This window comes from Dryobates pubescens, chromosome 1 (genome assembly GCF_014839835.1).
Source record: "Dryobates pubescens isolate bDryPub1 chromosome 1, bDryPub1.pri, whole genome shotgun sequence".
NCBI classification, from domain to species: Eukaryota; Metazoa; Chordata; class Aves; order Piciformes; family Picidae; genus Dryobates; species Dryobates pubescens.
The window spans coordinates 45,861,842-45,931,848 of record NC_071612.1 but is presented as its reverse complement, the minus strand read 5'-3'; the positions used below and the strand labels follow the sequence as shown (position 1 = coordinate 45,931,848).

The 70,007-nt window shown below is 47.7% G+C and overlaps 2 protein-coding genes across 2 annotated transcripts; both read left to right on the top strand.

The window, feature by feature from the left end:
* Positions 1 to 3,238: 3,238 nt before the first annotated feature.
* LOC104298563 (transmembrane protease serine 11E-like) lies at positions 3,239 to 12,607 on the top strand. The gene is made up of 9 exons (XM_009898651.2): positions 3,239 to 3,357; positions 4,335 to 4,450; positions 4,800 to 4,867; positions 7,272 to 7,435; positions 8,317 to 8,355; positions 9,373 to 9,553; positions 9,776 to 10,041; positions 11,098 to 11,240; positions 11,939 to 12,607. The coding sequence occupies exons 1-9, from the start codon at positions 3,246 to 3,248 to the stop codon at positions 12,098 to 12,100; spliced, it is 1,251 nt and encodes a 416-aa protein (XP_009896953.2). The 5' UTR covers positions 3,239 to 3,245; the 3' UTR covers positions 12,101 to 12,607.
* A 14,244-nt stretch (positions 12,608 to 26,851) lies between these two features.
* LOC104298552 (transmembrane protease serine 11E) lies at positions 26,852 to 69,717 on the top strand. The gene is made up of 10 exons (XM_054167086.1): positions 26,852 to 27,015; positions 35,672 to 35,793; positions 36,466 to 36,584; positions 48,186 to 48,253; positions 51,549 to 51,712; positions 62,897 to 62,935; positions 65,850 to 66,045; positions 66,800 to 67,059; positions 68,245 to 68,387; positions 69,556 to 69,717. The coding sequence occupies exons 1-10, from the start codon at positions 26,852 to 26,854 to the stop codon at positions 69,715 to 69,717; spliced, it is 1,437 nt and encodes a 478-aa protein (XP_054023061.1).
* The last annotated feature ends 290 nt before the right edge of the window (positions 69,718 to 70,007 follow it).

The following is a 70,007-nucleotide window of genomic DNA, read 5'->3' as shown; positions in this document are numbered from 1 at the left end:
AGGGACATGGAGACTGACAGCAAGGACTCAGGCTGGAGAGTCAAAGCTCTCCAGTGAGAGGTGGCCAGCTGAGGAGGGGCAGAGGTGTATTGGCATGCTGGGCTCGCTGGTTAGTCAAGGGGCTTAAGTCTTAAGGGCAATAATTGTCTGCCCATGAAGTATGCTGCAATGCTGTGAGCTGGTACTGTGGAACACCATGAGCTGTGAGATGAGGATGGGAACACTCCATAGAAGGCTGCAGCATGCTCAAGAAACTGAGGCAGGGTAGTCCCATTGTTCTGAAGGGCTTATGGTTGCTGTATACAGTGATGGTGAGAAGTGGAGACCTCCATGGAGCCAGGTGAGCTCGAGTGTATATTATGTGCTTATTGTAGATCCCAGAGAAAGTAATCTTGGCCAGCATGGGCTTTCAGACTCCTGTGAACTGCCCTACAGTCTGTTTTACAGAGCCTTGCCATCAGAGAGCTGAGCAAAATTTGCAGAAAACTTGGACTGTGCCTTGCCAGAACATACCTTTGTCCCAGTGAGGCAGGCAGGAGAGGCACTAGGCTTCTCTGCAGCATCTGACTGAAGCACCTGTCCTGTATGTGTTTTGGTAACATTAAGTTGCTGCTTGTGACCACTTGCAGTTGTGGTGCTGGCTGAAGTGACCCTGTTTAACTCTTTCTTTCCAGTATGCCACCTGTTTGAATGGGTAAAAAACTTGTTTGTTTCCCTTCTAAAGCAATGGGTGGGATACCTGCCTGCACTCACTGGCCTAAATCAGGCTTTTCTTTGAGGAGATTAAAGTCTTGAGTTGCTTCCACCTTCCCTGTCTCTCACTGAATGTACACTCACTGTGTGCAGATCTCTTGGCTGTGCTCTCTGGGGCCCTATCCTTTTTTGCTTTTTCTGGTTTGCCTTGCTGACCATCTCCTCCTTGCAGCTTTGCTCAGCTTCCTTGCCCTCAGGGCAGAGTGTACAACCCCGTTGTGCCCTACCACCACTTCACTGTCTTTTGCTATCCTGGATTTGTGCATCATACCCTCACCTTCTCAGCTCATCTCCCCTCAGTTCACTTCCTGAGAAGGAGCCTCTGCTGGTATCCTGCTCTGCTTTCACTGTGGTTTCTTCTTTGCCACCCTGTGTAGTCAGCAAACCTGCAAAGATTTATTCTCTGCTAGCTTCCTGCCCCTCCCTGCCCCTGTTTTCTTGGGTGTTGCTCAGAGCTGGCAGTGCCATAGGCCTGAAAAGGGGGAAGTGGCGTTTGGTGAGTCTGGTTCACAGTAGTACTGGCCTGGATCAGAGGGTGCATAGCAGCAGGGTGAGCAGCCAGCTGAGACCCTGCTTCCCAGAGCTCCTTGCTGCCAGGCACCCCTCAGAGATTACCCCCCCCCTGCTTTTTTTGATAGCTTGCATTGATACCAGCCACAGTGTAGAGACTCAAGAGTGTGGCGTGATAACAATGACTGCAGTGTGCTGTGGAATCACTGGGCAGCTGAAACCACTGCTTCAGCTGGAGTCATCCTGTTGCCAAGCTACAGGCTTGAATGGGCTGCCCAGGGAGGTGGTGGAGTCGCCGTCCCTGGAGGTGTTCAAGGGGAGATTGGACGTGGCACTTGGTGCCATGATCTAGTTGTGAGGTCTGTTGGAACAGGTTGGACTTGATGATCCTTGGGGTCTCTTCCAACCTTAGTTACTGTGATACTGTGTGATACAGTGGCCATGGGCAGAAATGCAGTTTCCCTGATGTTTTCTTGCTTAATGCTGCACAAGAGGATGTCAGTGGAGGAGAACCATCCCTGGAGTTGCTTCAAAGAGAGATGTGGTGCTGAGGGTCATGGTTTAGCACCAGCCTTGGCAGCATTAGAGAAGGGTTGGACTGGCTGAGCTTGAAGGGCTCCTCCAACCAAAACCATTCTGTGATTTTGTGAGAAAGGCTTGTGTGTCTTTGTCCATGTGAAAACCAAGTTCTCAACCCTTCTATAGCAGCGCTCTGGACTTTCAGCAAGTCACTGAGTCTGGGTCTTGTTGCCATGTCATGTTTACACATGAGTAGTTATTTATAGAATCAGAGAATTGTTTTGGCTGGAAAAGCTCTCTAAGGTCATTGAGTCCAACCATAAACCTAACACCACCATGGCCCCTAAACTGTGTCCCAGAATGCCATGGCTATACATTTCTTGAACACCTCCAGCCACAGTGACTTCACCTCCCTGGGGAGCCTGTTCCAATGTCTGACCATTCTTGCAAAGAAGAAATTTTTCCTGATCTTCAACCTCCACTGGTGCAACTTGAGGCCTTTTCCTCTCCTGTCACCTGATGATAAGGAGAAGAGACCCACCCCACACCAGTCCAGCCTCCTTTCAGGGAGTTGTAGAGAGCAATGAGTTCTCTCCTCAGCCTTCTCTTTTCCAAACTAAACAATCCCAGTTCCCTCAGCCACTACTCACCAGCCCTGTTCTCCAGACCCTTCACCAGCTTTGTTGCCCTTCTCTGGATCTGCTCCAGTCTCATAATGTTCTTGGGGTGAGGGCCCAAGACTGAACTCCAGCCTCACCAGTGCCTCACTGCTGACAGGAGACAGGATGTGTTCCCTTATAATGTGCAGGTGGATTTGGTGCAATAAACTTTTAAAACCTGTAGGGGAACAGTAACTATTACTGCTCGTGGTGGCTGAAGTGAGCTCAAAGGTATGTGCTACATGGTGTCTCTGGTAGCCCGGAGTATCTTCGATGCAGAAGTTACTTTGTCAGTCGTGAATTATGACAGTTTAATAATTAAATCTACTAAATAAAGACCTGGTTGAGTTCAAACCCCTGTGTTGTCAGTCTGCTGCACTTGAAGTCTGTGTGGTGTTTCTTGATGGGACATTTTATTGCTACTAGAGACCTGCACAGCTCCAGGCTTCCCTCAGGGATGTATGTGAGGCAACAGACCCAAGCTAGGACACAGGAAGTTATGACTACATACAAAGAAAATCCTTTTGGTATGGGGGGGGGTGGGGGTGTGTCAGGGTCTGGGCCAGGACTCTTGAGAGACTGGGGATGCTCTGTCTGTCATTGTGCAGACTGAAAACTTGACAAAGCCTGGAGTGGGCTGCTGTAGGGGGGGCCTGATTTCAGCAGAGGGTCAGGGGCCACATTCTGGCAGGTTTCTCAGCTCAGCTAGGCTGTGCCAGCTGTGATTTGGCTCAGGACGTACTGTTGCCTTTAACAGAGATGAGTTTCTCCATGTTGTTTTCTTCACTGCAGGTTGTGATCCAGATGGAGAGAGCAAGGAGGAGCTTGAATCCATGGACGATAGCAGCCATTGTCGTGTCAGTGGTAGTGGGCCTGGCCCTCATCATTGGTTTGCTCACGTTTTTTCTGTGCCGTGGTAAGTGCATCACCCCTCTTGCTATAACAAGTTAGAAGGTACTGGGCCCTATCCTAGACCCAAATTAATTAAAACAAGCAAGAAGAGTTAAAACATTTCTTTGAGGCAAGGATTTAAGTGTATTCCTCATTTTATTTCTTGTCTTGCCTTGGTGCCTGACACTAGTACCCATGGTTAACTGGAGGCCAGTTACACAGCCTGTGTAAGCTAGGCTGTGGCTACCACTCAGGCTAGGCATTGCAAGTTGGGTCTTGAACAGGGTCTGAACCTGGCACCTGGCTGAGATGTTCCAAAAAGAGGGGAGGCAGAGCCTTAGGCCTTTTGGAGCCCAGGAGTCAGTGCTGGCTGCCGAGGGCCCAGTTTTGGTAGCAGATGAATGAAGCCAGGCCATTCCTTTCCTGGTCCCTGAAACAGCAGTGTGAGAAGTTTCAAGATGCTGTCCTGCTCCTGGGCGGAGCTAATCCTGTTGCTGTCTCGACTCACCCAGAGGCTGAGAAGCTTGCACTAGGACACAGAAAGCTTTGCTCTTTGTGAACTCTGGGGCCCCTCTCTGCCATTCTCTCAAGACAGATGTAAAACTTGCCCTGGCTGCCCAGCTGATGCAAATGGGTCTGGGCCTGCTGCCTCTCAAGAGGGGTAGGGACATGCCAGAGTGCAGTTAGGGAGGGGTGAGTGTGTCAGCTGAGGTAGAAGGGGACATATGTGGGCTGGTGTCTTGTGCTGTGCTCACCTCAGGGCTGATGAGAAGAAGATGGTCCCTAGGGATATGTTATCATGGGTGTAATTTAGAGCTACCTGGGGTGGTCCTCCCAGTAGAAGAAGAAATGAGCCCCAAGCTGGTCCATACAGCACCAAGACAGTCCAGAGTTCCTGTTTTCCTCAAATGCTGCCAACAGTAGCTCCACAGCCTGGGAGCCCTGCTTGTGCCATGCTGTGTGAGTCACAGTGCATGTCTGAGGTGCTGCCCTTCTCTGCAGACCAGGACCGGTACTACAATGCATCCTTCCTGATCACCAACGTCAAGTACAACTCTCAGTATGAGAGGCAGACCACGGAAGAGTTCAGGCGCCTGAGCCAAGACATTGAAACCATGGTGAGATAAGGTGTCTCTTTGTCTCTCCCTGACCTGTGGGTAAGAGTTCTGCACTTCTGGGATTGGGAGTTGGCCTTGCCTTTCAAACTTTGCTGGAGTGGGCTGCAGATACGCTGCTGGTGGTGTGCAAGTGGATGGTGAGCACAGGTGATGTCTGTGCCAGCAGCACAGAGCAGAAGGGACTGCAAAATCGACCAGCTTAGCTATTTGTTCATGTTCTGCATCATGTGATGGCAGTTAAGTGGAGATCTGAAAGCATTTTCCTGTGCTCTAAGGCTCACAAGGTTGTTATAATTTGAGAGCATGTGACCATCACGGGTGCATTTAATGTACTCTTTTCTTTTAACAGGTATCTGCAATATTCAAGGGGTCCTTCCTAAACAGAAGGTACATCAGGTCCCATGTTTTCAGGCTGAGGTGAGTCATGTGAAGGTCAAGAAGAAGGAGTAATGTGATAAACACCCTTTCTTTCTCCCCCTGACTGTATGGAGCATGCTTGCTGGTTTGTGCTTGAATGACACCAGCAAGATGACAAAATCCTAGCTGGATGCCTTTCTCCTTCAGCACTCACCACACTGAGGGCTCAGCTACCTTCAGAGGTCAGCAAGGAGCAGAAAGCTGGCCTTATACTTCTGTACTGATTACCTGAATGTCAGTTGTTTATAGCTGTGATGTAGTAACTGAATTGGTGGGTGGCCCCAGCCTTCACTAGTGGTTAAAGGCTTGAGAAATGCAGTCAGCTCTTTATTCCACTTAATGCTTCCTGTGGAAGCTCAGAGTAGCATTTACTTCTTTGCATGGTGTGCAGCAGAACATGATCATTCTTCCTCAGAAAAGGTCTGAAGGAATAAATGGTTCCCCTGTGGGTACAGAGGAGAGGGAACTGGTCTTGAGAAGAGGAGGCTGAGGGGAGGCCTCATTGTTTTCTACAACTCCCTGAAAGGAGGTTGGAGTGAGGTGGGGATTGATCTCTTCTCCCTAGGAACAAGCAGTAGGAGGAGAGGAAATGGACTGAAGTTATGCTGGGGGAGGTTTAGGTTGGAGATGAGGAAAAATTTCTTCCCTGCAAGAGTGCTGAGGGATTGGACCAGGCTGCCCAAGGAGGTGGTGGGGTCACCATCCCTGGAGGTGTGCAAGAAACATGGGCATGACACTTAGGGACATAGTTTAATGGCCATGGTGGTGTTGGGTTGGTGGCTGGACTCAATGATCCTAGAGGTCTTTTCCAACCTCCCTGTGCTTCATAGTACTTAGGATTGTGTTTCTGAGACTCAGTTCTGCCATAAAACAGTGTTCCTTAGACAACAAAGGATGCTGGACAAATGGCACCAATGCCCTTCTTCACAGGACTTCTGGGCCTCCTTGCCTCTATGTGTCTTTGGAGTAATTTCCTTATCTTGTTCTCCATTGCTGCCTGCTGACAATTTCATCCACTACCGTCCCCTATCCTGTCTGTCATCTGGAATTACAGAACTTGGCAGGCAGGCTTCAGGCAACCTCTTTGCACCTTTTAGGTTGACCAATTAGTGCATCTCTTCCAAGCTTGTTTTCACTACAAGATAATCTTGCTGTGTGACTAGGCACTAGGTGAGGCAAGCTGCTGCTTTTTTTTTTTTCCCCCTATGGGCTTAATTTGTTTTCCTTTCAGGCTGTTGGTCTAAAATGTTTGGTCCAATTCTTCATACTGGCAGTAAGTGACCTTGCCTTGCTAGGATGACTCAAACTATTAGGATTTTTGTCTCTAGGTGCAGTGAAGCTAACTGGCCAAGGAATGAACAAGTGACAAATGGAAAGCCATGCCAAAAGACATTTTTAACTGTCATTTGAATGACTGTTAGGAATGTTCTGCTAGGCATCTGGTGAAGGGTTCTGACTTGAGGTTTTATAAGTGGACCAGGGCCAGCTGCTTGAGGTTCAACAAGTCAAAGCGCAAGGTCCTGCATCTGGGTTGGGCCAACCCCAGTCACGAATCCAGCCCTGAAGAAAGAGACTTGATGGTGTTGATTGAGGAGAAGGTCACCATGAGCCAGCAGTGCCCTCTTGCAGCCCAGAAGGCAGCTGTGTGCTGGGCTGCTGCAAGAGGAGTGTGGCCAGCAGGGCAAGAGAAGGGATTCTGCCCCTTTACTCTGCTCTACTGAGACCCCACCTCCAATACTGCATCCAGTTCTGGTGTCCCCAGCATAAGAGCCTTCCAATACCTGAAGTGATCCTACAGTAAGGCTGCAGAGGGACTTTTCCTAAAGGTTGTCTAGAGACAGGATAGAGGGAATGGTTTGAAGCTGAGGGAGACCAGGGTTAGACTGGATCTTAGGAAGAAGTTCTTCAGTACAAGGGTGGTGAGACGCTGGAATAGGTTGCTCAGGGGTGTTGTGGATGCCTCCTCCCTGGAGGTGTTCAAGGCCTCATCCAAGCCGGCCTTGAACAGCTGAGTCTAGTTAAGAGGTGTCCCTGTCCATGGTGGGGAGGTTGGAGTCTCAGGTCCCTTCCAACCTGAGCCATCCTATGTGTCTATGAACTTGCTGTATTGTTCCTACTGCTATGTCCTACCAACTAGGAGCTGTATGGATCCCTCCCATCCTTCTGAGCTGTTCCATGTACAACAGTTCACTGGAAGTTTCCTCTGGTCATTATTCCAGTGAGGACCAAGCCTTCTGCTGCCTGTTGATGTCTTACCCTCCTTTACATCTGCCCAGCAGTGCTGTCTGTTCTATAACTCTGTGCAGGCCTGTTCTAGTACAAAGAAGGCAGACAGTGCAAAGCAGAGCAAAGAGGGTTAGTGGGCAAAGAGGGAATAACACCACTTTGTTTTGTGGGTCTGCAGCCCAGATCCTGGTGGAGTGTTTGCGTCTGTTCTCCTGGTATTTAAATTTCCCTCTGCTGACAGTGAGGCAGTGACCTGGGGTCATGTCAACAGAGTGCTGCACAGAAGGCTGAGAACGATCTCCTCTCCTTTGAACATTGACCAGTCCACCCTCAGCCTCACAGGCAAGTGCCTCAGGTTTGTGGGTGTAGCTTGAAACCTGTTCCTCATATTTTGCTGTTCTTAGCATAATGAGTTTCACTTTAGTATGCAGTTAGGGGCAGTTCTTGTTCTTCTGCCCTCTCGGAATTGTGTGCTCCAGCCAACTGTAACTTAGAAGTACAAAGAGAGCTAAAGCACTGACTTGTGAGTGTGAGCTGTCTGTCCTCTGTGCACCAGACACTGTGTGTCCTAGCTCTGCTGAATGAGATGGTCCTCCCTCCCCAGCTAAGCAAAAAAAGCCCTGGGTTGGTGGCTAGGAGTTTGCAGACCAAGGCACAGTAGGTATTGAAATACAGAGTCCTCAAGTTTTTAAAAGAACTGCAGGGCTGAGGTCTTTCTCTTTACTTCCTGCCATTTCTTTTGCTGCTTTGATAGACTGCCAAAGCAAGTCTTCATAACAAAATCCTGAGGGCAGTAATCCTCTCCCATCAATCTGTTGCTGGTTACCACTAGAATCCATCAGAGGAGCTTTTGTAGGAAACAATCAGCAGAGTTCCATTTCAGCTCCAGTCAGTCCCAGCACGCCTGTGAATGCTGCTGTGACCACCTTGCCATAGTGAACCTGAGCAAAGGCATGTAGGCGTTTAGATCATGCACAGCTACCAGTGCCTGTAGATGTTGCCTGGACCTGTTTGCAGTCATTTCCTGCTTCTGTTAGCTTGAAGCGAAGGTAAGAAAGGCTTCACTCAACCTCTCTGACAAAGCAAATTGCTTCTTTTCCCGTATTCTCATTCCATGCAGCAGTGGAAGCCACTTAGTGTTTGCGGGGCACAGGGAGGGAGCTTGTGCTAGCTCATGTAGCAGTGTGAGATACACTCACAGTCATCTGTGCTTTTTATTGCAGAGCTGAACAAGGAGAGGGGAGATAACCTTTTAAACAACTGTAAGTACAACTGCTTTGTAGAGAAGGTCTGGGGACATGGAGCTAGAAGTTCTGTATCATAGAAACTTTTCCATTGGAAAAGCCTTTTAAGATCCAGTCCAACCAAGGCTGGATCTACCAAGCTCTAGCTCTAGCTAGAGCTTCTCTAGCTCTACCAAGGCTGGTGCTAGATCATGGGCCTCAGCACCACATTTCTGCCTTTTTGAAACACCTCCAGGGATGGGGATTCAACCATCTCCCTGGGCAGCCTGTTCTGGGCTTTGAGAACCCTTTCAGTGGAGAAGCTTCTTCTAAGATCCAACCTAAACCTCTCCTGTTGCAACCTGAGGCCACTTCCTCTCCTCCTATTGCTTGTTCCTAGGGAGAAGAGACCAACCCCCATCTGGCTACATATTTCCTTTGGGTACTTGTAGAGGGCAATGGGGTTTCCCCACAGGCTTCTCTTCTCCAGACTAAACACCCCCAGTTCCCTCAGCTGCTCCTCACTAGACCTGTTCTCTAGACCCTTCACCAGCTTCATTGCTCTTCTCTGGACCTATTCCAGCACCTCAATATCTCTCTTGTAGTGAGGGCCCTAAAAGTGACACCAGTACTCAAGGTGCAGCCTCCTTAGTGCTGAGTACAGGGGACAATCCAGGTTACTTTTCTCTCTGTTTGCTCTGGTTCACTCACCCAGTTTGCAGAGCCAATGTTTTGTAACCAGGTAACAACTCACAGCTGGGGCAGATAAGCAGTGCCTCAGATCCACTGCCTTCAGCTCCTACAGGAGCACATCTGGGCTTGTGTGGCTGAAAACTGACTTCATGGACAAGTACTGATTCTCCTGCCAAACTTCTGTGATTCCCCCACGTCTATCCTCAGACCCTTGTGACCCTGACACTTGGCTTCCCTGCCGTAGGAGGCACTGCTGTGGGTGAAGGTTGTGTCCTGTCACACCTGCAGCTGTGAGAGCCCTCTCCAGAGCAGCTCCCAGGTTTCCCTCAGTCAGCTGAAGTGGAGGTGCCTTTACTTTGGCAGGCTGTGGGATCCGGAGAGAGGCCTTCTCCTTCACAGGAGTGGAGAGGATCATCGGCGGGCAGCGCGCACAGGAAGGAGAGTGGCCATGGCAGGCCAGCATCCAGCTGGATGGCACCCACCGCTGTGGTGCCTCCATCATCAGTAACACCTGGCTGGTGACTGCTGCCCACTGCTTCAGAGGGTGAGTTACCAGCACCTGCCTGATCCTGAAGGCCTTAGCACTCCGGGGTGCTCTGACCTTTCATGGTGCACTAACATCGGTGTCTGCTGAAGGCTGATGAAGTTGGCTCTTCTCTGTCCTGTAGGAGAACCTGGCCTCATTGTGCTTTGATGCTTAGAGAGCTAATCTCCTTTGGGAATCTTGTTTTTCCATGGCTGTGACATAGCCTCCAATGTCTTACAGAGGAAGGGAGCCTCGCAGGTGGACTGCCAGCTTTGGAATTCTGCTGAGGCCTCCACAACAGAGGAAGTTTGTCCGAAGAATCATTATCCACGAGAACTACAGCGACTTCCTCCTGGATCACACCAATGATGTGGCGGTTGTGGAGCTGGCCTCTCCTATCGAGTTCACGAGTGACATACACAGTGTCTGTCTCCCAGAGGCCTCTCATGTTTTCCCAGTTAATGCCTCCTGTTTTGTCACAGGCTGGGGAGCTTTGGAGAATGATGGTGAGTCTCTTCCTTCCCTGTGTCCCATCACGCATGTGTCTGAGAAGGCTGCTGTTAGCTTTATGGGGTTTTTTGTTGACTCTGAGTGCCTTAGGCTTGCTATTTGACAGGTACATGTGCTAATGCACCTACAGTTGGACTTGAGGATCTTAAAGGTCCTTTCCGACCACAACAATTCTGTGATTTTGATTGCACATGTGTGGACTTAGTTTGGTTTTATCTAGCTTGGCCAGTTGATTGGAGTATGGGGGAAAGACCCCAAAGGTTAGCCTCAGAGGAGTCAGAGCAGCTGGTTTTCATTGCTGCATGCATTGTGCTGGTTGAGTACATTCTATTTTCTGTTCCCACTGGCCCAGTCCCTATATTGAGTTCTTTTGCCATTTATCTTTGTCATAGATGGATCATGACAGTTTTCATCAGTTATTCTCTCTTTAGTCCAAATTCAGGCTTCATCCAATGGCCTGAGTGAGCTTCAATCAAATTAGTCCATATCTGCGAGGTCAGACACAGTAGGACTAGAAATCTGTTTCTGAAAGCCATTGAATTGTACAGGTTATGTTTCATGGCAGACTCCTGGAGCATGCAGTTAACCAAACAGGGTTTTCCAGTGATGCCAAGGACGTACCTTGAACCCTATGGCTGAATTCAGCAGTGCAGCATGTAGAGAAATCTTAGTCCATTATGCTAATTGCATCCGGTGTGGATGGAAGATGGGAAAGGGTTATCTTTGGGAACAACTGAAGGACTTTAGCTGGAAGGGGAGAAACATTACCCTTCCTAAGACTTGGCCTGGGTAGCTCTCATCATCACTGGAGGTTTTCAGGAGAAGACTTGATGGGGTGCTTGGTGCCGTGGGTTAGTTGTTTGGGTGGTGTTGGATTGGTTGATGGGTTGGATGCGATGATCTTGAAGGTCTCTTCCAACCTGGTTTATTCTATTCTATTCTATGTATTGTCTGCAGTGACAGGAAAGCTGTAGGAAAATCTGGCCACTCCTAATCCTTATGTGTTGTTGTTTCCATACCTTGTCTGAAAGTCCTATTGCCACTTCTCCTAGGCTTCAGTGTTAATCATCTTCGACAAGCAGAAGTGAAAATCATAAGTACAGCCATTTGTAATAGAAGAGAAGTGTATGGTGGAGCAATAACACCTGGAATGTTGTGTGCTGGATACTTGGAGGGGCAGGTGGATGCCTGCCAGGTAAGTCTTGTCATAAGTAACAGTGAAAAGGAAATAGGTGAGGTGGGAGGTGACATTCCCTAGAAATAAAATGTATTTTGGGGGCCTATAAGAAAGCTAGGAAGGGACTTTTGTGTGGCTTGTAATGACAGGATGAGGGGCAATGAATTTAAGATGGAAGAGGGGAGATTTAGACTGGAGATTAGGAAGAAATTCTTGACAGTGAGGGTGGTGAGACACTGGAACAGGATGCCTGGGGAAGTTGTGGATGTCCCCTCTCTGGAGGCGTTCAAGGCCAGGTTGGATGAGGCCTTGAGCAACCTGGTGTAGTGGGAGGTGTCCCTCCCCATGTCAGGGGGGTTATGATTAGATGATCTTCCATGTCCCTTCCAACCCAAACCATGTTATGAATCTATGAATCTTGATTAAGTTTATGGGGTTCAGTATCCTGACATGTAAATGAAGAGCTGCATGGCTTATGGGCTGAAGTCTGCTCTTAGGTGTGTGGGGTTTGTATCTAAAGAAGCTGTGAGAGAATACGGTGGGAGAGACTGGAAGAGCTGTAGGCTGTCAGTGAAGGTCCAATTCAGGAGGCTGAATTGTGGCTGTGGTCTCAAGACAAATCCCTGTCAGGTGCAACAGAGCAGTCTGAGGCTTGCTGCGTTAGTGAGGTGAATGTTGTTTATTCTCTCCTTGCCTGTTGGCATTTCTCTCCTTAGGGTGACTCTGGTGGACCACTGGTGCATGCAAATTCCAGAGGAATCTGGTACCTTGTGGGAATAGTGAGCTGGGGAGATGAATGTGGCAAGGAGAATAAGCCAGGAGTGTACACACGAGTGACTTACTACCGAAACTGGATCTACTCCAAAACGGGCATCTGAAGGCTGCAGCGGATCAAGGGCTGTGAACGAATCCTCTGGCACGTTCTGCTCTGTGGTTACCCTCTCAGCAGCTGCTGGCTTTTCTTGTGGTCCTGCATCGAGTGCCAGCAAGCTCAGAGTGTCTGGGGCTTGAAACTGGTTTGGCCTACAGCCAGATAGGAAGGGGCTTGAGCCACATGGCAGCTGTTCATTCGGGAAGTGCCAAAGGGACAGTGGCCTTTGTCTGGATGGAGTGCACAGACCCTTTTTCCTCTGTGCTCAAATGTCTTGTGTCTGACTTGAAAACCAGGCCAAGCATTTGAACTCAATCCCTTATCAGCATCCAAGAGAAGTTATCATTGAAGGATGGCCCACCCCCTGGCTGTGTGCTTTTGAGGCCCTGCCAGACTGCAGGCCAGCTACAATCCAGCCCCTGACTCCAAGGCTGCTGTGTTCCTCAAGTCTCTAGTGAAGAACAGAAGATAGCTTAGATTCCTGATATCACACTGGACTGTTACCTAGAGGAATAGAGAGTTTTTTTCTTGCTGTGTTGTCCTGAAACAGGAGTTGGTGTCAAACACCAGCATCTGCCCACCTGCTCTGAACAAGTGTGTGTGCAGCTAGTCATCGTTTCACCTGAGCAGCCCCTACTGCACCACTTGCCCTGAGGATGACTGCTGGACTCGAGACCAAACCTCCCTTTACTTTTGTACCAGTCTCTTGTCATATCAGAGTATTTGGCTGAATTGATTTCCACTTTTAACTTTCCAGATTATCTTGTTCTGAATAAAAGTTCTTGGCTTTTTCTGCAGGATGGAGGATTCTAACAATCTTGGTATGACCGCTGCCAAAAAAACCTTCAAAACATCTCAAACTGATTGTTCTTGTGAGTGATGTTCTCAAGTCTTCATAATTTCACCTGTACCTATTTCAGCCGCATCCTGAAACCCCAAGCTTTTGTGTGGTGCTGGGAGTACCTGTCTCTTTCAAAGCAGGGCATCACTTCTGGCTCACCCAGTAACCTGATGTAAAGCTCTCTTCTCTCAAGAAGTAGGAATTCCCTGTGTCTCATTGCCAGACCATAGTCTTACCTCAACCACACAAACTTCAGATTGTCTCTGCCTTCATGTTTTCAGGAGCCCCATGTTTCCATCTGTCAGGTAGATCTCAAACACTTCCTATACCTCAGCAGCGGAACACACCTGTTCCTGGTCAGGATGCTTTCCTTGATGTGTCTGCAGACTCTTTCCAGCATTTTATGTGGGTGCTGATCCTGACAGCAGCATGTGCTGTGGTCTTAGTTGTTAGGTAACAAGACAGTTTCCCTCTACGGTCAGAAGAGAAAACTCAGCAAAAGAGATGATAGCCACACTGCCAAGACTTGGAGTTGGTCCAGCATGGCAAGCAAGCAAGAATCTTATGCCAGGCTAAAAAAGGCAAGCAGTAGACTTTTGGCATGCTTATAGGTAGAAGATCTGGGAGCAGCAGACCCTCAGTGATTCCAGTCTTAGGACTGAAGTGTTGTCCAAACTGGGTATTAATCAGCTGAAAGTGGCAGTTCTGGGGATCCCCTCTGGACTGGGCAGCTTGCTGCAAATGTTGCCAAATGGGAGCGATCCATGGACTTAAAAGTATTTTGGTTGTGTCCTGTGATCTGACAGGTGCCAGTGCAGAGAGCCCTGCTTTCCTAGAGCCCCACTGGAGCTACTGAGGTACTTGGATGAAAGACAAGGGTCTGCAGTTGTCTTCTGTACTTGTGTACATCAGGAAACATGGCACTTCTCAGGGAGCTTTTCCTGGGGAATATTGTGAACTTCAAACCTGAAACTTGGTGGCTTAATTTCTATGTAGGGAGTGAGAAGTGTCAGACTGGTTCCTTAGGTCTGAATCTAACAAACCTCCCCTAAGCAGGACATGGCTTTGAAGTGTATTGCTAGCAGAGGAAGCTTCAAAGTGGTGTGTGACAAGCATATATGATTTTTTTCCCATGCTGGTAGCAATTACTTTGCCAGGACAGTGAATTGATCTTTGTGAGAAGAAAGCATTATTACAGGATGCCATGGATTTCCAGTTCCCAAAGCACTCCAGGCTTGGTTTGTCAGAGGGCATTTCCCCACCCTGCTGCATTTCATTGTAACTTGGAAACTTCATATTTTTAGGCTTGCAAACCTCAGCTATCTCACTGGTTCCTCAAAACAGGTAAGTAGATGTCCACAAAATTCCTTCTGCATCTCTGAATTTTCTAGTTGTGCTTATTTTGGGTACAAAATCAGAAGGCCTGAAGCATTTTTTTTCTCTGTATCAAGGGCTGCAGTAAATATGGTTCTCCAAAGTGGCTGAAAAAGTGGACTCATCACTTGCTTAAGAAACTCCCAGTTCTGAGCATCTGCTCTGAAAAATGTAGGACCTGATCCACCCTACTGCTGAATGCCAGCACGTTACAGTCAGGAGGCGTGGAGCTCAGTTTATTATGCACTGCCTAGTGACGTTCTGATGGCAGCTGGAAGGAGTTTTCTGAGCCGGTTTCTTCTGGAAACAATGTAGTTTGCTTGCTCTTGGTGATACAAAACAGTATAAATAGGGACTGTCAAGAAGAGCACTTGAAAGAGCACCTCTCATCCAGTGGGAATGATGGTGTGGATGGATGTAACGGGTCTGAATCCAGTATTTGTGGCACAGCTACACTGATGTCAGCATTGTCTGAGGTTTCCTAGGAGAAAATATGGAAACCTGAAGCTAACTGAAGGAAGAGCCTTCCCTGTGAGGCTGCTGGAGACCTGGAGCAGCCTGCTCAGAGAGCTTGTGGAGTCTCCTTCTTTGGAGACTTTCAAGACCCACTTGGATGTGTTCCAGTGTGACCTGCCCTAGGCGACCTTGCTCTAGCAGAAGGGTTGAACTGGATGACCTCTAGAGATCATTTCCAGCCCCCAGCATGCTGGGGCTCTGTGATCTGTAATGCAGGCAGCCCAAATGTTTAATTTGTTTGAAGTGCTTGCAAATCTGTATTTAAGCTGTAGTCTCACCTGGTTATGAAGCCACAAGCTTCATCTTCTCTCACCTGTATTTTCATAGGAATGAACATATTCCATACTGGTTTGTCTCTATTTGTATGTATTTCATTTTATTGCTGTTATTTTCATTAAAGTAGGTGTTTGGGTTTTTTCCCCCTCAACTCATCAGTCTCTCTCCCTTGTTTCCTTTCCTTTCCCTTTGGGAAGGGAGAGGGGCTGGCAGAGAGTGTCTGCCACTCATTTAGCGGCCAGCCCAGCCCTAGACACATTTATGTGGCCATTGGAATGTGCTGCCCAGGGAGGTGGTGGAGTCACCATCCCTGGAGGTGTTCAAAAGAGGATTGGATGTGGCACTTGAAGCCGTGGTTCAGTTAGTCATGAGGTGTTAGGTGGTGGGTTGGGCTCGATGATTTCTGAGGTCTTTTCCAACCTTATTGATTCTATGATTCTATCTACTGGCTTTGTGTAGTCTTAACCATCTGCTTTTGACTTGTTAGAAGAGCATCATGGAAGAAGAGCATGACTGCTAGAAGAACAAAATGGCATCCAGACTTGGACAAAATTTACCCACCTGGCCAAGGGTTACCTCAGTTTGTGTGCAGGCAAACAGATCTTATGTCAACCACTAGAGGGTGAATGGCATTGCCTAAGACCTGTAAGCTCTTGGCAGCTGGTGCTGATCTGCTGGAGAGATCATAGAATCATTGAACAGCTTAGGCTGGAAGAGACCTTGGAGATCCAACCTCCCTGCCATGGGCAGGGATGCCTCTCAACTTGAATAGGTCACTTAAGGCCCCATCCGGCCTGGCCTTGAACATCTCCAGGGAGGGGGCATCCACAACCTCTCTGGACAATCCATTCCAGAGTCTTGCCACTCTTGTAGTGAAGAATTTCTTCCTAAGATTGAATCTAAACCTGTTCTCCTTCAATTTAAACCCATTTTCCCTTGTCCTATTGGTGGACACTCCTGTAAAAAGTCCCTCTCCAGCCTTTCTGTAGGTTCCCTTCAGGCATTGGAAGGCAGTTATAAGGTTCCTCTGGAGCCTTCTCTTCTCCAGGCTGAAAAATCCCAGCTGCCTCTGTCAATCCTCATAGCAGAGGTGTTCCAGCCCCTGGATCATCTTTGTGGCCCTCCTCTTGACTTGTTCCAACAGATCTATGTCCCTCTTATGATGGGGACACTGGAACTGGACATGGTATTTGAGGTGGGGTCTCAGCAGAGCACAATAAAGGTGGAGAATCCCCTCTCTTGTCCTGCTGGCCCCACTCCTGATGCACCCTAGGATGCAGCTCTCCTTATGGCCTGCATGGGAGCACTGCTGCCTCATGGGGAGCTTCTCATCACACTCTCAAGTCCTTCTCTTCAGGGCTACTTTCAACCCACTCTGTACCCAATTTGTATTTGTGCCTGGAAGATGTTCTGGAGGACAAGGAAGCATGTCCATATTTCTTTGAGTATACATAGGTGCTACATGGTTGCCTTGCAAAGCTTGAGGTGGCTACAGCTGTCCAGCTTTTAGTGTAGGCCTCTGCAGCACTGGGTGGGTTTCAATCTTCAGCTCCATCAGAAAGCTGGCAGCAGGTGCTGCCAGTACAGTGAACAAGGACTAAGCAGACCTGGTCTGCTTCTCTGTTGCTCTATAACCAGACCCATGTCCTGTGGCAAGGCAGGATGGAGAGGCCACTGTCAGATGTTGCTGGCATCATTGGTCTGTTTTTGGAGCTTGTCTGGCTTCCTGAGAACAAGACAACCAAGAACAGCAGACACACTGAGACTGAAGGGAGGGGACGTTTGCAGTGCCACACAGCTGCTGTTTGCATTGGCCTCCCTTTGTAACAACTGATAGAATCACAGAAGAGAGTCTTACAATCATAAAACTGATTTGGTTGGAGAAGGTTGAGTCCAAATATTTTGTAACTCTGCCAGGTCTGGTGCTAAACCATGGCCCTCAGCACCACCTCTCTCCCTCTTTGGAATACCTGCAGGCATAGGGATTCAACCACCTCCCTGGGCAGCCTGTCCCAGTCTTTGAGAACCCTTACAGTCAAGAAGTTGCTTCTGAGATCCAACCTAAACCTCCCCTGGTGCAACTTGAGGTCATTTCCTTTCATCCTATTACTTGTCACTAGGGAGAAGAGACCAACTCCCACCTTGCTCCAACTTCATTTCAAGTAGTTGTAGAGAGCAAAGAGGTCTCCCCTCAGCCTCCCTTTCCCCAGGGTAAACAATGATTCTTGTTGATCAAAGACACCAGATTTCTTCTTGTCCCCTTCCCATCAGGAGGGGAAGCTTGGTACAAACTGTACCATAGGCTGAGATAGAGGAGATATCTCTTGATGAACGCAATATGTTTGGCTTCATTGATCTTGGTCTAGAACACTAAGAGCTGAAGGGATTGGAATTTGGGATTATCTAAGAGGCTAAAAAGCAGTGCACCAGCTTGGTTGCGGGGTGGATAGGTAGAGAGCAATGAATGTTGCCTACCTTGACTTCAGCATGGGTTTTGATGCTGCCTCCCATAACATCCCTGTAGGTAACTCCAGGAACAGTGGGTTAGATGATGGGTTGGAAACTGGCTTAACAACAGAGCTCAGAGTTGTGATCAGCAGCACAGAGTCCCGCTGGAGGCATGTGGCCAGTGGTGTTCCCCAGGGGTCAGTAGTGGGTCCAGTTTTGCTCAGTATCTTCATCAATAACCTGGATGAGGGAATTGAGTGGACCCTCAGCAAGTTCACTGATGGTGGCTAACACCCTGTCAGGCTGTGCTGCCCTCCAGTGAGACCTGGACAGGCTGGAGAGCTGGGTGAAGGAGAACCTCATGAGGTTCAACAAGGACAAGTGTGGAGTCCTGCAGCTGGGGAGGAACAAGCAGGCACCAGTACAGGTTAGGGGTTGTCCTGCTGGAAAGCAGCTCCCTGGAGAAAGACCTTGGAGTCCTGGTGGACAGCAAATTCTCTATGGGACAGCAATGTGCCCTTGTGGCCAAGGGGGTTAATGGCATCCTGGGGTACATCAAGAAAAGTGTGTCCAGCAGGTCTAGGGAGGTTCTCCTCCCACTCTGCTCTGCCCTGGTGAGACCACACCTGGAGTATTGTGTTTAGTTTTGGGCTCCCCGGTTCAAGAGAGACAGGGATCTGCTGGAGAGAGTCCAATGGAGGCTATGAGGATGACGTGGGGGACTGGAACATCTGTCTGATGAGGAGAGACCTGGGGCTGCTTATCCTGGAGAAGTCTGAGAGGGGATTTTAGTAATGTCTATAAATATCTGAGGGGTGAGTGTCAAGATGAAGGGGCCAGGCTCTGTTTGGTGGTGTCCAGTGCTAGGACAAGGAGCAGTGGTTACAAAATGGAACACAGGAGGTGTTCAACATGGGGAGAAACTTCTTTAAGTGTGAGGGTGCTGGAGCCCTGGGGCAGGCTGCCCAGAGAGGTGGTGGAGTCTCCTCTGGAGACTTTCAGAATCTGCCTGGATGTGTTCCTATGTGACCTGCCCTGGGTGATCTTGCTTTAACAGTGGGGTTGGACTGCATGATCTCTGGAGGTCCATTCCAACCCCTACCATTCTGTGTGCAGGGTTGGCAAGGATAGCAAGCTACCTGTTTGGAAGAGCAGGAGCCCCTTTTTCACACTTTACTGGATCAAATGCAAAAAAGGCAGACTTTCAAAGGACAGTGTTAGCAGTTTGGATTTTTTTTTAATGGCTTAGAGGAAGCTGCTCAGCACTGAGCTTCTGGCAGGGCATGCTGCGGGTGTGACTCGTGAAGCACTGTTGAGCACTGAGCTGCTGGTCACTGTGCCCGAGGGTCTAGGCCAAAACTGGCTGGGGAGCTGGGGGTGGAGTCCCTGTCCAAGCAGTTGAAGTGAAGCACTGACCAGACCAACAACTCATGTCCTGCAGCATGTGTGGTTGAGCCAGGATCTTTCTGTAAAACAGTCTCCTTGGGGGCTTTGATCTGTTATTTCTGCAAAGGAAACTTTCCAGAACTTATCAAGTCAGGATAGTTCAGAAGCAAGTCAAACAAATAGTAGCTCATCTGCTTTATCTATAAGAGGTCAGGTTTGTGACCACCTAAGGGATCTGGACATACACAAATCTACGAGATGGATAAGTCTAGATGGATGCTAGAGTTCTGAGGGAACTAGCTGATGGAGTTGCCAAGCCACTCTCCATGGCAGCTGAAAAAATCCTGGCAGTCAGGTGAAGTTCCTGGAGACTGGAAGAAGGGAAATATCACACCCCTTGTTTAAAAGGGCAGAAAGGAGGAATCTGGGAACGAGCAACCTGTCAGACTCACTTCAGTGCCTGAGAAGATCATGGAACAAATCTTCCTAGAAGCTCTGCTAAGGCATATGGAGGACAGGGAGGCAATTTGAGACAGCCAGCATGGCTTCATCAAGGGCAAGTCCTGCCTGATGGGCCTTCTGTGATGGAAGCAGCTCCATCAGTGATCAAGAGAAGAGCTATAGATGTCATCTATCTGGAGTTCTGTAAGACCTTTGAAGTGGTCTCCCACAACATCCTTTTCTCTAAATTGGAGTGATAAGGATCTGGTGGGTGAGGAATTTGTTGGATGGTTGCATCTAGAGTGTATTGATAAGTGGATCGATGTCCAGAAGGAGATTAGTGACAAGTGGTGTCAGGGGTCTGTACTGGGACCAGTGCTGTTTAATGTCTCCATTAAGGACATAATGGGATTGGGTGCACTCTTAGCACGTTTGCAGGTGGCTCCAAGCTGAGTGGTGTGATCAGCAGCCTGCAGGGACATGGTGTCATTCAGAGGGACCTGGGCAAGCTTGAAAAGTGGCCCTGATGAGGTTCAGCAAGGCCAAGTGCAAGGTCCTGTACCTGAGTAAGGAGAATCACCAGTATCAATCCAGGCTGGGACATGATGGGACTGAGAGCAGCCCTGTGGAGAAGGACACAGGGTACAGGTGGATGAAAAGCTGTACAGAAGTTGGCAATGTGTGCTCACAGCCCAGAGCCAGCCCTGTCCTGGGCTGATCCCCAGCAGCATATGCAGGGAGGGAATTCTGCCCCTCTGCTGTGCTCTGCTTAGACCAGCTGCCCCACAGTGCTGGGGCCAGCTCTGGAGCCCCCAACACAAGAAAGATGTGGAACTGCTGAAAGAGGTCTAGAGGAGGACACAAAAATGATCAGAGGGCCAGAGCACCTCTTCTGTGAAGACAGGCTGAGAGAGTTGGGGCTGTTCAGCCTGGAGAAGACCTTATTGTGGCCTTTTGGTATGTAAAGGGAGGATAGCTCCTGTGCTTTCTGTCCTCCAGTTGTGCCCCTGGGCAATCCCTTCCTTCAGGAAGAACTTCCCATCAGCTGGGCATCCAGAGACTGTTTTAACTGCAGAGGGTTCTTTTGAAGTCATTACAGTCAGCTGCCTGCAGTCTTCATACATCTCTGACCTTCCCCAGACCCTGTGGGACACCTGCACTGTTCACCCTTTGGACCTGTGAGCCAGACAGGTCCAGGCCAGCAGACATGACCTGCATACCTACTGGATTCGTGCCTTCCCCAGAGGACAGACAGATGGAGGGGTTGTACTAGGAAACAGTGTCTCCTGTGCTGGGTGGTGGTGAGAACATCAGAGAAAAAAATCATTTTTTACTGTGAGAGTGGCTGAACTTGAAACAAAACCCAGCTGGATATAACCTTAAGCATTCTGGCCTAGCTCCCCTTGTTCTGGGCAGGGACTTTGGGCTGCACCATCTCCAGAGTTCCCACCTCAGTTAAGCTGTGATTCTGTTCCCCCAAAGTGCCCAGCAGCTCTGGGGAAGGGCATGTGGCCATGGTACTGTCTCAGATGGGCTGACTGCCCCTCAGCTCTTTCTGTGATGGGTGAATGCTCTGGTAGACAGCCTGAAGAAGACTGACACCAGGTCATCCTCATTCTTGACCCTTAGACGCAGTACTTAGTGCTGTTGTCCCTGACTTGTCTGGCACTGTTACTGGATTGAGTAATCAATGAAAATAGCAGAACCAAGAAGGGCAAATAGTCTGTTCTGTGCCACCCAGGCAGAGAGCAGGTTACCCAAGAGTCAGCTGGGCCAGAGGGTCCCAGAGGGAGGCAGTAAACCAAGCAGGACCCTCATTTGATGCTGAGCAGTTTCGCCTGAAGCCTGCTGCATTTTTCTGTCAAGAGTGACTCAGCTCCTGAACTCTGGGTGAAAGGACAGCCAGAGTTGAAGCAGCTGCAGAATGGAGGCCCTGGGCTTGATTTTCCTTCTGTCTAATTTAGCCTATTAGGCCTTGAAGGCTAATGCAGTGTGTGAGACATCAAGAGCTTGCTCACAAGAACCACACTGGGGGGATCTTGCATACTGCTGCTGAGCAGACTGGGACACACAACAGCTGTGGCAGAAAGCATCTCAAAGAGCCAGACTGGCTTCCACAAGGCAAGTCAGCTGCTAACAAGTAATATGAATCACAGAACAGTTTGGGTTGGAATGGACATTAAATATCATCTAGTTCCAACCCCCCATGTCACAGGCAGGGATACCTCCTGCTAAACCAGCTTGCTCAAGGCCCCATCTAAGCTGCCTTTGAACACTTCCAGGTTTTGGAGTCTCCCCAGCTCTGGGCAACCTGTTCCAGTGCCTCACCATCCTCATGGGGAAGACCTTCTTCCTAATGTCTCATCTAATCAAAATCAAATCCAAGCTAACCCTTTTGTGGTGACACCAATGGGTAGAAAAGGCTTGTTTTGAGTGCTTTGCCTCCTGCAGACGTCTGTGGTAGCGCTCCCAGTAAAGTCTCTCTGGTGCTTCTGATGTGTGAAATGATGCTGCTGTTCTTTTGTTCTATTTGAAATGTAAAGGTTTTTGGTTTATCTTAATGTGCCTTGTTTCTTTGTAGGCCCAGCCCAAGCCATAGAAAGATCTCCCATCCCTTGGGAGATGCCTGTCTCCTGTCTGGGAGGAGGGGGGTTGTGTCATGGTTGTAGAGAGCAGCTTGATTGCTGGGCAACACCTGGGAGAAAATGCAGGCTTGGCTGTTCCACTGTAGCAACCAAGCAGCAGCTGTGGCCAAGCAGCTACAGAGGACAGACACCTGTGTGCACCCTCTGTGCCTTCCATGGGCTGCCCAGCTATGAATTCTTCTTCACTGACTCTGGCAGTGGGGGACTTGGGCTGTCTCAGGGCGTTGCCAGCTCTCCTGGGCTGGCCCGTCTGGCTGCTGCTCAGACGGGCGTAGCAGTTTCTGTTAGAAGGGCTTTGAAAGAGGGACTAATTGGAAAGCAACCAGGGAAGCACAGATCCACACGGCAGAGCTTGGGGCCACAGCATCTATGAGCCTCTGTGTGCTGGCTAGCAAAGAACAACATGGGCGTGCTGGGTCCTGCACCTGGGTCACAACAACCCCGGGAGCACTTGAGGCTTGGGGCACAGTGGCTGGAAAGCTGCCAAGCAGAAAAAGACCTGAGGGTGCAGATTGACAGCATCTGAACTAGAGCCAGTGTGAGGCCAACAGCAGAGAAGTGATCTTGTGCCCCTATACTCAGCCCTGGTGAGGCCACACCTCAAATACTAGGTTCAGTTTGGGGGTCCTGACTCCAAAAAGGAATTTGAGGGGCTGGAGCAGGTCTGAGCAGGGCAACAAAGCTGGTGAGTGGTCTGGAGAGCAGGGCTGGTGAGGAGCAGCTGAGGGAACTGGGGGTGTTGAGTCTGGAGAAAAGGAGGCTGAGGGGAGACCTCATTGCTCTCTACAACTCCCTGAAAGGAGGTTGGAGCCAGGTGGGGGTTGGTCTCTTCTCCCCAATATCAGGTGGTAGAAGGAGAGGAAATGGCCTGAAATTGTGCCAGGGGAGGTTTAGGTTGGAGATTAGGAATGTTTTTTCCCCTGAAAGACTGGTCAGGGATTAGAACAGGCTGCCCAGGGAGGTGTTGGAGTCACCATCCCTGGAGGTATTCAAGAAACCTGTGGACATGGCACCTGAGGACATGGTTTAGTGGCTGTGAAGTTGATGGTTGAACTCACTATTTTAAAGGGCTTTTCCAGCCCAAACAATTCTATGATTCTATATCATAAATCAGGCTCTGAGTGACTTTTTAAGGCTCAGGATAAAGAACCTGCCTTCTCTCCTTGCTCTGCTCTGACGTTGGCTCTGGAGAATCATTCTATCCTTTATGTGGAATTTCTGGTGTTGGTTTTCTCTGTAACAATTGTTGAATACTGTGGCTGGGAATTTCCTGTGGGAAAGGAAAGTATAGGATAATGAACTGCTGACCTTCTTTGTCAGAACAGGAGGGTTGTGTAGTTATGTCCGCAGCTGAAGTTACAAAGTATGTAGGAATGCGTCTCATTTAGAACTTGCCCTGAACTTTGAAGGTCAAGTGCAGGGTGCCTTGTGTTTTTCAGAAGGGGAAGGCCTTGAAGCCACCACTGAGCTGTCAAAGTGTGCTGATGAAACAGGAATGACCTTGTCCTCAGGAAGGATTTCAGCACAGTGTACCACTTCGGTCTCACCATGTGGTCACAGGATCACAGAGTAACTTAGGTTGGGAGGGATGTACAAGAGGTCACCTCCTTTAACCCCCTGCTCCAGGGAGGTCTGATTGGTTCAGCTTGTTCAAGGTCATGCTGTTTAACATCACTTCTGTCAGCTCTTTCAAATATTTCTGTCAAGAAGGGATTGACCGCAGTCTTTGGACTAAAACTCATGGCCTGAGTTGAGTAACTGGTAGAGACAATTATGTAAAGCATCTGTGCTTGTAAATTCCAAAGATGTTATTGCTATGGGGCTGGCAAAAAAGACTTCTCTGAAGGCGTTCTTTGCCTCTACAGCCCAGGAGCCTGTGTAAGTATGCAAACACAAACTCAGGCAGCCTGTTATTACCATTCCTAGGCAAGCAGTCTGTCTGTCTGACCGGCTGGGCTGACTTTGCAGGGTTAATTTTTACACTTTCATTCACAAAAATCCTGTGTACCCACATTCTGGGATTCCCACCCCCATGCTTTGATAGCTGGCTTCCCTTCTGCTTCCCTGATATGAAGGAAAAAAAGGTTGGTAGCTGCCTCAGCTTGCTGAATAACCCCATCAGACTAAGCACTGTGCAGCTTGCTGATTCATTGTGCAGAAAATTAGTCCTTAATCATTGCCCTTTTCTGGCCTGTCTGTACTGTTTATTGTTCCTGGGGGGCAGGTGCATGCAATCTGATTTTTGCATGATCTGACACAAGTCTGTTTTCTCATTTTCCACTGGTTTCCAGGACAGTTTATTTTAACATTTCATTTGAAACTAAAAGCAACCTTTTTCATAGATTTATGGGATGGTTTTGGTTGGAAGTGACCTCAAAGATTACCCAAGCCCCCCTGCTATGGGCAGGGACACCTCCTGCTAGACCAGGTCTCTTGAGGCCTCATCCAACCTGGCCTTGAACAGATCCAGGGAGGGGGCATCCACAGCCTCCCTGGGCAACCTGTTCCAGTGTCTCACCACCCTCACTGTAAAGAATTTCTTCCTAATCTCCAGTCTCAATCTTCCCTCTTCCAGCTCAAAGCCATTGCCCCATCCTGTCACTCCAAGCCCTTGTCAAAGGTCCGTCCCCAGCATTTTTGTAGCCCCCTTCAGGTACTGGAAATCTGCTCTAAGGTCTCCCCAGAGCCTTTTTTTGTCTGAACAGCCTCAGCTCTTGCAGGCTGTCTACACAGGGGATGTGCTCCAGCTTCATTTTTAATGATGCAGATCACAAAAATAGTCTTGATTGTAGGGAAGTCAAATCACATTTGTGGAATACCTCTATTGTTCATGCTCTGGAATAACAACCAGAAGGTCCTTCCTAGTGTGTTCTGAAAGTTACCAGATGTTTATTCATCTGTTCTTCAAGACCTTCCCTCTACCACCACCTTCTGAGACCCTTTACAACCTTATATTGTAATTCATTTTGTTTGCTTCCCCAGAGCCTTGTTTCAGAGGCCAAAATCTGAGGGACCTGTTTGCTGAAACCTGCTCCTGCTGGAACCTAGGTGGGCAGAACTGGCCTTTGAACTTCTGGGCACATCAGGGAAAATATTCTCCATCTTGCAAGGTAAAGACTTCAAAGGTTCTCTGTTCTCAGTGGTTTTGGTCTAGATTTCAGTGCACTTGATTAATAAATACTAGTGAACAAATTCATGTCAGTAATCTGCTCACAGTGCTGCCAGCTTTGCTCTCTGTGAGCAGTCCGCTGTGCAAAACCTCAGCCTGACCATTCTGGGCAGAAGTTTCTGTGTCCTCCTTTGTGTTATGTCTGAAACTCGGTTAAGGTTTCTCTGTTCTATGAGTGAGTCTTGCAAGGATGTCAGGTTCTGTAATCACAGTATTAAAAGAGAGGAAGAAAAGAAACTATTTTGACTTCTGGATTGAGTTGGTCTGTAATTCATCCCCAGTTCATCTGGAGTCCCTGGGGGTGTGGGCTGTGTTTCTGGGTGGAGCAGGGTTTGCCTTTGTGCACAAAATTTGTTGAGTTTTATTAACCCTTAAATAGAAAAGAACGAAGCTGAGGGGAAAGAGAATGCCCAAAGAGGATGAGAGTGCTTGACAGGTAACTGTGTATTCAGTCTGTAAATCCTCATGGAAGACAGGGAACTCCAGCAGGGCTTTTTCTACTGGAAGCTAGATGAAGCCCCAAAAATATTAATTGATTTGATTAAAGCAAAGGAAGAAATCAGTCTTAAAGAAACAGGAGATGCTGTGCAACACCAGTCAACTTTTCCCACTGCTAAAAATGGGCTGTGCCTACAACTGCATCCGAGTGCACCCAAGTGGGCATTTTTGGGAAAAGATGGGAAAGGGCTTGGTATGAGTAAGGAAAACTTCTGTCTTGGCTGTAGTAGTAGTAGTATTTTCCTCACTCTGTTACAGAGGGTTTTTTATTCTGGAAGATGAGAAATGTTCCCATAAAAATGACTGAAATGTTGAGACTTCATTGGAGAAGCAAACGCTTCAGACCTTTTGGCGCAAATTGAAGCGCATCGAAGGCTAGAAATCGGAATTTTGGGTTCTGGCAATTTTCCTTTTTGGTTTTGTTTTTTAGATGTAAATAGCTAATATCTCACTGGAGGATGTCCACCTTTGCCCCTCTCCAGCCAGCTCTGAAGGGTCACGTTTGTGCTGGGAGAAGGGAATTCCAAGCAGATTGGTGGCCATTTTCACTGAGTAAGCATTTTCCACAGGCGGGGTTATGCCAGCCATTAAGTGACTAACATGTAATTAGGAGGCTGGATACTTATAGTTGACATGTCTCTGATGCCAAGGGAGACCAGGACAGCAGTGCAGGAGTGAGCGCTGAGGAGAACAGGCCGGGCTGACCGAGCCATTGGTGCCTGCAGGTTGTGTTTGGCCTTTGTGTTGGCTGCCTTGGAAGGCCAGAGGCTCAGCGCTGCGGGCAGTGCGGTGCCTCTGTCCTGTGAGCCTCGCAGCGAGCGCAGGGCAGAAGGTGCTGTGGGCCTCGCAGTGAGCGCAGGACAGAAGGTGCCGCTCAGGAGAAGGCCTGGTGCAGGGACACAGGCTGGGCAGAAAGGGAGTGCTGGAAAAGGGAAACCTCTGGCGCTTCCTGTTGTGCTGTGGTGAAGAACCAGCCCTCGTGCCTGGGCCGGTTTATCTGCTCTGTCCATCTCTGCCTGGGGAGCTCTTTGATGCGGAGCTGATCCGAAGGCTGCAGTCTCGTTATCAACTCCATGCTCACCTCTGCTTGTTTTCACGCTGAAGTCTGCTCCCTCGTTTTGCAATAACCCACAGGGTGCTGGGTGTTGCGCCAGCCGTGCCTCAATGAAGGATCTTCATTCAGCACCTTTCCCTTCCCGTCACAGCAGTCAGCGCGACTCCTGCGTTTACCAGCCGCATTCGCTACGTAGCCCAGACTTCAGTCGAGCCTTGGTTGGTGGTCAGAAGGGATACCAGACCTACCGGGACCTGCCATGGGACCTTCAAAAGTAGGTGGTGTGTCTTAACTCGGGAAGTCTGATTTGGAGGTGCAGGGGGTGTAAAGGATACTGCCTGTGGGACAGCTTTAGGAATTCAAGGACATCTATAGATCTGGAAAAGGAGTTTGTCTGTTCTCTTGCCTCACCTTGGACCTTGCTGCTCTCTCTGCTCCTCTCATCCTTTTAGATCTAGGGCACAGCATGGACCCATCTGGAATATGCAGCCTGAAAAGGGGAAAGCTAAAGAGTAAGCTGCAGGCTGAAGGGGAGGCTTTGGATGTTGTGGTTGGGAAGGAAAGAATAACACATGGCTGGAGTGAGAAATGCAGAGGTGAATCCTTCCCTAGCGTGGCCAGGAGCACGAATATCTGCCTTCTCTTTAGCGAGAGAATAGGGTGGCTTAGATTGACACCTTTCCTCGCTGTGATTGTCTTATCCTGCCCCAGCAAGCTTTTATTGCTCAGTGCATAATCTGGGAAGTTCTTTTGTGCCAAAATCCAGTGTTAGTAACACAATTTTGGGAAACCATGGGTTTCACTTGGGTTGAGTTACAATATTATTTCCCTCAAACAGTCCAGTTAAAAGTCCAGTGATGGCAGCACGACTCTGACAAGCTGTTTTGTGCCAAAGTATTTTGTCCAGTCAGAGGAGCTGGATGGCCTCAGTTTTGCTTTGCTGTAACAACATTTAAGACAGTGCTGGAAAATTCAGAGCATTTTAACAGAACCAAGTCTCCCAGCTGTGACACACTGCTTGCTTCCTTGGGTCAGAGCAAGGACCTGATCATAAATGTCCAGTGAGTCTCCTCGAATTTGTCGTTTCTGTTCAACTCTCTGGCTCCTGATTCCAAGTGGCAACAGGAGGAGATGTTCAGCCTCCCTCAAGTTTGGTTTATGTTGTTGCCTCAGCAGTTGACAAAGATTGAAAAAATAACCTCAGGAGCAAGAATCTAGAAGAATCTGGAATTACTGGGGGGTGTAACACTGATGATTTGGTGGGGGGGCTGTATTTTGGGAGGGATTGCTAGAGACTACATTAATCTCCTCTCTGGTACTGCTTTGGGTAAATGGCTGGGGGTAATTGCAAGGCTACTTATTGTTCCCATCCTCAGTATTTCTAAGAATTGGAGGGGTTAATTATTTCTGGACATATTGAAATAGAAACATGGATACTGGACTGAGAAAATTTATTTGTGGCCACTTCAGTGCTTTCTCCTTTTGTGAGGACAATAGAGAAGGGGGAAAAGAGCTGATGAAGGGTCTGGAGAAACAGGTCTGGTGAGGAGCAGGTAAGGGCACTGGGGTTGTTTAGTCTGGAGAAGAGGAGGCTGAGGGGAGATCTTATTGCTCTATACAACTCCCTGAAAGGAAAATTCAGTGAGATGGAGGTTGGTCTCTTCTCCCTAGTATCAGGTGATAGAAGGACAGGAAAGAGCCTCAAATTGTGCCAGGGGAGGTTTAGTCTGGATAGTAGGAATAATTTCTTTCCTGAAAGACTGGTCAGGGATTGGAACAGGCTGCCCAGGGAGGTGGTGGAGTCACCATCCCTGGAGGTGTTCAAGAAATGTGTGGGCATGGCATTTTTGGACATAGTTTAATGTTCATGGTGGTACTAGGTTGCTGGTTGGACTCACTGATCCTAGAGTTCTTTTCCTGCCCAAACAATTCCATGGTTCTATAACATTTTAGTCTATATTGACTTTATCAGGAGAAGACAGAGTTCAGCTTTTAGTTCTGTGCTCCCCAGTGGTACCCTGCTCAATACCCAAAGACCCTCTGCCTTGTTGAGTATCCATGCCCTAAAAGCTCTGCTGCTTTATCTGTCAGGTGAAGCAGAAGTCCCATCAGCTGTGCACACCAGCTGGTGCATGCTGCACACAGAGGATGTCAAGCAAGAGTCCTCTCCGGGGCAGAGTAGAGAACCCATTCCCTGTTCTGCTTAGGTGCGAAGCCAGTTGCCAGGTCTTGCTGATAGCAACAGGGGTGTAAATAACCTTATAGACAGTGTGCTGGGGGGGGGGTAGTTAAACAACCTGTGTCGAGTTTGGTTGCCTCCTTGTTAGCAGATTTAGTTAGAGTAGATATTTGCTTAGATCGTTGTAAAATCTGCAGGATGCTAGGGATCATGTGTTGGATAATTGAATATTTACACACCTGGGCAGGGATGGAGACAGCCTGGTCTGAATCAAAGCCCCCAAGCAGCCTGTGAAATGTCCAGAGCTCTTCACTGGGCAAGGGCATAGACCTGAGTGTGGAGCTGGAAGCTGCGCTGCTTGAGCTTGTGGTGCTGTGTCTTGTAAGGGCAGTGCTTCAGCTCTAGCTATATCCAGCCCCAAGATGCCTCTTATCACATTTCAAGCTAAGCTGGAGCACGTGCTCCATAAAATCCTTCAGGAAGCAAAGCTGCTAAGAAAGGCTGGGTGGAGTAGACAGCCTTGCTGTTCTTGTCCCTCTGTTGTGCTGTGTCCTGCAGTCTGGGAAGCAGTGCCCTACCTCCAACTTCCTCATGAAGCGTTAGTGCCCTGGCAGGGTGAGGTACAGTGACTGCTGCAGTATGTGATAGTCTACAGGTAGGTGGAAATGCAGTGCCACTTGCACCAGTTTGTCATGCAGGAGCTGGACAAAATGATTGTAAATTACAGGCTGCTGAGGTGTAACAGGAAATGGATACCAGCCCTGCTGCAAGGACACTCATGTCGCATTGGCATCAGTGGGAGTTAACCTTGATTATTGCAGCAGGCAGATGTGGTTCCTGCATGGTACCAAAGAGAAACCAAATACTGCTCAGTTTGCCCCAGAGAAGATGCAGATACCAAGAAACCACAGTGAAGTGTTATGGACTCTGCTACACTGATTGAACTGGTATGGAATTGGTACCATTAGTGTTCCTTTGCCATTTTAGACAAGAAAACCAGAATGAGAAAGGACCTCCTCCCTGAGCCTTAAGATCTTCTCATCATAACTGAGCAATCCCCAGTGGGCACCCAGTAGCTTTTCTGGCCTTTGCTGATCCTCTTACAGAGTGTTGCAGAAGTGCCTCACATTATGAATTTTCACAGAGGGTTTTATGATTTGGTTCAGCAGAATGCCATTAAAGTCAAGCCATTCTGTGTCCATCACATTGTCCTTCATGTCTATATTACAGGTTACAAGAGAGATCTTCATTATGAATGAAGTCAAACTGACACAAAGCATGGGATTGCTTAAATCTGTCACGCTTCTGATACAAGACAACCAAAAAACCTTCATGTGGTCTGTCACCTCAATGTCCCTCTTGGAGTGAGGGCTCAAAACTAAACCCAGAATCAAGGTGCAGCCTCAAGAGCTGCTCTGTTCTGTCAGACTTGCAGAAGTCTTCATCTGGTGTGCATGGAGTTGATTTCCAGTAACATTTCATGTAACAGTAAAAGATTTCTGTCAGCAGACAGACTGACCACTGTCCTGTGCTGTGTCCTGTGAGCACGCTGCCCTGTGTGCTCACAGAGACTGATAAGGCTGAGACAGGGCATTTTCTCTTCTTTCCTCCTTCTCACACCACATCAATAAAATTGAAGCACTGTCTGTTGTAAAACTCTGGAGAAGATTGGTCTGTCTAAACACACCCCTCTTACAGGACTGAAAGCAAAGGACATTTAATAGCCCAGAAGAGATCATCTTGAGGTGACTTGTTGGGTTTGGCTGTTGGGCTGTCCTGTCAGCACCTTTCTTGAGCAGACACTGCCAATGCATGCATGCCAGAGCAGAGCCTGTGTTCTCTTTCCTGGTCATGATGACTGTCACTCTGACTTAGCTAGACACTGTCTCTGAGGTGAAGCTCACTGCAGGTAGTGGAGAGCTTCCCAGAGGTGTCAGAGTGCTTTCTGCCCTGCTGAGAAACACCTTGGAGGCTTCTCCTCTGAAGCAGGCAATTTGACTTGTAGAAGTCAGTTTTAATTCTGCTTCTATGCAAGAAGTGACGCTAATGGGGACCCTCACTCCGAGAAGGACATTGAGAGGCCGGTGAGGAACAGCTGAGGGAACTGGGGGTGTTTAGTCTGGAGAAGAGGAGGCTCTGGGGAGATCTCATTGCTCTCTACAACTCCCTGAAAGGAGGTTGCAGTGAAGTGGGGGGTGGCCTTGTCTCCCTAGGAACAAGTGATAGGAGAAGAAGAAATGGCCTCAAGTTGCATCAGGGGAGGTTTAGGTTGGACATGAGAAGAAAGTTCTTGACTGAAATGGTTCTCAAAGATTGGAATAGGCGGCCCAGGGAGGTGGTTGAATCCCCATCCCTGGAGGTGTTTCAAAGAGGCAGAGATGTGCTTGGCAGAGTGAGAGAATGGCTGGACTGCATGAGCTTGAAGGGCTTTTCCCACCAAAACCCTTCAGTGATTCTGAATTCCAGCAGGTACAAGACACTGATATTTGTTTTGTAAGCTAAGAGGTTTCAGGCTGTTGTGAGGCAGGTGCACGTGTGATTTATTTAATGTGTTTATCACATGGTTATTGAGTTTTTAAAAAACAAATTAGGTTATCACTTAGGATTTTTAATTTTCCTTTGAGACTGATTCCACTCCCCCCCCATCAATGCTCCTGTTGGCAAAAATCACCAGATGTAATTAACTGTGTCCTTCTCATAGCTGCCTTGTAAGATGCATAGAGGCAGGGATCCTTCTGGCTCTGGGCTTATTGGAGTGAGCTTATTGAGGACAGGGTTTCTGGATCCCTTCTTTGTGGTCAGGATCCAGAGAACCCAAGTAGGGAATGCAGAGCTCCAAAACTCCTACCACCACTCATGACTTGGGCTATTTCTAGGAAAATGCCAGCTGAAAAAGCCACAACCATGACTGGGAGACAGAGAGGACAGCCAAGGAAAATTGGTATGTCAGCGTGGGCAGTTGTGCTTCAGGTTTTGTGGTTTGGCAGCAAATATTTCACCGCTCTTCCTAATCAGACTAATCTTAGTCTGGGATTTGGCAATCTTCTGCTGAGAGGTGAAATCCAGTCTCTGACTGCACTGTATTTAAGATTTCTGCATGGGCATGGCTGCCTGGAACAGAACAGAGGGGAGGACCATGCAGGCTGCAGGCAGAAGGGGCCCCAGCAGAAAACCCACTCAGGGCAATGGGAGGCTTGCAGCTGGTATGTGATGCAGGCTTAAAATCTCCATTTCTGGTCTGAACAATTTCAGTGACTTTCTCAGCTGGAGTGGTTTTAATCCTGCTGTGGATTTCTTGGTTACGCTCCCTGCTCCTGCTTCCTTGAGCTGATAGTTCCCAAGGTGCTGGCATGGAGTGCCTGACTTGATGGGAAAGTGAATCTTCCCAGTTGTTATTTAAAAGGAATGGGGAGACTTTATTCAGAAACCAGACATCCCAAGTTCCAGAACAGCCCCCCTGCCATCAAGTGACTTTCTAAGATGTATTTATCCAACACCCTCTTGTCTAAGGAAACACAGTTCAGAAGCTGATACTGAGTCCCCTCTGCACCTCTTTGAAATGAAGCCCTCAAACATGAATTAAGTGAAAGCCAGGTATCTGAGTGCAATTACACCTGTGAGCAAGCATTGTGGGCTGGGGGTTCTGCTTATTAAATGGTAACATTGAACTTGGAAGGGAGGAAATGAAGAGTTAGAATCATAAAAACCGTTACCTTGCGTATGAAAGATGCCAAAAGGGTTTCAAATGTCCAGCACCTGCTATGTAACTGTGCCCAGCCACCTTAGCCTGCTCTCAGGCCACATCTCTTTCACTGATAGGACAGGGACTCATTTCTTCTCTGCAGTGCAGAGAATGGCACCCAGCCTTTCAAACGGGCTTCTCAAACCCTGCATTTGAGTTTGGGGCTGTGCCAGGATCATTAGAGCCGAAAGACCTTTTAAGTGGTTTTCCTTCCATGTGGTTTAATCAAGGCAGCTCCTTATAAGATAAGAGCATCTACAAGAATGAGTGTGAGGGGGTTGTGTTGAGTGGAATGCCTTTGATTGTTCATTTTGTTGCCTGTTCTTGTAGCTTAGCCTCTCTACAAAGATAGCAGACACAGCTGCAAAGCGTGTAAGTTGTGCCAAAGACTGCTGGGGTGGGGTGGGGGAAAAAGCCAACAAACCCACAGGACAAATTAAACCTGAACTCACCACCCACTTCATGGTTTCCTCTAAGAGCTACTATCTGGGGCTTACAGGACATCTGGAGAGGGACTTGGAGTGACAGTATGAAGGGCAATGGCTTCCAACTGGAAGGAGCTTGACTGAGACATTAGGAAGAACTTTTTGCCCATGACACATGTGAGGCACCGGAACAGGTTGCCCAGAGAAGCTGTGGAGGCTCCAGTCCTGGAGGTGTTCAAAGGCAGGCTGGATGAGGCCTTCAGCATAGGAGGAGGTGTCCCTGCCTGTGGCAGGGGGCTAGAACTGGATGAATTTTGAAGTTCCTTCTAACCCAAACCATTCCAGGATTCTGTGATGTAGAGATACTCTTCTTAATGAGGTAGAGTCCTAACTGTTTATACCTACATATCTTTAATTCCTCTAGTGAAAGTTTTAAGGCAACTTCATGCAGTAGCCTCAGAAATATGGAGCTGCTACTCTCCAAACACTTAACAGGACAGTTGAATGACTATCTTTTATTTTTCTGCTATGCATTCACAGATGTGTTTTGGAGCAAATCACATGAGATGAGAGGTTAGTTAATAGCTGCTTTAGAGGACAGCAGGAGTGTAGGAACCTCTAGTTAGGAGTTCCAGGACAAGCCAGAACAGTGTCAAAGGAGTGTTCCCATTTTCACTCAAGCAAATGTCACAATATTTAGCCTGGGTTCTCTGTGCTGCAGTCATACTGTTGTAATTGCAAGGCTTTATGATGACCTGAGAAGCCTTTTCCAACCAAAATGATTCTGTGATTCCAGAATGAAATACCAGAACCTGCTTTAATATTTATGTACCATACACAGTGTGCTTGCTGTCTTATTCCTGCATGTAGCTGCAGTAGTCACTTGCAATTATTCCTTGCAATTATATGTGGGAACACACTGAGATGCCCTCAACAGTGGATCCCTGCAGCCTGCTTTCCCAGGGGGAGGCTGTACCTTAACCCCAAGGCATAAGTGTTTGCATGAGGGAGGTAGAATGGAGAACTCTGCCAAGAACTGTAGAATCACAGAATGTTAGGGGGTAGAAGGGACCTCTGGAGATCATTCAGTCCAGCCCCCCTGCCAAAGCAGGATCACCCAGAGCAGGTCCCACAGGAACACATCCAGACAGGTTTTGAAAGTCTCCAGAGAAGGAGACTCCACGTCTCTGGGCAGCCTGCTCCAGGGCTCTGTCACCCTCACAGCAAAGGAGTTTCTCCTCACATTGAGGTGGAACTTCCTGGGTTGCAGCTTGAGTCCATTGCCCCTTTCCTGTTACTGGGCAGCACTGCAAAGGGCCTGGACCCTGCTTCTTGACACCCAGGTCTCTCAGCCTTTCCTCATCAGACAGATTTTCCAGTCCCTTCAGCATCCTTGTAGCCTCTGTTGGCAGCCACCTGTTTTGTATTTTGTAATGGCTAGTAACATAACAGAAACAGGGCTGCAAGGATCTTCAGATGTCTTTGAGTTTATAGCCAAAGAGAGAACTTGCTGCAAGTAACTTTTTTCTTTTTCCTAGGCAGTTTTTTTGTCTAACTACTGACTGTTGGCTTTCCTTGAGTTCATTTGGATCAGCACCTGTGAAATTAAGAGCATGGCAGAGAGAAGCATCCAGGGAGGCTTCCTGCCCATGTTCCCTGGTCCTTGCTTTTCCCTGTCATTCCATCACTTCAGCAAATACTGCTGGAAGCAGCCAGTGCTTGGCTTTTGCTTTTAGATTTAGTCTGGGTAGAAGAGGAAGCAGAGGCTGACCCTCTGAAGTATTTTTCTGGTTTTCATTTGTTTGTTTTTTTTTTTTTGTCCAGCCCTGCTTTGAGGGCTGAAATGGACTGAGCAGCTGGGAGAGTGTGTAGATATGGAGAATGTGTAGGCATGGAGTGCACGAGGCATGGCAGGCTCCTCACCAGTGTTACTGCACACAGCAGTTTGGGGAACCAAGGTGGCAGTGTATCTGATGACTGATTTGTTCAACCATCTGAAAGCTGCATACATTGCTGTATGAAAAGCTACCAGGTTTAAAAAAAATTAATTAATAATTCCAGTTGAGGGTCACATAGAACCATAGAATTGTTTTGGTTAGAATGCACCTCTAAGATAGAGTCCAGCCATTGATCTGACATCACCATGGCCATTAAACCATGTCCTTAAGTACCATATCCATGTAAGAAAGTGCTTAATGGGACTCCTACTTAATTTGGCCCTAATAATAAAACCCCTCAGACCCTCAAACTCTGTGTTCTGTGATTTCTAGCATATCCCAGTATTTCATAGAATTACAGAGTGGTTATGGTTGGGAAAGCCCTCTAAATTCATCAAGTCCAAGCATTCTCTAACTCTGTACCGTGGCTGATGCTAAACCTTGGCCTTCAGCACCACGTTTCTGCCTCTTTTCAAAACAGTTTGGAGTTGTTGTTTCATTTTCAAGGTTGAGAAGTCAATTAATGATGCTGGGAAGAATCAGCTGATGTTGAGGGAGAAAACTTTGGCTTAATTTTTTGGGGTATTTGTAAATAGAAAAGGATCTTTTCTTAATCTTATCCTCTTGTTCTGCTTATTTCCCCCCAGAATTCATCAGCCAGCCATCAAAATAAGACAGCTTGAGCCCTGGAAAATTGCTCTAATAGTTCTTGGAACAGCCCTAGCAGCAGCTATCACCATTGGGCTCCTGGCTTACTTTCTGTCATATGGTAAGTTTCACACCACACAGCACTGTACTGTGTTTAGGGCATTTCCTTTGTGCTTACTGTGCCACACAACGCTGGCAATTTGCGCCTCATCAGGCTTCCTAAGGCTTGTTTGGAGAAAGCCCACCAGCTTCTCTAGAGCTCTCATTCCTCTCTGTGTAGATCCCTTTGGAACATTTCCTGCTGTGCAGGGCAGTTTAGAGCAGTGGTTTCTGGTGGCTTTGACTTGCTTTCACTCCTTTCACATGTTCCTCATGATCTGCTTCTGTGATGAGGTTAACACACAAGTCTGCTGGTTGCCCGTACACCAATGATAAACAGAGCCTTCCACTTACCTCTGCCTGTGGTGGGTCTCTGGTTGCTTGCCCTGGGCACCAGCAGTTGTGTGCCAGGGCTTGGCACTGAGTGGGCATGCAGGCTAGGAGGGAAGGTAGCTTGTGATCCCCTATGAGCTCAAACCTAACTGCTGAGGAAATTGGGATTTTTGTCACTTACTAGGCTCAGATCACCAACTGAGTTCTGCTTCTGGGCTTCTGACATTTGGAAGCTGTGTTTGTATGGATTGGGTGCAGATGAAGGCTCCTTCACTCACCAGGTGTCTGGATGTCAGCTGTGTCTCTCCAGTTTGCTCCTCTTGGTGCTTTGAGCATTGTCTGTGCCTCTCTTCCCTTGCAGATCAGAAGCTGTTCTATTACAGCAGCAGTGTGAAAATCACCAACATCCACTACCGTAACGAATTGTCCAGACAGTCCTCAGGAAGGTTTAGAGACCTGAGTGAGAGGCTTGAGAGACTGGTAAGTGTGGACCCTTCTGCCTTTCCATAGTTAAGGATTGTGTGTGGATACAAGAATCATCAGTGTGAACAGCATGCTCTTAGACCACAGGGGCTGGTACAGCCTGAGCCCTCATGGCTAGCAGACCTGGGAAATGGGCAGCCTGAAAGTCAAGAGCACACCTGGCACACCAGGCACTTGGCAGTCTGCTTCTTCTAGCATGTCACCACCTCCTTTGTCCCTGCAGTGGTGAAGTGGATATTGCCAGCAACCTCAGCTTCCTCCTGTACCACGAAGCACTTGTCTGTGTCTTCTCTTTCCCTGGCACTGTGACTTGTGCCCCACTGTCCCTGCGGCAAGCATGCTCTTGCAGCCTCTCCTTCATGGGGTGGGGAGCTCTGCCTGTCAGGCTGTTGCTGTGTGTTGGGAAAACAATGCCCAAGCCCTTTTCCTGCACCTTTGGGAACGTTTGTTGGGAAACCCTCTTACAAATAGCAGAGGCTGCCGAGTGGCTCTCAGTCATACAGCAGATATGGAAATAAATAGACCCATTGCAATTTCCTTTCTTGTTTTCTCTTTGGAACACTTCCCCAGAGATGATAATTACAGAGATCATCTCTTTGCAGCACTAAGCATGTGACTGTGCTTGTATCTTGTCCATTCATTCATCAGGGGCCAATGCCTACCTCTTGCCTCCCGTTTAATGACCTGGAACTCAGTTAACAAGACAATCAATGCTTTCATTCCCCACTTTGGTTTGATTTTGGGCCATGAGCTGTGGTGAATGTTGTTCTGGAGAAGTAGGGTACTATGCAGGGATCCAACAGTGCTAGCATCTCTTCCTGGCCCCACATTCTGGCTTCTCAGTCAAGTTGTCCTCTTTTCATTATTTGTTTGCTTTCTGCCCTCTTTACCTACCAGGGACCATACCACATTTCCCAAGGTCTGCTCCTAGTGCATGTCTTTATGTATGGAATCTCACATAAGCTGCACTTACTGAGCTGCTTCCACTTGACAGCTGTTACCCAATAACTACAGGCTTTTAACCTTGTGATATAGGACCTTGGAGAGGGAATGTTCTCCCTGGCCATGAAAGCACTGTGCATTTCTGGGATAGGAGGAAGGCCAGGGCTGAGGAGCAGTCTGAGGAGTAATGTTGCACTGAGTAGAGTTGTATCACTGCATCCCTTTCTGCCATTCCATTCCCTCTTGGTTTGTGTCTCCTTTGGCACAGAAATGCTTCTTCAGCTGAAAAGTTCAGTCAGTCAGATTTCTTGCTTGAGAGGAAGCCAATGCCTTACAAACCCTGTCTCCTCTCCAGCTGTTGAGCACTTGTGACAGCAGTGACAGTGAATACCAGTGCTGGGTGAGCAGTGAGAGCCATCATTTCCCAGCACGTTAATTGGACCTGATAAGTAACACCACAACAAGCACACAGAGTTGTGCTGCCTTCCCTTTATTCCTGGGACTTCTCTTAAGACCTGTCTTTCCTTCAGCCTTTAATTCCTCTGCCTCCCTCTCTCAAATCTGGTGACCCTGCTTTAAACACTGAATTTTTGTGGGTTTGACTCCAGGGGAACTTACTCAGTATGAAAAATGATGCTTTAAGAAAATGCTGTGAGGACAGGCTGAGGGAGCTGGGGTTGTCCAGCCTGAAGAAGAAAAGACTCCAGGGGGACCTGGAGCAACCTTCTGATGCCTGAATGTATTCTACAGGAAGGATGCAGAGGGACTTTTCCTAAGGGTGTCTAGAGACAGGACGAAGGTGAGGGAGAGCAGGGTTACAGTGCATGTGAAGAAGTTCTTCAGTATGAGGGTGGTGAGAATCTGGAACAGATTTCCCTTGGAGGTTCTGGATGCCTCCTTCTTGGGGATGTTCAAGGCCAGGTTGGATGGGGCCTTGAGCAGCTGAGTCTAGTTGAGAGGCATCCCTGCTCACAGCAGGGAGGTTGGAGTAGATGACATCTGAGGTCCGTTCCAACCTAAACCATTCTGTGATTCTATTCCATCCAACATGGATGTATGAGACAGAATTGTCCAAAAGCTGATTTAAGGTGATCTGTATGCTAAGCTGATTTAAGTGTGTTCCTTGTAAGTCTGTCTACAAGCAAAACCTGTATTGAAGCAAGCTTTCCAGAGAGATAAATACCCTCTTGGCTTCTTGGCAGACAGCTGCCTCAGAACATCTGCATGGTTTTGGCTGCATCAAAGACACCTTGGCCAGCAGGTTGACAGAGGTGATTCTGATGCTTTGCTCTGGAGAGACCTCACCTGCAATGTTGGGTCCAACTTGTGTTCTGCACCCAACAGAATAAGGACATGGACCTGCTGGAGCAGGTCCAGAGGAGGCCATGAAGATGAGAACCTCTTCTGTGAAGATGGTTGGGGCTGTTCAGACTGGAGAAGAGAATGCTCCAGGGAAACCTTAGAGCTGCATTTCAATATCTGAAGGAGACCTACAGGAAGGCTGAGGAGGGACTGTTTAGAAGGGCCTGTGGTGGTAGGACAAGAGGCAATGGTTTGAAACTGGAGCTGGGCAGATTTAGGTTGGACATCAGGAGGAATTTCTGTTCCAGAACCTAAGTGATGAAACGTGGAACGTTGGTTGGAACAGGTTGTCCAGGGAGGAGGTTGTGGCCCTGTCCCTGGAGACATTCGTGGTCAAACTTGATGGGGACCCTGGGCAACCTGCTCTAGCTGGAGATGTCCCTGCTGAATGCGGGGGGGTTTGCACATGATGACCTTTGAGGGTCCCTTCCAACCTGATGCATTCTGTGGTTTCTTTTCAGGGTTCTCACACCATCTCTTCAACAGAGGAGGAGGAGAATATTGATTCTTTTCATTATTATTATTTTAATTTTTTAAAATCACATTTCCTCATTTCTCTGGATTTACCAAAACCCTTTTCAGTGTTTCCCTGGTTGGTGTCAGGGTTTTGGCCCAAGCCTTCCCACTGTCATAGTAGTAGCAGCGATACCTTCACCTGCTGTTGTGAAACAGTGAGTCAGTGCAGATAAATGCAGCGTCTTTCACAACCCCTGGTGCAGAGTGAACAGAAGTGAATCACCTCTGATAATCAGAAGCATACAAATTACCTGAGTTGCTGCAGCTCCTTGCCAAATGCTCCTTTCACAGATCCATTCCTGATGAAGCCTCCTATTTGTTAAGAGAGCAACCCTGAAAAGGAGCTTTTTTTTGGAGTTGATGTTTCACCAGGAAAATTGGTGTTGGTCCCATAGAGAAGGCATCCCATGGGATTGGCAGCAAGTGTCCTGATGTTTGCTTTGGTTTCCAGAGTGGGGTAGTAACAACACCCATTGTGAACATTCCCAACTCTCTTATCTCACTGAAGGTGGGAGGGAATGCAGTGAGATTATGCCAGAGAGCTGATGAAGCTGGTGCACGAGTCAACATCTCAGGGCTGACTGGAAAGTCTGGAAAATGTCTTGTGGGGTGGAGCTGGGAGGCCTGAGGAACACATGATGAAAGGTCTCTGATCCTTGCCTGGCTTCCTACAAGTAGCTGTGAGGGCTCCCTTTGTGCTCTCTTGAAAAAGCAGCCCAGACTGAATGCCATTGTGGAAAGAGATGTTCCAGCTCACTAGAGCCTCCTGCTTTTTCTAGCTGGACCAGTGGTTCTCCCCTTGCTAAGCTAAGAGGTACTGTGCCAGACTGTCCCCCTGCACTGGGTAAAAAGGGCACGGGCACAGCATCAATGGCTCTTTTCCCAAGGAGCCTCTGTTTTATGGTGGGTTCACTCAGTGCCTGACTGATCCACAAAACTGCCCGTTGCTTTCCTCCAGCTCTTTGCACCAGACTTGGATTTCTTTCATTTTTTTTTTTTCCTTCTCCTACAAAATGTCTGAATTCTCTTGTGTTTCCCAGGAATGCCTTGGAGGCCCTGACTGCCTTCTTACTGAGAACATCCTGGGGGAGATTTCCAAGGCTCTAAGCTTTGCTTCTTTGACTCCTCTGACACCTTAAAGTATGGAGGGAGCTAAGCCAGTTCTAGATAGACCTGGATGACTGAAATGATCCCAGTTGCCTACTCTGGGCAGCAGCACTAAGTGCCCTGTGTGCAGGGAGCAGTGTTGAGCGGCTTTATGTCCAGTATGGGAAGTCATCTTTAACCACAAGGGAAGGAGCTGTGCTTTCAGGAGAGCTTGAAATTAGCACCTCATCAAGCCATCCTCATGAGAGTTGTCTCAGATGGCAAACTAGCAGATGACAAACTGTGAGACAGTAGTGGGTACCAAGCAGCCACAGCAGGTGATCCCTTCAGTCCATGGCTGGCTGTTCAACAGAAATGAACACCACCCGTGACTTGCAAACCTGCCTGTGCTTCTTACCACTACAGGAGCTGTCTGATACTTTCACCTAGATGTTGTGTGCTTTCCCCTCTTCAAGCACAGCCTGTGCTGCCTTTCTCCTTTCTCAGGCTTCTGGTATTTCCCTGCCTTCTCCTTTTTTGGCTAGAGCTGTTCCCAGCGCTGATGTTGGGCTGCTTCTCCCTGTCATAGTCATGTGGATTCTTGCATTAGACTCTGTACCCCCCTGCCCCTGGGGCTGTGCTCTGCCCACGATTCCCCACTCTCTCCTGCTCCTATGTGACAGCAAGCCATGATGTGGGGTGGGTGGATGAGTGCCCCTCTGCTATGAGAGCAGCATGGCTCCCTCCTTGGCTAATGGGTTGTCTGGGGGAGAGGCAAGGTGTTTGTCCCTCAAGCCATGGACCGGCATGGATTTCTCTGGTTTTCTCATCATCCACAAGGCATCCAGTCTCTCCTCTGTCATTCCACCATCTGAAACCATCACAGGACTAATTGGCTGTATCTGGGCAGAGTGGTTGGGGATCATACTAGGAGGATATCGGGGTGCTTCCCCTGAGAAGGTGCTGCCTGTCTGTTGGAGTCAGGGAATTTTGTCACATAATCCCTGCATCAGGACTCAGTGGGTGTAAGGACATCTCGCCCCAGTGACTTCCAGTGACAAGAGAATCTTCTGTGTCCTTAAGTACAGATGCTGGGGAAAGTGTAATGAGCACTGCTCTTGCAGTTTGTCCTTGCTGACAGAAGTGAATTAGTGGGGGTTTAATTTAGAAATCCTCTCTCTGCTGGGTGTTGCTGAGACGCTTGTGACACTGCAGAAAAAAGCTGCAGAGTGCTTCTGATGGCTGTGCCTGTTCTTGGCTGGAACTCATCAGTGATGAGTTCCTCTGCTGGGGCAGGCAAGCAAGGAGGCTGTTTTCTCCCTTGGGAGGTGATGGTTTTGTTAACGCGTTTTTCTCACCATGAGGCAGGGGAAGCAGAGGGGCAGGCAGGTGCCATGCACCTCCCTCTCTCACACACTCTGGGCTGCTAAAGATGACAAGATCCCAAGGACTGTCAAGTGCAGCACTTGATACTCAGTAGCTCTCTACAGCTCTGCACCACCCCTGCTGCTTATGGCTCACGAACAGGGTTGAATCCAATGTCTTGCTCTGTGAAGGACCCCAGTGGGGTGCTGTGGGAGCTCATTTTGACTTCTGCATCCTCTGGTGCAGATTCTCACACAATTCAGTTACAACCAAAGCACACTGCAGTTCCCCAGCCCCCAGGCATTTACTTCTCCTCTGTGCAGGCAGGGGACTGAGTTGGGAGAGAACTGAGAGGCCAAATCCATAAAACCACTCCAGCAGCTGAGAAGAGATCCTCAGACACAGGAAGACATTTTTCAAGTGCCCGTGGGTAATCAGGAAAGGACTTGCGGAGTTCCTTTGGCACACTTGGCTTTTCTTCACCCTCGCCATGGTACTTGAGTTGCTTTGTGTTGGTGCTCTCTTAACTCCATGGCAAACAGAGCTTTAAAACCTTGTTTGGTTTTCAGTGAGGCAGAGATGTGGTGCTGAGGGCCATGGTTTAGCAGCACACTTGATAGAGTTAGAGAATAGTTGGTCTGGATGAGCTGAAAGGACTTTTCCAACTGACAGCATTCTGTGATTTATTGAACCCCAGCCTTCCCAGGCTCTTACCTATTCTCTTAAGTACTTGCTGGTATGAGGGGAAAAGAATAGGACTTTCATTGAATGTTTTTCTTGTTCTTCACTGAAGGCAGTTTCAGTTAAAGTACAACAGCCAGGAAAATGAAGGTTTTACATTGCAGCTTTTTACAGCTTTTAAAATACTAATCTCTCCTTGTCTTTGCTCTGCAAAATAGGTTGTGGGTTTTTTTTTGGGGGGGGGGGGACGGACCAAACCACCACAACCAAAAAACCCAAAGAAACCAAAACCAAAATGAAAAAAAAAAATAAAATCCAACTTTCCTAAAATAAACTTGGACATTTCACAACTTCTGCTTTCAAAGCTGTATTTCAAGGGCATGGCTCTCTTGAGCAGGAAGCAATGGACAACAGCATAGAGCAATGAGGGTGCCCTCTATGGGTGGCCGCGGCTGGAAACAGCTGAAAGCAGCTTTCCAGGGTTAATGCAGCCAGCAACCCCCCTGCATTCAGCAGGGACACCTCCAACTAGAGCAGGCTGGCCTTGACCACATCCCTGGGCTGCCTGTTCAAGTACCTCTCCACTCTCGTTGTGCAGATATTCCTCCTGATGTCCTACCTAAATTACCCCTGCTCCAGTTTCAAACCATTGCCCCTTGTCCTATCACTGCAGGCCCTTCTAAACAGTCCCTTCCTGTAGGACGCCTTCAGATACTGAAATGCAGCTCTATGGTCTCCCTGGAGCCTTCTCTTTTCCAGTCTGAGCAGCCCCAACTCTCTCAGCCTATCCTCACAGGAGAGGTTCTCCAGCCCTCTGATCATCTTCATGGCCTCCTCTGGACATGCTCCAACAGGTCTATGCCCCTCCTGTGTCAGAATGTGGCCTCAAAGGTCGAGATGAAATGGTGTACTCAGCAAGGAAATAGTGCACAGAAAGGCTCCACACCTCACTTGTGATGTTTGGGGCTTTTCCAGAAATTCCCACTGCAGTCAGAATAAGCAAACAGCCACTGGCACAGGCATCCACTGCCTTGTTTTACAAGCTGAGTTGCTGTCTTGCTTTTAGTGTTTGGTTCCTGTTTCCTGTTTGTACAGGACACAGTAGCACAGGGAACTAAAACAGTACTGAGGGAAATACAAAGTCATTTTAAATGCTAGCATGAGTCAATGCAGCGTAGTGCACGAAGCAGTTGCTCAGTGTTCTTCCTTACCTGTAACATCTTACACCAGCAGTGTGCCTGAGTTCCCAGCATATGAAATGGTTAGGTATAAAAATTGTGCCTAATACTCAAAATTTTGTCTAATTTAAGTTGTGATACTTCAACTTTTGATTCTTTGACTTTTTAAAAGAATGTAATTTCCCTAAGTGATAGGCATACAAACTGATTTTTCTTTTTCATGGAATCCCAGGATCACTTTAGTTGGAAAAGCTCTTTCAGATCACCCAGTCCAAGCATTCTCTAATTCTGCCAAGGCTGGGGTTAATCCGTGGCCCTCAGCACCACGTCTCTGCCTCATTGAAACACCTCCAGGGACAGGGATTCAGCCACCTCCCTGGGCAGCCTCTTTCAGTCAACAAGTTGCTTCTCATATCCTACTTAAACCTGCCCTGGTACAACTTGAAGCCATTTCCTCTCCTCCTGTCAATTGTTCCTAAGGAGAAGAAACTGACTCCTACCTGGTTCACGCCTTCTTTCAGGGAGTTGAAGAGAGCAATAAAGTCTTCCCTCAGACTCCTCTTCTCCAGGCTGAACAACCCCAGTTCCCTCAGCCATTGACTTGGTTCATTAAGGCAAAAGGTCTAAGAAGTATGTACAAAGCCAGAAAAATCCTATGAATACACCCACCTGACCCAAACCCAGTGACTCTTGCTCACATATATTGTGTAGCAAGAAAAGCTGTAGATGTGTGCATGGACAATGGGCATGAGCTGGAAAAAGGAATTCAGCCTGAACTGAAGAGTAGTTAGCAACAGTGTGTGTGATTAAGCTAGAATTGTATCTTAATTACAGACTCTCCATCCAGAATTACTGCATTGTTTGTAGGCAATTACATCAATGAAGTGATTCAAGATGTGAACTGGTGTCACTGAGATCAAAATCGGGCCAGTCAGGAGAACAGTTGTGTACAACATGATGTTGTCAAAAGGGGGAATCCAAATACAGTACTGAAGTTGCATGGCTGATGGTGTTTGAGCACTGGTAACCTCAGTTCATCACCACTGGTCTTCCTCAGAGTTCAGAAAACTGTTGTTCTCTAAAGAGCTGTTCACTCCTGGATTTCTACTCCTTACATCCAAGTATTACAGAATCACAGAGTGGTGAAGGCTGGAAAGAATCTCTGGAGATCATGTAGTCCAAGCCCCCTGCCAGAGCAGGTTCAGCTAGTATAGGCCACACAGGTGGATTGGAAAGTCTCCAGAGAAAGAGAACTCCACAACCTCTCTGGGCAGCCTGCTCCAGGGCTCTGTCACCCTTGCAGTAAAGAAAATGTCTTTATGTTGAGGTAGAACTTCTTGTGCTCCAGTTTGTCCATTGCCCCTTATCCTCTCACTGGGCAGCCTGCTCCAGGGCTCTGTCACCCTTGCAGTAAAGAAAATGTCTTTATGTTGAGGTAGAACTTCTTGTGCTCCAGTTTGTCCATTGCCCCTTATCCTCTCACTGGGCAGCATTAAATGGAGGCTGGTCCCATCTTCTTGACACTCACCCTCAAGTTATTTGTAAACACTGATCAGATCTCCTCTTAGCTTTCTTTTCTCCAAACTAAGCAGCCCCAGGTCTCTCACACAGATGTTCCAATCCCTTCAGCATCCTTGTGGACTCTGTTGGACTCTTTCCAGTGTATTCCTGTCTGTCTTGAACTGGGAAGCCCAGAAATGGACACGCTGTTCCAGATGTGTCCTCACCAGGGCAGAGTAGAGAGGAAGGAGAACCTCCCTTGGCTTGCTGGCCACACTCTTCTTAATGGTTAAAAATCAGAGGGCCCATAGTCCTTTTCCTAGAAAAATTACTCTTTTGGAAAAAAAGAAAACCCTTTCTCTGGATATTTGCCTAGCTTATTTTTCCCTAGAAGCTGGAAAATCTCCTTCCTAAGCAGACAAAATTTGAGTGGCAGTGTGAAAGTTTTCAGAAGCTCATTATGGACAATTGAAAGCAGGAAGCTGGAATAGCAATACTCAGGTGACCTTAATTCCAGCTGTCACTATGACCTGGCTCTAATGAAACTCACATGCCTTTGAAATTGGCTGCACCAGGCAGAAGCATGGCACTTTAAATCCTAGTGTGATCCCATTTATTAGCCCTCTTAATTTCTTTGATCTGAAAGCCCAGTCTCTTGAGGAACTGCTGTACCAGGTCACTCATGTCTCTGTGGCAGATGAGACCTCCCAGAACCAGCTGGGCTGGTTATTGAGCTCCTTATTTTGGTGCAAAGATGGTGCTCACTCACCTTCCAGCTTTAGCAGCCCAGTTGAACTCTGTGAGGAGTTTGTGAAGCCATTTGCAGGTATCTGGGTTGGCTCTGCTGCTGCCTACTGTGACAGCTGCTGTCTTTGCCTGTGTGGTTCTTGATGGGAAGGTCTCTGGACTTCTGGTTTGCTGGAGGCCTGTGGATTATCATGCGCTCTCTTCTTCAGCTCCATTTGCTTCACCCCAGGCTAGCACTGTGGCTGTAGAGCTGTTGTTGCTGCTAGTAATTGGTATCTCTGTTTCTAAGGGGACTGAGATGTCCACATCCTGGTTTGAGATACTCCCAGGTTCAGTTTTCCACTATCCTGATCTGTCTTTCTCCTCCTGCCCTCTCTCCCAGAGATTAAATATAGTAGGGTTCCTTACTGAGGTAGGGTTCCTAACGCAGCCCTCAGTTGGAACCTCAGTAGTGGAGACACCAGCTTCTCAAGGCAACTGCTTCTGGGTTTGCATTATGGTCAGCTCTGGGAGTCTCAGCAGACTGAGCTGTAAATTAGATACAAATTGGCCAGCAAGTTGGGTGGTAGATACTGAATGAACACAAGTGATTAGTAGTAATTCCTGATTGCCACAAAACTGGAGAGAGTCACTGGGTCAGGCTATAGGTTCTAATTAATATTTATGGTCAAGAAGCTTTAAAAATCACTAATAATAGCCTTTACATCCTAAAGACATAGTGAGGCAAGAGGAAGAATGCAGTGTGAGGAGAGCTGCTGAAGGACTGAACTGGCAGCAGGCTTTTAAGAGCAGTGGTATTGAGCAATGAGAAGATCTGTGCCCAAACCCACTGAATACCTCTGAACAGCCCACACAAGTGATTGAGTTCCACAAGCATTCCAGAGGACTGTTCTGCCAAACCAGACCTGATGGCACCTTCCTGATCAATCCCGGTGCCCTCTGTACAGTATATGATGGCAGAAAGGCCTGACACAGCCAGCCTTACTGGATCACTTCCCGATCGCTGTCCTGGAGCGATGAGGTGCCTGTCTCAACACAGAATCATGGAATGGTTTGGGTTGGAAGGGACCTTAAAGATCATCCAGTTCCACCCCCATGCCATGAGCAGGGACACCTCCCACTAGACCAGTTTGCTCAAGGCTTCTTTCAACCTGGCCTCAAACAGCTCCAGGGAGGGGGCATCCACAGTGTCCCTGGGCAATCTCATGTGGCCTGCTTCCAGAGCTTGGATGTTTTTGGGGTTCCAGGGAGTATTGGGTGATTCTGAAACCATGAAGATTTTAATAGGTTGCTCTCAGGCCTCAGAGGATAATGATGAGATCTGTAGTTTGTCAAGACAGGATAGGAAAATGCTTTGTTTATTAAGGCTGCAAGAACTTCTGGCTGCAAGACAGAATTTACTCTGTGGCTGGAATGCTTTGCCCTCATTACATCTTTGGTACAAGCCACTGTTACCTCGGGCCTTGGCATGGATGGAGCAGTATTCAGGAGGGAAGTCCAATTGGCCTTGGAAAATAATACTGCATTGAGAGGAATTTTGTGAAAACAATGAAGAGTATGAAATTAAATCAAGGAAACACCAGGAGACATTAAGCTAAATGAGACAGCAAACATTAATTGAACGAAAATCTTGTCTGGAGAGATGCTAAAATAGAGGCTGTCAAAAAAACTGCTGCTCATCTGAGAGGAGCAGAGCTTGGCACTTGGTTAAGAATGCTTAGACCTTGCCTGCAGCAGCAACTGTCACCACTGAGCAGCTGCTAGACAAGGGCCAGGGAAAGTGAGGTGGACATCATTGGTGGTGAGTTCAAGGGACAGATGATTTAAAGGACCTGACATGAGGATGGCTGGGGACTTGAATATTTCTAATGTGAAGAAAGGCTGAGAGACCTGGGGCTGTTTAGTCTGGAGAGGAGAAGGCTGAGAGGGAACTTATCAATGTCTATAAATATCTGAGGGGTGGGTGTCAAAATGAAGGTGCCAGCTTCTTTTTTGTGGTCACAGGATCACAGGATGCTAAGGGTTGGAAGGGACCTCTGGAGATCATCGAGTCCAGCCCCCCTGCCAGAGCAGGACCATAGAATCTAGTGCAGGTCGCACAGGAATGCACCTGTGCGATAGGACAAGGAACAATGGGTACGAGCTGGAACACAGGAGGTTCCACCTCAACATGTCTGGTTCCCTCCTTTTTTTTTATCTCCTATTTTTCTTTTTCCAACAGATCGACAAGACATTTCACAATTCCATTTTAAGGAAAAAATACATCCGTTCACGCTTAATCAGAGTGAGGTATGTGACACTCTCACCACTGCACACACCTGGCTTCATGGGAGGTGCACCCAAGCCCAGTTAGAGAGCCACTGGATCTGATTCACTAAAGTGTAAGATCAGAGCATAGCACCAGCTGAGCATAATCTTCTGAACCGTCTCCTCCTTTGGGTCTTCATGTAGAAGATTGACTTCAGTCAGCCCAAATTCTGTACAAGTTTGTGTTCAGACCTTGAGCAAGCTTCAGCTAGCAAAGCAGATACTTGAGCGATCCCAAAATAAAAGTATTTTCAGAACTCTTTCCTTCACTACAATGCAGCTCTCATTTTACTTCTGGGATTGCTGCCTTGCTGGGCTTGTCAGGTAGCGCCCAAGCGTGGCTGTGCTGGCTCAGAAGGTCCCATCATCACCACTGGTCTCAAAGCATGGCCATAAGTAGATGTCTAGAGAAGAACAGCAGCACAAAAGATGTGTATAACTATTTCTTGGTATGCCCCTTATCTCCAGAATTTACCACTTGGGATTTCCTGAAGGGGCTTTGTTTAGCAGCCCCCAGTGGACTTCTTTTCCAAGAACTTGTTCTGTCTCCCTGGACTCTTGAAATCTATGCACCTCAGCCCTATAGTAAGGACGTGACTTAAGTTATTTGTGAAGAGTCATCTTCTCTGGATCATTCAGTGGCCCCTAGTTCTTGTGCTGGCAGAAGTGATGAAAAGTTGATCTCTATCCTTCCTCTCCAAGCAATTAGTGTTTTGGACACTCTCATCATATCTCTCTTCTACCCCATGAGTTCTACTCTTTTCAGTTGGAAGTCCCAGCTTGCTCAGGCATTCTTAGCAGCAGCTTCTGTTGCTCAGCACCTTGTCACCCTGCTCCATCTCTCTTTCAGGTCTCCTGTCTCTCTTTTTTGAGATGAAAGGGTCAGACCTGCAGTTGGGATTATCATTGAGCAAAGTTTTCTTTCCTCTTTTATTCTCTGTGCATTTTCAATAATATGTGATCTTTGATTTGATTTTTTTGACCACTCTTGAGTGCTGAAAATGACCTTTTTATAGAACTGTCTGAGGTGTTTGCTGTGCTAAGACCACAGAGCAGCCTTCCTGTATCTGAAGGTACAGGACATCTGGAGAGAGACCTTTTACAAAGGCAGGGAGTGACAGGATGAGGGGTGATGGCATCTAACTGGAAGAAGCTGGATTGAGATGAGAATTAGGAGAAAATTCTTGCCCATGAGGGTGGTGAGGTACTGAAACAGGTTTCCCAGAGAAGCTGCTGAGGTCTCAAGCCTGTCAATGTTCAAAGCCAGGTTGGATGAGGCCTAGGAGATGTCCCTGCCCATGGCAGAGGGGTTGGAACTGGATGATCTTTGAGGTCCCTTCCAACCTAAACCATTCTGTGATTTCATTATTCTGTTTCCTGTGCTGGTTGCAAGACCTGTATGTGCCAAAGCTTGTTTGCTCTTAAATAGACAAGCTTCACACCTCTCCAAGTGCTCAGCCTCCAGGCTCTTCTGAGCAGGGTGAATTTGCTGGGAAGGTACTGTGCGGAATTTTGGCTCAGTATAAACAATGCACTTGGTAGTGGTGATACCCACTGCTCACTGAGAGAGACCAAACAAATCTTGCCTAGGTGTCTTTGGCTCCAGACCTTTGCTATATGGTGATTCAAGGCGGGCAATACTTACCTGAGGGTTTCAAGAGGTGTGGTGTACTTGCAAGAGCTGATAGGGTAATTCCAGTGTGGCACAGCACAGGAAGAGGAGTGGGGGGGAGAGGCAAGGGAACACCTCAGAAATGCAGAGCAACACCCACAGCTGGATCAGATAGCATCTGGAAAATAAATGGTACTCATACTGAAATTGGCACAAAGGGAAAACCCAACCTGTTGGAAAGTTCATGCATAGTCTTGGTGTCTGTGATGAGATCCTGGAGACAAGGCAGGCATCTGCTCTGCTCTGGAGCATTCATCATGCCTTGGTGTGCTTGTGACACGTGGCCTCTCCTTTGCCTTTCACTGGCAGTAGCAGAACCTCTGTCCACATTTGTGTGCTTTGGAAGATCACAGACTGCCTGCGTGACCTCTGAGTGAGCTGCTTGCCTTGTAACTGGAGAATCTCTTTTCTTTTCCTGCCTGAATGATTCTTAAGACAGAGCAATCTGCTTATGGCTCACCCCTCTTTGAAGTAGGATGAGAGGAAATGGCCTCAGGTTGAACCAGGGGAGGTTTACATAGAGTGTTAGAGGGAACTTCTTGACTGAAAGGGTTCTCAAAGACTGGAACAGGCTGCCCAGGAAGGTGATTGAATCCCCATCCCTGGAGGCAGAGATGTGGTGCTGAGGGCCATGGTTTATCACCAGCCTTGGCAGAGTTAGAGAATGGTTGGACTGGATGATCTGAAAGTGCTTTTCCAACCCAAACGATTCTGTGACTCTAACTAACTGTGAACTCACGTGCTGTGGGTTGTGTCACTGCTTCTTGGCTCACGAGAGAAGGCTCTTGGTGCATGTTCTTTCTTCTCTTCCCTGTGTAAGGAACCATCTGCAAGCACAGAGCAAGATGTACAAAGTGATTAGGCACTTCAGTATTTGTAGAGCAGCATTCAGTCTCTTGCAGTATTTGATGCTGAGTGAATTCAGTCTGTTTGAAGACTTTTCTTCCTATTATTTTCTCTGATCTTTCATTAGAGCTGTGGAATTGTGTATTCCACTGTGGGTGCTGCTGCACTGCTCAGTCAAATGTTAAAGGCCCCTCTTGTGGTCCATCTCTTGGACTGTCATGAGCAGCCTGTAGACATGCTGCTGGGTTTCATTTCTTGTTGCAGAACATGAGGTGGTTATTCTCAGTCTCTCAGGAGGCTGCAGTGCTGGAATTGGATAGTGTGGTCAACTATCTTTTGGATGATGATTGGAAAAGTTTATTCTGTGTGTACAAGACCCTGGAAAGGTCTGCTATATACCATGAACCATCTGCCTGATGTTTCTGAAGTGCTGTATGTCCAGCTTTGCATGGCATTAGGTCATTCCCTCCTGCTCTTCTGTCCCAAGCGTGTGGTTAGGGGCTTCTTTCAGACTCCATTACAACACTGAGCTGGCCATTTGTTTACACCATGCCACCTTCTAGCCTAAGATACATTTGGCCATTCAGCATTTGCTTGGATTTCTTTGGACAATTGCTTCTCTCAGAAATGTACAAACTGCTCAAAAATGTGTCTGGTCCTTTATGTTACATTGCCATTGCAAGAGAGGCTAAGATAAAAGAAAAACTAAGAAATGGAGAAATGGGCTGAAGGTAACCCGAATGTTTTGTTGGTTTGCAGCCCAGATGCTGATGGTGTGGTGGCAGAGGCTTTGCTCACATTCTGGTTCTCCTCCACGGACTCCAGAGAAGCCCTGCGAAACAGAGTGGAGAGGATCTTACGGAGGGGCCTGAAGAAATACAGAGGGCCCCTGCGAATTGATGTCAGAGCTTCCACCATCTCAAGTAAGTACAGTACAGCAAATCATGGAATGACTCAGGTTGGAAGGGACCTGAGAGATCCTCTATTCCAACTTTCTTGCCTCTCGACTAGACTCGGCTGCTCAAGGCCTCATCCAACCTGGCCTTGAACACTCCCAGGGAGGAGGCATCCACAACCTCCCTGGGCAACCTGTTCTAATCTCAGTCTAGCCATGCTGTCCCTCAGCTTCAAACCATTCCCCCTTGTCCTGTCTCTAGATTCCTTTAGGAAAAGTCCCTCTGCAGCCTTCCTGTAGGATCCCTTCAGGTATGGAAGGCAGCTCTAAGGTCCCCCCAGATTATTCTCTTCTCCAGGCTGAATAACCCCAACTCTCTAAGCAGGTCATAGCAGGTCATCTTTCTGGCTACCTCTGGACTCACTCCAACAGCTCTGTGTCCTCCTTATGCTGAGGATACCAGAACTGGATGCAGTGTTAGATGTGAGGTCTTAGTGGAGCAGAGCAAAAGGGCAGAATCCCCTCACTTGCCCTGCTGGCCACACTCTTGCTGCAGCCCAACACACAGCTGCCTTCTGGGCTGCATGAGGGCACTGCTGGCTCATGTTGAGCTTCTCAGCAACCAACACGCCCAAGTCTCTTTCTTCAGGGCTTCTCTCAACCCACTCTGCACTCAGCTGGATTTGTGCCTGGGACTGGCTTGACATCTCTCTTAAAGGTAGTTCTTGCCCTTTTCTGATCCATAGGACTTGATTTTTCCCTTCTTCTGGTGGCTGTTACTGAGGGACAACCTTTTCTGCTCATTCAGTTAGGAGAACATTGGTGGTGTTTAGTGTCTTACATATGAATCAAAAGAAGCAGTTGTTTTGTGGCACCTGCCTCTAAACTGCAGTGCCAACCTCATACTACTGTCAGGGTCAAGAGTAGGAGCCCCACCACAGTGGTTCAGTACACAGCACACACTCCCTAGGTCTTTGCTTCTCTGAGGAGTCTGAAAATGCTTGGAAGACAGGAAGGAAACAGAGAATGCACTGAAAAAAATACTGTTTGGTGGGAAGATCAAAAGCCTTGCAAATTCCCCAGGGGAAAGGCAAAGAAAGTGGAAACATTTTCATCCATATGACTTCTCAGGTGAGGATCTGCTCCCTGCCTGTTCTCTGGGTGTCAGGCTTCTCAAGAATGAGTTGCTGGTTGAAAGGAAGGGGCAGATGCTTGTTCCATTTGGTTTTACAGATCTGCTTACTACTAGCACAAGGGTGATGGTACAGCACACGGGTGGGTACTTGGCGATTGGTTTTCCACACCCAGCTGATTAAACCAGCAGAGATCTGCAGAGAACAGATGGCTGTGTGCAAAGAACAAGAAGCCTGGGCCAGATGACATGCTGGATGGATCCAGATTTCCTTCTACTCAGAAATGACCAGGAGCACCCTCTCCATGCTTGAACTGGGCACACTGCATTGCACAGTGCAGTGAAACTCACTCACCATCTGTCACACAGCCACTGTATCCTGAGGGGCCAACCAGTCTTCCCCACTGGAATGCCCCAGGATGCTGGGTGACGTCCCCTTGGGCAAAGCATCACCACTTCTCTGCAGTGCTGTTTATGTGCCAGCAGTTCCAGCTCAGTAGAGCACATGTCATTCCTCCCAGAGAGAAATGGTGTGGGGGCATCAGCTACAGGGATTCAGGGAGTTTTTGGCTGTTTTAAAGACAATCAGGTTGTGATGCAATGAATTTTGAAGCTTCATTTTAATTTGGTGTCTTACATAAAGGGTCAGATTGGAAGGGGTACAAAAATGCTCTTGAGAAAGGGGCTGTGCTTCTCATTGAGTTTTCTAACTAGCTGCTCTTACTACATCTGGCAAACGTAGGGAGTGACTCAAAACTCTGTTTCAGTTGACCTTGATCTGCCCCAGCCTGTTGCAGTAAGGCACCAGTTAACAAAATTAGCTGATACAATTGAATCACAATGTTTTCGTTGAAGATTGGTCTCAGTGGAAGATAGCATCTCCCTGTTACTTTGATAAAGTTGTCTGATAAAGTTGGTGTTGCTTTCCTTGGCTCTCCTTGGCCTAACTGTGACACACTGAGTGCACAGTGAGTGCTCCTCACTCCTAGCCTTGTGCAATGGTGGCACAGAGGAGCACAAACAACCCTTTGCCATTTCTAGGAGATGACAATAAAAGCTTCCGTTGGAATCTTTCTTTGCTGGCAGGGTTCCAGCAGAGCCATGGGGCTTAGGCAAGCTCCTGTTGGTGCTGCCAGCTAAAGGCACGTTGGCTCAAGTGCAGAGCATAGGGCAGGCCACTCCTGCTCTTTTACAGGAGATGCAGATCTCAATTCTTCCTCACACCTGGGAGAACTGACCATTTTCAACAGATCCTGGAAGCCCAAAGAAGGATCTGGGCTTTGCATTTCCTACTTCTCTCCCCTCCTGAAACATCCTGACTGACATCAAAATTTAAGTCAATGAAAGCTAAAAAGCCCTAGGTTCTTCTCATGTTCTACAGCACCTTTCTACATCTTGCTTCATAGTAGCTTTGATGGTGTTGCCAACTGGAATCCATATTTATCTGGAGGCAATCTCAGGACATTTTCACTATGGCTTGTGAAAAATATTTAACCTGTTCATTGCAATCATCTTATCAAGAGAGTCTGATTTGAGGGTCACAATTGAGCAGACTTTAGCTAAACACAGATGAACAAATCCAGGTCAGGCACTTATTTATATTGCATGCTGGGATGGTGTGATAAGGAGAACCTCCTTATGTCTTCCTGCCTGTATCTAATCATCTTGTTGTTTGACACCACGTCCAAACCTGCACCTCACTCAAAATATTTGCTTTGAGCATCAGCTCAGACAAACTCCTGTAAATTTGGTGCAGCACTTGGGATCTTCAACTGCAGTTCAAAACAGAGTGGATTGCCAGATTAGGGGTAGAACTTGCTTTGTCTCTTCATTCTTCAGGACTGGGGGGAAAGGCATAAACATCTAAATTGTGAATGTTTTCTTACTTCAGTACTTTTCAAAAAGAGAGAGGAGCTTGACTGGTGTGACAAAAATAGGGAGGTGTGCCAAACTTGAAGGAAAACAAACTAATATTGTCTCTGGTTTGTATCATCACCAAATAGGAGATGTGCTTTTCATAGGACTGCAAAACCACCTTTGTACCAGAGTATCTCCAGATGTACTATTATTCAAGTCCCTGCTTTCTTCTTTAGCTAGAAACAAGCTTATTTAGCTTATTTAGCCCAGGTTGTGGGCAGTGCTATCACCAGACATCCCTTACAGCTTTGATAGAAAATAGGAGGTGGTAGAGATCTCTGCTGTTGTCTACAGACCCCACTGGGGTAGAGATCTCTGCTGTTGTCTACAGACCCCACCGGGGTAGAGATCTCTGCTGTTGTCTACAGACCCCACTGGGGTAGAGATCTCTGCTGTTGTCCACAGACCCCACTGGGGTAGAGATCTCTGCTGTTGTCTACAGACCCCACTGGGGTAGAGATCTCTGCTCTTGTCTACAGACCCCACTGGGGTAGAGATCTCTGCTGTTGTCTACAGACCCCACTGGGGTAGAGATCTCTGCTGTTGTCTACAGACCCCACTGGGGTAGAGATCTCTGCTGTTGTCTACAGACCCCACTGGGGTAGAGATCTCTGCTCTTGTCTACAGACCCCACTGGGGTAGAGATCTCTGCTCTTGTCTACAGACCCCACTGGGGTAGAGATCTCTGCTCTTGTCTACAGACCCCACTGGAAGTCCAACCTTTTTTTTAGTGTATAACCAAGCAAATTACGTCCTGTCTTCTCTGAACAGTGTTGCAAGGGCCAGCAAAATGAGATATCAAAGTTGAATGACTTGGAACCGCCCACGTTAGGACTTGTTCTTCCACTGGCACTGCAGGGAGATGTCACAGTTTGTCCTCTGTATAGTTCTGGCAGCAAGGAGCTCGCCTTCCAGGCTGATATTTTTTTTTCCTCAGGGTTTCTTGCTTGGAAGTAGAGTCACCCAGATCCCTATTCAGCCAAGCACAGAGCAGCTTGGCAGGCTATTTCCTTTTGTCAGGTGGGTTGGAAGTCTCCCAGAATTTATTTTTGGGAATGCTCCTATGATGTCAGAAAGAAACTGGTTGCTAGTTCCCTGGAACTGTTTGAAGTGAGTAGGAAGTGTTCCCACCTGTTGCACAGCCAAGGGTTTTGACTACGAACAATGAGTCATGAATTGGTTTTGTTGAACGAGTCAACTGTTATTGTTTCTTATTAATCTGGCATCTAGGGCTTGCTAAAGTTCCTTGCAAAGTGCAGGATCTGGGACACAGATTCTCACATCTTTATCCATGTGTTTGGGAGACGTGCAGATGAGTGTCTGACGTGGATGGCTGAGGGATATTTACTCTCAGATAACACAGATAGAAGTCTGTGGGTTTGTACTTTGCACCTTGGAGGAGTGGGGTGGGACGTGCACCTGTGCATCTGACATTTCTTGGTCTTGATGCCATCAGTTTGGCACAAAGTGGTACAATTCAGAGAGGCTGATTGGAATGAGAGGGACTGAAATGTGTTTTAAAACAACAATGACATGTGCGTGATGAAGGGATTAACCAGGAAATCATCCTGGCCTGGCTTCTTAGCTTGCCCAGATAGGTTTGATTTCATTAATTCCCTCACTCAATTCATATTTTTCCCTTTCTCTGCCTTGCCTGAAGAGGCTGCGAGTAACTTGGGCTGCCCCTACTGTAGTGAGACCTTGACTACAGCTGGGGCATGATTGTAGGTCTGGAAGAAAAATAATGCTAAAAAGTGTATCAGCTTGGATAAGTGCTACAGAACTGCTACCTGCTTCCTCCTGTAGATCTCTCCTTAGGCTGCAGGATGTCCAGATGAAACTCTAAGCATGCTGTGAGCTATGGACCTCTGTCCTTGTGCACAGAATTAAGATGTGGTTGGGAACAGAGGCAGGTTATGGATGTGAGGACAGGTCCAGCGGACATAAGTAGGGAGGGTGACAGGGACAATTAGAGGCACTAAGTCTTTGTCTTGTCTCTACCAGGCTACTCTCCCTGTTGAAGGAATGAGAGTGGCATCCCCTGTATCTAACCAATGTCCCTACTTCTATGAGGATGCATGACTCTGGGGAGGTTATTCCTGTAGAGAGGGCAGGGAGGGCTGCAGGGAGACGTTTCAGGCTGTGTGCACTGTCACCACACAAGAGCACGCCTTTCCTGCTCATGCTTTGCCGTCTTTCAGGAAACTTCTGTATGTCCTCTTGGAACATGTCTGAATATGCTGCTCACCACTCTCACTCCCATTTCACCCCAGTCTCTCGAGCCTTTGTGATCTTTTAAGTAACTAAAGAGTGTCAGAATATAGCTATTATCCCCTCACCTGTCTGCACTGCCAACAACATTCCTCACAGCTGCCCAGGGTTGCTGACCGGCTGAAACTTGCAAGAGACCCTTTTTGTGCCTGCATGCACTGCTCTTACCCCACATACCACTGAACAAGGTGAGCCCTCTCTCTCTACTGCAGCTGATTTTTTCCCCAGTTCTCTGTATTGGAGGAAGTTATTACAGTTAAGGTATCCCTCAGAGATAAGTGGCCACATCCACTCCACAGTTAACCATGGATCCGCAAACCTTTAATTGTTGCCAGATAGATCTACAGGCTTTGGACACCGAAGTCCCTTAGAAATCCTAGTCTGAACTGGCTGTTGTTATAAACAGTTATCAACACAAAGATGCTGTTGCTTACTCCCCTTTCCTTTTTATGTTTGCTCAAACACCTGTATTGGGGAGTAAAAAGAAGTTATTTACAGATGTTTGTACTCTTAAATAGTAACTGCAAGTCACTGTTCTCATTAGTCAGAAATTAAGATCAATAATTTAGAGAGTTGGGGCTGTTCAGCCTTTAGAAGAGAAGGCTCTGGGGAGACCTTAGGGCAGCCTTCTAGGCTGAAACCTGAAAGGGGCTGCAAAAAAGCTGGGGAGGGACTTTTGGCAAGGGCTTGTAGTGACAGGACGAAGGGCAATGGCTTTTGCTGGAAGAGGCGAGATTGAGACTGGAGGTTAGGAAGCAATTATTGACAGTGAGGGTGGTGAGACACTGGAGCAGGATGCCCAGGGAGGTTGTGGATGCTCCCTCCCTGGAGGTGTTCAAGGCCAGGCTGGATGAAGCCTTGAGCAACCTGGTGTAGTGGAAGGTGTCCCTGCCCATGGCAGGGGGTTGGAACTGGATGATCTTGAAGGTCCCTTCCAACCCAAACCATTCCATGAATCCATGGATCTATGAATTTAAGTGTGCTTTAAGTTATTCCATCTATTAAATACACGAAATCTTTATGTGAACAAAATTGTTTGTCCAGTTGGAGAACAGAGCTGAAAGATGGAATCTCTGAGCCACTTTGCAACAGATGACCATGATTTTAATTTAAGTACTAGTTTTCTCTTTCAAGTTAAGCAACCTTAATTAAATAGTAAGTTCTATTTTATGGGTAGGAAAAGAATGTTCAAGTTGGACTTGTTCTTGTTTACAGTGGCAGAAGCCTGAACCCTGTTTTGCTAAATGCAGCACAAACAACTATTTTTGCAGCCCTGTGTGGCTGGGACAAGAGATGACACTTTAATTGTTACTAATTGATGCTTTTTCTTGATGGTGCACACAAGTAGGGCAACGAGTAAATGAGCAGGGTAGTGAGATTGTCTCTTGTGCCTTACAAGTGATTGCTTCAAGGCAGGGCTTGCACCATGCGAACAGCTGTGCTGTTCACCAAGCCAAGGTGGCAAGCTGGTCACGAAGGCAGGCAAGCCCCTGCTGAGGGAAGCCAGCAAGCAACCCAGTTTTCAGCAGTATCACCTAGCCTGAGAGTGCTCCCTGCTTCTGAGAGGACCTGCTGTAGGCTTGGTTTATCTGTAAACAGCATTGGCTGGTTCAGGTTTCCAAACACATCCCTGTGCTCTGGGTGTGGAGTCCTGGTTTGGAGTCTTAGATGTTGTGCCCATAATTTCATCTGCCTTGATCTGCATGATGGGTTCCCCTTGGCTGTGGATAGACCTCACCTCTTAAAAACACCTTTTACTTTGAGGGTTTTTCCATTGACATGATGTTTTCTCTAGTAGTTGTGTTCTAGCAGCCAGTGTGAGATATGTGGTCAGCTCTCCTGTGGGGGCAGGCTGGGAGAGTTGGGGCTGTTCTGCCTGCAAAAGAGATGGCTCTAGGGGGACCTTAGAGTGGCCTTCTAGTACCTGAAGGGGACTACAGGAGAGCTGGGGAGGGACTTTTACATACATAGAATACATAGAATACATAGAATAAACCAGGTTGGAAGAGACCTTCAAGATCATCGCGTCCAACCCATCAACCAATCCAACTCCGCCCAAGCAACTAACCCACGGCACCAAGCACCCTGTCAAGTCTCCTCCTAAAAACCTCCAGTGATGGTGACTCCACCACCTCCCCAGGCAGCCCATTCCAATGTGCAATCACTCTTTCTGTATAGAACTTTGAGTGACAACATGAGGGGCAATAGCTTTGAGCTGGAAGAGGGGAGATTGAGCCTGGAGATTAGGAAGAGATCCTTTGGAGTGATGCCCCCTCCCTGGAGATGTTCAAGGCCCTGCTGGATGAGGCCTTGAGCAACCTGGTCTAGTGGGAGGTGTCCCTGCCCATGGCAGGGGGGTTGGAACTGGATGATCTTTGAGGTCTCTTCCAACCCAAACCATTCCATAATTCCATGACACTGTATCTGGCAGGTTTCTAAAGCAAAGCAGTGCCCCTGCCCAGGGGAATCCGACACTGGTCTTATTGCTAGGTCTCAATGGCCTTTTTCCCTTCAGCAGTGGGTGGGTGGCAGAGTACATCAGCTGCACCATTGCTGTAGATCATAAAGTATGCTTTGAGCAACCTGATTTAGTGGGAGGTGTTCCTGCCACAGAGGTTGGAACTGGATGATCTTTAAGGTCCTTTCCAAACCATTCTATGATTCATTCTCTGCTAAAACTCAGAGCCCTGCAGACATGTAAGACTTGCAGTGTGTGTGTGTAAAACTCATTTCTCCAATGACACACAGCTCAGCCCCACTGGAAGCAAGGGGTGACGCTTTGCCCAGGAGAAGCTGGTACTTTTCTCTAGGTGCCTTGTAAAAAGGCAGAGCCACAGAGAGGTGCCTTGCAGAAGAGCTGTGTGACTCACGGCAGAACTCAGCGTGGTGAGAACATGCCGATTGAATTGCTTCCGGCACCCTGCTCGAACCAGCTGCTTGCTCCTTTTGTCTTCTCAATGAGCTTTGCAGCATAATGCAAATGTTAATAATTGACTGCAGGCTTTATAATTAGGTATTATGAGGTAAATGTCTCCCCACCCAGAGAGGAGCTGAGAAAACATGGTTATCAATACTGCACTTGAAGGCAAAAGGTGCTCTTTCGTTCTTGATTACTTTTGGTGGTTTCTCACCAGTTTACAGCGATAAAATCCTAGAGCGACCCAAATGCTGAGTGCAGCAGTTTTAGGCTATGCCTTTAAAATTTAGCTGCAGATTTCGAGCAGAAAAGTAGAGAAACTATAAATAAATCACTATTGGGTATAAAAAGGAAAAGAAAAGGTTATTCTAAACAAATTCATTGGATAAATGTCTGGGGTAAAAGGAGCTGTATCATAACAATTCTTCACATTTCACTTCCATTCCCATTCCTTTTGTCTTCTCCTCTGATCTTGGCTGTTCTGCTTTGCCTGGGAGATAACAATGCTTCTGTCTGACCTTGAGATAAGCTAACCTGCTTCTCTCTCATCTCTCTTTTTTTTACCCTCCTTCTGGTACAGGGGTGGGGGAGGTTTGGGGGGGGCAGTGGAGCAGCTTCCCTGGTCTTTGATACCAGGGGGGTTTCTGTGTTATTTGCTAATCGTAAATATCTGTATAATATTGTAAATATTGTATATTTTGTACATATTCATTGCGTTCCATTGTAGAGAGTAGTTTTTGCTTGTAAATACAGCTTCATTTCCTTCTAACTGAGTTGGTCTGGCTTAAAAGTTAATGCTGGGGGGAAACTTCAGCCCACCACACTGAGCTAGTTCTGAAGGTTGTATGAATTTCTAGGAAAATAATGGCTGCTCATCAAGTACACCAGTAGGGCCAGGTCTCTCAGAGCTCTTCTAGGCAACATAAATAAATACAGAAGTGAAGCAGACAAATCCTTAGCAGAGCCCAGCATCCATTTTCCCATACTCTAACCAAACACCACCCCTGAATCCCCCTCTCCTAGCCTACCTTTTAGTAGTTGAGATTGTTACAGTTTGCTGTAGGGGATCTTGGTAACAACCAACCCCATTATCCATGGAATACAGCTGACCTGCAGAAGACCTGTGCCATAAGGCTGGGTGTTAGGGCTGAAAGGGCCCTTGCAAGTTGTTGCTTGCTCACCAGTAAAGCATCTTTAAGATGTGAGCAGTTCCTGGTTTCAGTCAGGCTGTGTTGCTATATAAATGTCCCATGATAACTTCATCTTCACTCTAGATTGGAGCAGTGCCCACAGCCCTGGCAGTGCCTCTGCTGTGCAGCACTGCCCACAGCCAGACTATGTATGCACTGCAGCTCTGTTTGTTTCCTTTTTCTGTCATAATCTGCTTCTTGTCAGATTAAGAAATGAATGAGCACATGTCTAGTAATGGTGGATTGCAACCAGGCAATTCACTCTGCATACCAGGAGGGGTGCCAAGCCCACAAGCAAAACACAAGTGATACAAGCAGTGCAGTAAACAGGGCTGAGCCAGAGCTCTTTGCATTCAAAAGAGATTCCTCCTGGCTTGGTGTGGTTTTGGATCACAACTAGGATGTTATTCTGTGTGGCTGCAGTCAGAAAAGAGAAATTAAGCAGATTGATAAGGACAAGGATCTGCTGAGAAGGGCTGTCCAGCTACAAAACATGAAGTGGATCCCAGAATCCCAGCATGGTGGGGGTGGGAAGATCATCCAGTCCAACCCCCTTGCTAAGGAAGGGTCACCTAGTTCAGGTTGCACAGGAACACAACCAAGCATGTTTTGAAAGTCTCCAGAGAAGGAGACTTCACAACCCTTCTGGACAGCCTGCTTCAGGGCTCCAGCACCCTCACAGAAAAGAAGTTTTCCCTTACTTTTAAGTGAAACTTCCTGGGTTTCAGTTTGTTCCTGTAGCCCTTTTTCCCATCACTGGGAAGCATTGAAGAGACCCCAGCTCCATCTTCTTGACCCCTACCCTTTAGATATTGATCAGCACTGGGAAGATACTGTACAAGAATCACTATTTTAAAGTTGTATTGAAAGTGTGGGGGGTTGATTTATTTTGGTTTTAATTTTGTTTTGACTGCTGTCAGCTCAAATGGCAGCTCTTGTAAAAGCAGCATTCAGGAAGCAGAGCAAGGGACTTCCACCCTGAGCCAATGCTTGGGATTGCCAATATGAGCATGCTGTGTTGCCCACAAACATGCAACATGCAAATGAAAGGAGGGAATGCACTGCTGGAGCCTGCTGGACCATGCAATACACTTCCATTAACTACCTCATTTACTATTGGTGTACCAGAAACTTTGTTGCTCAATAAGGTAGGAGAAAGGAGAGTGAACTACTGCTATTGTAAACTGCTATTGCTGCAGTGAAGTCAGTGCAGGTCTTAGAGGTCTTAATGATCTTAGAGGTCTTTTCCAACCTTCGTGATTCTATGATTCCATTTAATGGTCATGGTATTGTTGGATTGGTAAGTTGGACTTGATGATCTTAGAGGACTTTTCCAATCCTAATGATTCTATAGTTCTGCTCTTGAAGAGGGCACAGCGTGAGTACTGGACCCCTGTCCCTCACTCTGGTGTAAAATGCAGCCAGTTTATTTCTTACAAAAAAAGGAACTTCAAAACTTTCCACTATAAAAATTTCTCTCAAGCAAAATTGTGGATCCTGAGTAATACAGGACTTGTTTTATCTGTACTCCTTCTCCAAAACACATCAGGGTCCAGCAGGGGTGGGAGAGCCCCTGTACCTGGTCCCCAGAGGACACTGGCTGGCTGGGGAAGACAGGAGTGTGACAGCCAGGGCAAGGACGAGACCACACCTGAGCTACACTCATTTCTCCAGCAGCCCCCTCGGCTGTGCCCTGTACTCAAACAGCTATTGATGGACAACCGTGCAGATAGGAAATGATGTCTGTGCTGCCCTGGCCTCACCCTGACTGTTTGTTTGTTTCAGATATGGAGACGAAAAGAGCAGAAGCCCTCTTCAATGACAGTAAGTGAGGGCTGTTTAAGCCTGGGATTATCTCCAGTTGTTTTAATTAGCATTAAGAGTCTCTGAGCACTTTTCCTGGCTCTTAAAAGCTTTTTCTCCTCTTCCTGTGTAATGAATGTGACCTTGTACTTCACACAGGGAGGCTGTGTGGTTAGAAATCCTGCTCAGTCATGAGGAGGCATTTTTTCATTAGCATCTTCTGGCATACTTGGGAAAACTGGCTTGAAAATGCAGAAAACAAATTCTCCACCCACTGCTGAGTTCCCTGCTCAGTATTTTTTGCTGTGAGATGTCCCTTCTTCTAAAAATATCAGCAATTCTGTGAGAAAAGAGCAAACAACATGAAAAGACCAAGTGGTGAGTGCTCTGTAGGAATCCCCAGCACTGGGCAGAGAGGAGACACAGAGGTGCTGCTGCATAAGTGCCTGCAACATGCTTCTAGATCCAGCAGTGCTGATGTGGAAGGTGGAGGGTGCATCTCAAGTGTAAACCACTGCCATCTAGAAAGCAGAGGGCTGAGCACTGTAATGGTCAGGAATCTTTGTTCCCTGGCCTGATCCAGTTGCCGCTGGTACCAGTGAGACCTTTTCCACTGGGTTTGCTTAATTGTCTATTTGGACATGCAGAGTGTAAGCCATGCAAGTCAAGGTATCTCAGATGGTTCCTAGGGGTGTTCAGTAAAACTGAGTGAGGAGGGCTTCCAGTAGATGATGGAACTGCATGGGTCAGGGCTGGGTAGCTGCTGTAGTGTCAGGCACAGCAGCGAGCTGTGAGGTGCTTAAGACAGCAGAGCCCTTACCACGGGTTCTGGTGTGTTTTATGTTGGAGCAGGTTATTATTAGAAGCAATCTTTATGATAAATCGATTAAAACATGCACTTAAATGCAAAACTTTGTCAGGTCTAATCCTGCCTGCACAGAGCAGACACCCTTGTCCTCTGTCTTCTCGATGCCAAGTATTAGATCTGCATCTTAGAGCTGTGACTGCAGAATCTTTTCCGTATGTGCTTGCCTTGGATGCTGTAGCACAACTCCTTTCCTCCCTGCTGCCTGTTTACTCCTCTGTACACACACTGAGGAATGAGATTTACACCTGAATATGTTGCTCAGCTGGTGCTTGAATGGTGGCAGCCCAGCAGAGACCTCCAGCACAGCCTGTGAGTGCCCCAAAAGCTAGTAGGAGTAGAAGAGTCTGGCCAGCATCTCTATGTGGTCAGAAATCAGCAATGCGTCATTGTCTTCAGTGTGCACTGGAGGGAAGGAGGGGCTGTAAGGAAAGCTACAGAAGTTACAGCAGCCTGTGAGGAGCATGAAAACATTCTGGATTTGGAATGGCTAGCAGCACTAAGTTGTTCTTTATGGAAATGGAAAGCAGGAAGATATTCTCAAGCTACTGCTGTAGGGTTTAGGTTGAGGTAGTTTGCTTTAGAGGCATTTTTAAGCTTTCAGACAAGAAAGTCAGCCAATATGGGGATCTAGCAATCATCCATAGCCATCTTTGCTTACAAGATGGGTTTCTTTTAGCTCTGGGAAGGTTCAGTTTCTTGGCAGAAGGCTGCCAAGTAATAAAGGATTAAATAACATCACTTTTGGAGTCTATTTCAGGCTCTGCTGTTCTGGGGCACTGATGCAACTGTGAGTTTTCCCCTGTGTTTTGAACATTGACTGCTCAGGTGGTTGCTAGGAATGTGGTTTTAGGACAGGTAATTGAGGGTTACCAATGGTTCTTAGAGGAGGGAAATGTGCTACTGCAGCCTCAGCCCTTGTGGTATATTCTCTAGCCTTCCTTTCACGTGGGAAGTGAAGACTTAGATTTCACTGACAAGTGGATTTGGATTTTGCTGATTTCCTTCTTTATGATTTTAAATCTTGGATCAGGGCAGGTCCTAGCAGGAAGGGGCAAAGGTTGCACTCTGCCTGGCTCCAGTGTTTCACTTCTGAGGACTTCAAGGGCCCTGGGACTAGCAGCTCTTCAGTGACCCATTTCTGCATGGTCCCCCTCTGGGTCACTGTCTGCAGGAGACAGGCAGTGCAATGCTTTGAACTGTGTTGTCACTATGCAAATAATTCTTAGCTCTGTCTCTTTTTCAATGAGCTGGGATAGTCCTGTCTGTCAGCTTTCCTAATGTCTGTCTGAAATCCAGGCCTGGATGAAAGCTAGTGGGTCTTGGTCCAGGTAAGATGGATTTGATGCTGCTTGGATGGGAGAAGACAGCTGAAGCAGCTCTGTCCCTTGAGGAAGCTGCTAAAGCTATGGGAGAGCTTCAGCTGCTCCTGAATATCTTGCATCTGGTGGCTGAAACCATGGACATTTTCCTTTCTCTCTGGGTTTGGAGGACAATAATTCTTGTCATGGATGCACGTGGTGCTGGAGGTATCCATGCCTTTATTGTCTGCGGTCTTGGATTAGCATCATGCTCATTGCCCGAATGCCTCTCCAGGTCCCCCTGCAAACTGCATCAAGCAGAGTCACCTGTCTCCAGGGTACATCTTGCTGGCGTAACCTGCCTGCATGCATGGTCAAACCCATGGCTTGGATTGTTCTTAGCTTAGATTTTGCCATGTTCACATTTTATCTTGATGCCAGATTACCTGGGACATTACAGGTGCCAATCCCTGCGTTTGGGAATTGTCCTGGGGGTGTGGTGAAGGTTTCAGTTCCTGATCGGGGCTGCTCCTGCAGCTGAGCCTGAATGATTGACACCGTAACAGTCAGCTGCTCATTCAGGTTTCTACCAGGATGTGCATGAGGGTGCTGGCTGTGGGGGCCTGGTGGAAGGTTTGTTTCCTGGTCCATGTCAACACTGTTAAAGGACCCGAGGTGGTGTGTCCCCCGGATGTGCTGTGCACGGACAGGGGCCGGCAGGTGTGCTGAGCAGCAGAGCAGCTAACAGAGCCTCTCTCCCTCCCGGCAGTTTGCGGGCTGCGGCAGAACAGATCGGTCAAGTCGATGGCCAAGTCGTCGTCGCTGCGCATCGTGGGCGGCCTGTCCTCTGCAGAGAGCGGGGACTGGCCCTGGCAGGCCAGCCTGCAGTACAACAACATCCACCGCTGCGGCGCCACGCTCATCAGCAACACCTGGCTTGTCTCCGCTGCACACTGCTTCAGGGAGTAAGTTCCCACCCCTGCAGCAGACTGTGCCCCATCTCTGCTGGCTGTCTGGCTTTCCAGATCTGCATCGCACCCTGACTCTCCAGGGGAACAATCACAGAAGCACAGAATGGTTTGGGTTGGAAAATCAGATCATCCACTCCAACCATTCTCTAGCTCTACCACAGCTGGTGCTAAATCCTGGCCCTCAGCACCACATCCTCTGCCATCTCCAGGGATGGAGATTCAACCACCTCCCTGGGCAGCCTATTCCTGTCTGTGAGAACCCTTTCAGTCAACAGATCTCTTCTAATCTCCACTCTAAACATTTCAACACGAAGCTGCAGGATGTGCAAAATGGAACAGCTGATTGGACAGATTATTAATGTGCAAAACCAGCAATGGAGGTGAAGAGTTTTCTAGCAAAAAAGCTTTTTGATTTGATGACAGCCTGCAGCCACGCAATCATTAGATCAGGGACAAAAAGGAGGGGAGGAATATGAGGCCATGGTTCATAGATTCATAGAATGGTTTGATTTGGAAGGGATCTTAAAGATCATCTAGTTCCAACCCCCCCTGCCATGGGAGGATGAAATGCAGAAGTGCCCTCTTCTAGCAGCAGCCCACAGCTACGTGGGGCACTGATATGGAAAGTGATGGATGCCTGAAGACTCTAGTAGGGAGCTGGCTGGAAGGAGCTTTACAGTAAAGGTGCTGACAAATTTAAACACTGATGTTTGCAGCTAAATGCTTACAGCACTCTTACCTTTTCTAGCATGGGTCACCCTCAGAAGTGGACTGCTACCTTTGGAGCCCTTCTGAAGCCACCAAGCTTGAAACGATCAGTCAAGACCATCATTGTTCACGAGCAGTACCAATACCCAGAGCACGACTACGACATCGCACTGGTGCAGCTCTCCAAGCGGGTGGAGTTCACCAGCAGCATCCACCGTGTCTGCCTGCCTGAGCCGGCCCAGACCTTCCCATACAACACCTATGCTGTCATCACAGGCTGGGGAGCGCTCATCAATGACGGTGAGTCCTGCATCTGCCAAGTGACCTGTGCGGTACGTAAGTCACAGAATGCCAACCTTTCTAGGTCACAGTACAGTTGAAATGAGTTTGGCCCAGCACCCTGTCAAGCTGAGTCTTCAAACTGTCCAGTGTGGGGGAATCCACTCCTTCCCCTGGGAGATGATTCCAATGTCCAACTGTTCTCACAGGGAAGTGTTTTCCAACCTGGATGTGTGCCTGTGTGACCTAATCTAGGCGATCCTGCTTCAGCAGCAGGGTTGAACTGAATGACCCTTTCAACCCCTAACATTCTGAGTTTCTGTGATTTTTTTTCTGGAGTCCAATGGGAATCTCCCCAGCAGTAACTTGTCCCCATCACCTCTTGTCTTCTCCATGGGACTCCTTGTAAAAAGGGAGTCTCCATCCTCCTGGTAACCACCATTTATGTCCAGGTCCATGGTGATAAGGTCTCCCCTAAGCCTTCTCTTCTCCAGGCTGAACAAACCCAGCTCTCTTGCCCTTTCCTCACATGGCAGGGCACTCAGTCCTCTGAGAGTGGCTCTGTTCTCCTACTGAACAGATGCCCACTCTATAGTCACTTGTATGGCAGCAAGCCCAGTGCTTTTTTTGTGAGCAGTGGGCTTAATTAGTCACAACTGGCAGGTTTGTGTTCTAAAAGAAGAGTGGACAAAGAGAGCTACTGAAGGAGGAAGCAGGAAGAAGATCGTTCTCTTTTGCCAGTCTTTCCATTTCAGATAGCCCAGTTGTGCCTATGTTTGTACAGCACCTAAAAAAATATTCTCCCAGCCCTAGCCAGAAGCTGCAGATAACTCCATGGGCTTTCAGGAAAATGTGCAGATGGTGATTTAGCCAAGGAGGGCACACTAAGCACATTTAGCCAATGAAAATGTCTTCATTTTATATCATCTGCCCAAGTGCTGGGTAATTTCTGTTCCATGGCATACTAGAGAACATATATGAAATGTGTGGATTTGTGCTAGGTGCCATGCAATTGTTGCTTCTGTCTTCATGGGCCAGCTCCTACGTCAGACTATCAGGATGTCCCTAAGGGCCTGTCCTAGACAAATCAACAGGCAAAACCTCCATGTCAGACCAAGCCGTAAGAGAACATGAAATATTCCTCCTGTATCATAATGACTATAAAGTAATTCTGTTGACGACCACCCAAATTGTATTTTCCCTCAGGTCCAACTCCAAATGCTCTTCAGGAAGCTACAGTGAAACTTATTGATTCCAAAACCTGCAACAGAAAAGAAGTGTATGATGGGGACATAACACCCAGGATGTTGTGTGCTGGATACTTGGAAGGAGGAGTAGATGCTTGCCAGGTAATTGTAGCTGAAAATTAGAAAGGAAAACTGAATTAATGCTGACTCCAGTATTTGGCTGACCAAATCTTAACTCACAGTCCTTTAACTAGGGTCCATTCAAACAGGAATTAAGATATAAAATGAAATAGCATTTAGCACAGATAATCCATACTAAGAGAGCATCTGGGTTGGGCTGACCCCACATATAAGTCCAGGGTGGGTGCAGAGTGGGTTGAGAGGAGCCCTGAAGAAAGAAACTTGGGGGTGTTGGTTGCTGAGAAGCTCACCATGAGCTAGCAGTGCCCTCATGCAGCCCAGAAGGCAGCTGTGTGCTGGGCTGCAGCAAGAGGAGTGTGGCCAGCAGGGCAAGAGAGGGGATTCTGCCCTCCAATATTGCATCCAGTTCTGGTGTCCCCAGCATAAGAAGGACACAGAACTGTTGAAGTGAGTCCAGAGGAGACCACAAAGATGATCCAAGGGATGGAGCACTCCTGCTATGAGGACAGGGTGAGGGAGCTGGGCTTGTTCAGCCTGGAGAAGACTCTGGGGGGACCTCAGAGCTGTCTTCCAAGGGATCCTACAGGAAGGCTGCAGAGGGACTTTTCTTCAGGGTGTCTTGAGACAGGACAAGGGGGAATGGTTTGAAGCTGAGGCAGAGCAGAGTTAGACTGGATCTTAGGAAAAAGTGGTGAGACTCCGGAATAGGTTGCCCAAGGAGGCTGTGGATGCCTCCTCCCTGGGGTGTTCAAGGCCAGGCTGGATGAAGCTCTGAGCAGCCAAGTCTAGTTGAGAGGTGTCCCTGCCCCTGGCAGGGGGGTTGAAGTAGATGATGTCTAAGGTTCCTTCCAACCTGAGCCTTTCTGTGATTCTATGACTCCACAACAGTAACTTTAAAAAAATGTTAACTTATCTTCATATTAGTTACAAAGAATGTGCTCTTAAGTGCTGGTTTAAAGGAGATCCTTTCCAGAACCCAGACTAAGGTTCTAAGGCAAGTTGGAAAAAGCCATCATCTTCTAACTCAAGTTTGCAACAGCCTGGATTCATCAGACATAGCAGCTCTTGAACTGCTGCTTGCTCACTCTCCTTTTTGGACACACTCTCCTGTCTATGCAGAGAACGGCATTTTCCCTTCTGATCAATTAAATCCTTTTTTTTTGTCGTTTTTACCCTCCTCTTTCTCTAGGGAGACTCTGGGGGCCCACTGGTTACTCCAGACTCTAGACTGATGTGGTACCTCGTGGGAATAGTGAGCTGGGGAGATGAATGTGCCAAACCAAATAAACCTGGAGTTTACACACGAGTGACTTATTTCCGTGACTGGATTACCTCACAAACTGGCGTCTAATCCCAAAGCAGAAGTGGATTTAACTGCATAGACTCTGTGTAACTCATTTGTCTGTAATTCTGACAGGTTCTTTTTCAGTGTATTTATTCCTCTGTAATTTTGGCTGGAGCAACCTTTGCCCATCAGAGATACTAAGCCCTTGTGAATTTAGACTAAACACATGAGATTGCCTGCCCCATCCTGGAGCCTTGGAACATTCTCTGTTATCAGAAATTACAAACTGACTTCATTAAACTAACATTTAAATGCTCCCAGTTTTACAAAGATTTTCCAGGAAAGTAAAATAAGAA

Bases quoted from the DNA above. Each gene is read 5' to 3' on its own strand.
- LOC104298563 (XM_009898651.2), top strand. From the start codon at position 3,246: ATGGAGAGAGCAAGGAGGAGCTTGAATCCATGGACGATAGCAGCCATT. The intron at 4,868-7,271 runs GTGAGTCATGTG...GTGGGTCTGCAG, and splicing joins TCCCATGTTTTCAGGCTGAG to CCCAGATCCTGGTGGAGTGT. The intron at 8,356-9,372 runs GTAAGTACAACT...TTACTTTGGCAG, and splicing joins AGATAACCTTTTAAACAACT to GCTGTGGGATCCGGAGAGAG.
- LOC104298552 (XM_054167086.1), top strand. From the start codon at position 26,852: ATGAAGGATCTTCATTCAGCACCTTTCCCTTCCCGTCACAGCAGTCAG. The intron at 67,060-68,244 runs GTGAGTCCTGCA...ATTTTCCCTCAG, and splicing joins GGGAGCGCTCATCAATGACG to GTCCAACTCCAAATGCTCTT. The intron at 68,388-69,555 runs GTAATTGTAGCT...CTCTTTCTCTAG, and splicing joins GAGGAGTAGATGCTTGCCAG to GGAGACTCTGGGGGCCCACT.